The sequence below is a fragment of the Oryctolagus cuniculus genome, chromosome 5, assembly GCF_051225735.1.
Source record: "Oryctolagus cuniculus isolate XC-2025 breed Fujian yellow rabbit chromosome 5, ASM5122573v1, whole genome shotgun sequence".
Classification (NCBI taxonomy): Eukaryota; Metazoa; Chordata; class Mammalia; order Lagomorpha; family Leporidae; genus Oryctolagus; species Oryctolagus cuniculus.
In genome coordinates, this window is record NC_142871.1 from 160,229,943 (window position 1) to 160,301,092 (window position 71,150).

Genomic DNA, 71,150 nt, shown 5'->3' on the forward strand with positions numbered 1-71,150 from the left:
TATGGCGACTAGTATGGTTTGAATTTCCTCTCTGAGACTTCTGTTGAAATTTAATTGTCATCACGAAGGTATTAAGAGGTGCAGTTGGGGTGGGCACTTGGTTTAGTGGAGTAGTTTGGCTTGAGTCCCAGCACCGCTGATGCCAGCTTCCTGCTAACACAGACCCAGAGAAGGCATGGCAATGGCTCAGGTCACTGGGTTCCTGCTGCCCACATGGGAGACTAGGACTGGGGTCCTGGCTCCCACCTCTCTTGTAGGCATTTGGGAAGTGTAGGCATTTCTGTGCCGAGAAAAAGAGAGAGAGAGAGAGAGAGAGAGAGAGAGAGAGAGAGAGGATCTTTAAGGAGTTGGTAGGGAAGGAGGTGGATGAACGGCAACTCAGGCCTATACATGGTTCCTTTCCCTAACTGGAAACCATCTACAGCCCAATTAGACAAGAAACTAAAAGGCTGCCCTCTTGTGGTGGACTGGAGGGGGAGGGGGAGATGGGAAGGACTGAGCAGGAGGGGAGTGAAGGGAGGAGGAAGGTGGGATGGGAAGTCCCAAGTCGACGGCAGCAGGCAGTGGAGGTTAGTGGGCAGCATCTTCAAAGCCCTCTGTGAGCTCTGCCTCCCTGACACTCTCCCTTCATGGGCACCGCCACCTGATTAGGCCATGAGGAACTGGACCTTCTGAGGGGTCTCGAGAGGAACGGCCCCCTCCTAAGCGACAGGTGATGAACAGGTGACCATGTTTTCCTTTGTTAAAACTTCATGACCCTGTCACATTGGCCACAGCTGACCGGATGAGAGGGGGCCTAGAGGAAGGGCAGCTGTCCGCCCTGCAGTGGCGTGAGCGAGAGAGGAGAATGGGATGCTCGTTGTAAAGTGGCCGCATGGCCCGAAGCGAGACTCTCCGGGTGTAGCCTGCGTGGGCCACAGGGCGGGGTGGCTGACCACAGGGCAGCAGGGAACCAGGGAAGATGCGGAAAGGAGAAGCCACGGGAGGGTGGGCACCCTGAGCGACAGGGAGGTGTGCGGCACAGGCCAGAATTCCAGACGAGGGGACAGAAGTAGGCAAAGCAAAATAAGCAGAGATGAGAACCCTGTGCTAGGGCGGCAGGGCTCTGTCTGACCATAGTCCCCAGAGAAGCGACAACACATTCATTTCATCTGCTTTTTGTTACTTTTATTTTTATTTATCTTTAAAAGATTCATTTGTTTATTTGAAAGACAGAGTTTTATATATATAGAGAAAAAAAGAGACAGATCTTCCATCTGCTGGTTCATTCCCCAAATGGAGCCTAGAACTCCATCTCGGTCTCCTGTGTGGATGGCAGGGGCCCAAGCACTTGGGCTACCTTCTGCTTTCTCAGGTGTACCTGCAGGGAGCTGGATCAGAGGTAGAGTAGCCAGGACTCAAACCAGCGCTCATATGGGATACAGGCATCACAGGCAGTAGTTTAATCCACTGCACCACAATGCCAGTCCCTTTTTTTTTTTAAAATTACTTTTAATGTGGTCCCAGAAAACTTAAAATCATATGTGTGGTTCATATTATATTTCTCTCCAGCACTGTTGTTCCAGTTCTCTGTTGAGGACATTTCAACTGAGAGGTTTTTTTTTTTATGCTATTACTTCATTAAGAATCTTAATACCATAGGTGGGTGTTGCGTTGCAACAGGTTAAGCTGCTTCTTTGGGTCTCCCTGCATCCATGCTGGAGTGCCTTTCTTCAAGCCACGGCCACTCTGTTTCCCACTCGTCTCCCTGCTAATGTGCCTGGGAAGGCAGCAGAGGATGACCCAAGTACTTGAGTTCCCGCCACTCCTGTGGGAAACCTGGAAGGAGTTCAAGGTTTCTGACTTGGGCCTGGCCCAGCCACTGCTATTGCAGGCGTTTGGGGAGTGAACCAGTGGATGAAAGATCTTTTTCTGTATTTCCTTCTCTTTGTGTTAACCTGCCTTTCAAATGAATCAATCTGCTTTTTCTTTTCTTTCTTTCTTTCTTTCTTTTTTTTTTTTTTTAAAGCATTCTAAGTCTATGAAGCTTTGCATACCAACATCAAAAACAAACAGGTGCAGTAATACCTCTGGCTGTCCTGGAACCACTTGGAAGCTGTACAGAAATGCCAGGGGCCAGGTCCAGCCCAGGGAGGGAGACTCTGGGAAATGGGCCTGGACTTACATGTTTTTAAAAGTTCCTGGTGGTCGAGGCAGGCGCCCAGGGTTGAGCTATCATCAGCCTGATCCCTGTCCTGATTCTATGTGCTCTGCCATTTGTACTATGGCTCTTAATTTTTATTTTGAGTTGAACTAGCAGAACTGAGTTGGTTCACTATATACAACTTGAGATCGTTCAAATGGTTTGGAACTTGGACCGAAGGAAAGGCGGAGTTAATTTAGTCATCACTGAGACTTAGCTGAAAACCAACTTATCAAGAACATCAGACTCGGGAAATTTACTCACTGTCCGGCTGACGTCAGCACATCACGTAACCACACTGAAGTTTCCTCATCAATGAAGTGACGCACTGATCCAGAAATCTCTAAGGTGCCTTAAATTTCTGACTCAATTCCAGGAAAGATGTTGCAAATAAAAAATGCTAAACGTGTATCCTGCCCCCATGTTGAAAGGATGGGAATTCAGTTATGGGAACTTCAACAGGAGCAATAATATCATTAAAATGTTCAAATTGTCATTCAGATTTTATTTACAATATTTATTCCTGATTTGAAATGCCATTGCACTTGGAGGAGAAGGAAGCTTATCTTTCATTTGGACAGCTAGTGTTTTGCCTTGTGTCAAAGCCACAGCACACAACTGGGGCGGCTCTATGGAACCAGAGTGCAGCTTGTCTAAAACCAAGTTAGACAGTCAAGTCTCCACATCTGCCCTGCAAATCACGTGCCTCAGTTTTCTCATCTGTACAGTGGAGATGAGTTTATAATCATTCTGAGTATTGCTACTTATAAAGATTTTTTTGATTAAAATTGGAAACTGCACAGAAGTTTAAGTGTTGAAAATTTCCACTCCTTTCTACGTAGTTTACTGTTTTTCTAAATTTGAAATATGAAATTAAAAAAAAATTTAAAGCAATTTAATAAGTCAGGCAGTGCTTAGTTGGTCACAGAAACAAAAGTGGAGGTGCATACATACCGGGAATCCTGTTGAGCGTCACCCAGAAATGTTCGTCAGGACTGTAGGTGTCCTTGGACCAGGAGAGTAAGTCCCTGGCGAGTTGGTCTTGGAGGACAAAGTTGGCAAATTTCCTCGTGAGAGCCACATAGGCAGTGCCAAAGTAAATGGTCATGTTGTGAGGTGGGGGAGCTTTTAGTTTGGCTGTCTTATGCACGTAGGAATTTTTGCTGTCTAACAACTCCCGGTGGACGTATTTAGTCCGTCCAATGGCATGGGCGGGGGGCAGCACCCCGGGGGTGATGTTCTTCCCTTTGAACCCCTTCAGGTACTGGACGATCTCCCTGTTGCTTTTCAGGGGGAAGTCCTGCCCACAGGTGTTGATGAGGTACTTCCAGGGCACCTTGGAGGCCACGAGATCTTTCATGCAGTTCAGGTCAGCCTGCAGCCTGGAGATGCCGCCGTAGACTACTGGCTCCATCCTGGAAGCCAGGAAGGCGTTGGGGAAGCAGCTCAGTAGCTGCTGCACAGCGTCCTTAAATGCACCTGTTGCCTTCTCGTCCACGTGCACACAGTAGACATTTTGGGGCATGTAAATCGCCCTGAAGAGCCTCTCAAAAGTCCTGAAGTCCTTATGGATGGTCAAGGTGAAGGCTAGAGGGAAGTCAGCCTCTTCTTCGGACAGCGGCTCTGTTATATAATGGCTCTGGACCATGTACTCACGACAGGTGGATTCCTCCAGGGTCGTTTTCAGCGTATTTTCTGTTGTGTATAAAACCTTCCCGGAAACAATCTGCTGACAGGCGACGGCCAAGAGCGAAGCGTTGGACAGAGCTGCCCTCAGAAAACGTTTATTCTCCCACAACTCGCTGTGGTAAACAAACACGAAAACGAGGGCAGAAACGAGAGACATGCTGAAGAGACAGTGCTTCCAAGAGCCCATCATTCAAAACCAGGAAATGAGTCAGGCGTGTCCTGTGCTAGGATCCGAGCGGCGACTGATCTAACTCACAGTTGCTGGTGGCTCCAAAATTATCCTCTTGCTCCATGCGCCTGTGTCCCGCTGTTCTGTGTCCTTCCAGGTGCCGGGTTCCTGTCCTTTATCTCTCCTCCCTCCCCCTTCAGTGACCGCTGAGCTGCGTTTTCACTTTTCTTTGACACATTTCCGAAGTAGCTCTTTTGTATCGGCTTTTTCCCTGGTCAGTCTGCAACCTGTTACTACACACAAACAAACCGTCCCTGGGAGGTCCCGATTCCAAGGGCTCCACCTGTCCCCACAGGGAAATCACCAGCGGGTGGGGTTACCCACCGGCAAGTCATGGCTCTAGACTTCAACCCCAGCCTCGTCTCCTGGCCAAAGGCTGCTCACTGTGTCAGCTCCCCCCGGCTTCCTGTTAATCATTGCGTTCAACTGACCGGGTTTGTTTGCTTAAACAGCACTGCCAAGTTAAAAGCTTTCAGTTTGGAGCATGTGAACGCTGCCGGGAGACATTCTGTTAATAAAAATGTCGCGCTTAAAAATAAATCGCCTAACCCTCCCCCCAACCCCCTCCACCTGGGCTGGGTTTGCTCTACAGCTCGGCACCCGACTGCCTGTGCAGGCAAATTCTTCCCAAAGCTTGAATTTTCTCTGCTGCTCGGAAAAGTCCTTGAAAGGCATGTTAATTAGCCAGAGTGCCTCAGCATGCAGTACTCCGATGATAAAAGGCTCACTTATGTTAATTTTTAGACACTTATTTATTTTATTTATTTGAAAGGCAGAGTGACAGAGAGATCAACATTCACTGGTTCACTCCCCAGATGCTCCCAACAGCTGGGTTTGGGCTAGGATGAAGTCTGGAGCTAGGAACACAATGCAAGTCTCCTTTGTGGGTGGCAGGGACCCACGGGCTTGAGGCATCACCTCCTGCTCCCAAGGCTATACGTCAGCAGGAAGATGGCAGGGGACGAAGGGCCAGGACTTGAACTTAGGCATTCTATTTTGGGATTCATGCATTCCGGGCAGTGTCCTAACCTTTTTACCAGACACCTGCTCTGGTTAACTTCTTTAAAAATATATATTATATATATATACACACACACACACACACACACCCAAGGGAATGAACAGACTGCTGTCACCCAGAAATTGTATAAGGGCTAAATTTAGAGAATGAATGTCGAGTTTATTTCATCCAGCCCAAGTAGGATACAGGCAGACCATCCTGACACTTTGAGGCGGGAGAGAGAAGCTACGTCAGTTTTGGGAGTTTCTGAATTGGAGAGAAGCTGTTCGATTCAGATTTATAAATGCTTTAAAAAGAATTTCCTTATATATAGAAAAGTGAAAACAATTTACTACCATTAGTCAAGTGTGAGAATAAAATAACGTAAAGAGTCACCCTCCTGTCTAGTAACAAACAGGGTGGAGAAGTGGTATTGTGACTCCAGAGTCAACGAAAGCTCCCCGCTCACATACCCACCCCCGCCCCGCCAACACTCACACTTTCAGAAAATGACACAAGTAGGATCTCTCCCTTGAAGTCTTCTCACTCCTCCCTTATTCATGTCTTGCTCTGTGAAGGCATGCCAACTGAATTTCCCATCTACAATGGCACCGTTGAGTTCTGTGTTATTTAGCAGTTAGCTGCTCATGGACGAGACAGAGCGACCCTGTTGGCTCTGGGCTCACACTTTCCTCATCTGTCCTAGCTCCTAGCCTTGTCTCTACACAGCAGACAATCAGATATTTATTGATTGAATCTCAAGTTTTCATTTTCCTGATCGCATTAGTGAATGATTCCAGGCAGTAAAGATCTGTCAAAGGCATTTGTGTGTATGTATGAATAGGGCACATAACACACCTATTTGTCCAAGAATCCTCTTGATAAAATAATGGAATATTACAGATAGTTTGTAGGAATAGTGTTTTCACATCGTGGACTTTCATCTACCTTTTGCCCACAGACATCTACATTTTAATTTTATTAAGAACACAAGGGAGATGCAAGTTTACATCCTGCTTTTTGCAGCTAATAGCACATTATCCACGGTCTTCACCATCATGCTGTAGAGCCGAAGCCTGGAGCTCTTACTGTTTTTCTCTCCCCAGCCTCGCTGAATGCTAAAGCATTAATGAGGTGGCTGCAGGAGCACAGGGAACGAGGACAAGAGAGGATTCCAGGAACGTTCTCCAGAACTCAGTCAGTTTTAGGAGTCAGAGTCTACAGTGTGAGTCAGGTTCACACAGTCTTTTCTATTTAAAGGTCTTCAAAAGGTTCATGGAAAATGCCAACTATGAGAAAACCACACATGAGTTTCAAAGTATTGCAGCAAAGTAAATTTGACTTTTATTATGAAGATGTGCCTTAAAGTTTTATTTAGTTATTTGAAAGGCAGAGTGATAGAGAGATAGAGACAGAGAGATCTTCCACCTGCTGGTTCACTTCCCAAATGGCCGCAATGACTGGACCTGGGCCAGGCCAAAGCCAGGAGCCTGCAGCTCCACCTGGGCTTCCCAGGTAGGTGGCAGGGGCCCTTGCCCTCGGGCCGTCTTCCACTGCTTTCTCAGGCACTTTAGTAAGAAGCTGGGTCAGAAGTGGAGCAGTCAGGACTTGAACTGGTGCTCTGATATGTGATGCCTGCATCCAGTGGTAGCTTAACCTGCTACACAAAATTGTTGGCCCCTCACCATTTTTGAAAGAATGAATATAAATCTATTTTCTTGTTCTCTTGGTTGCTGTTGGGAAAGACTGTTCTCCTGGCCCTTTAGCCTTCCCAATGCTCTCTTTAATCTATTACGAATCATTCTTCTCAACTCTGGGCCCAGGCTTTATGCTCTTGCAATTGGGTGAAGTAGCAGGGCATGATGCTAATGAGTGATGCAAAAGAACAGAGACTGGGGACGGGTGCTGTGACATAGTGAGCTTAAGCCTCCACCTGTGGCACCAGCATCCCACATGGGCGCTGGTTCTAGTCCCGGCTGCTCCACTTTCGATCCAGCTCTCTGCTATGGCCTGGGAAAGCAGTGGAAGATGACCCAAGTCCTTGGGCCCCTGCACCTGTGTGGGAGACCCGGAAGAAGCTCCTGGCTCCTGGCTTCAGACCTGCCCAACTCCGGTCATTGAGGCCATTTGGGGAGTGAACCCGCAAATGGAAGACCTTTCTCTCTGTTCTCCCTCTCTCTGATTGTAACTCTACCTCTCAAATAAATAAAAAATCTAAAAAAAAAAAAAAAAAAAAAAAAAAGAACCGAGATTGTTCAACTCATGTTGAACATTAGATCAAAATTAATTATGTAAATTCTAAATTGGAAGCACTGTTCAGGTAAGAGAAAGCGTTCTAAAGACATTGTGAACCAGGATAGACTTGTGATTTGGTCACTTAAGAAATGCTTTTCTCCATAATACACACTCTTCTAAATTTCCAGTCCAGGAAAGAAACTTGATTTCTATTGCACTAAGAAAAGTGCACTTAGATTGACAAGTGTCTGTAGAAAGAGCAGGAAAAGCAAAGGGCCTGATTTCATTGTCCTTACCTTACTTATTCATGGACCGTGTGATGCCCAAGTGCCTTCCACACATTCATTTCAACGTGACATCACCTCTATGCCCAAGCCAGAAAACAGAAGCCACTGGAAATTTTCTTACTGTTTACCAAAGCCTGGTGAGGTCTCAGAGAAAGAACAGCTTGGATTACATGGATTTCTAATCTGAAACGTGTTGACGTTTTGTGCTTTCTCACTTCTCCAGTTGTTTTCCTCTACTTTCTTGGTGCATTTATTCATTTACTCTCATTCAGTGTTTTACCATCACCCATGTTTCTTTGCAACTACAGGAAATGGCCTGAAGCAACGGGGTTTAAAATAGCCAGAAGTGTGGGTTGAAAAGAGCCCTGGATTACGTTTCGCAAAGTCTCGGGGTGAACCGAGGCCATTTCTTGACAGGCATGGAGCCCTTTAACAAGTCACTTGATCCCACATCTCACAGCTTCCCATAGAATATGAGAAAACCAACCCTCACAGATCCTGCAGGCAGCAGGGGATTTTGTGAAAAATAAAAGGAAACTTATGATGAAAGCGACATTGAAAGAGTCTTTCAAAACAGAGTCACGAGGCCGTGAAGAAAGAGGGCTAGTGCGTGATTCTAGCTGCTGCCTGGGATGTGAACTTTTGTCATCTCCACTGGTTGACCACAGGCATCTGGACCGACCGAGACAGTCACACTGCTTAGAAATTTGAGAGCCATTTGGCCTCTCGTCTCAGGGACATTTCAATCCTGTTCCTGCACTTTGTTCTTTATCTTCTGTCCGTCACATAGCTCCTGTTCCCTTTCAGCATCTAAGTTCCTGTGTTTCCTGCCTTGCTTGGAACATTGATTCAGAGTTATCCGAAGCCGTGTCTCCCAAATTGCAATTCTGAAGACCTCCAAATAAAGTCATTGTTTTCACGCTTGTCATTTCTGAGTTTGCCCATCAAGGACAAACTTGATGCAGTGAGGAGAGGACCTCCAACTCCTAGCCGCAGGCTCCTCTGTGTCTTGGTTGCTCAGCTGTAAAGTCAGGACTTTCTGAAGGTGATTACCCAAGGCTTCTAGCTCAGGTCTGGTCAGTGATGTCAGAGCTAATTTCAGACCTGGAAGGGGAAGCCAGGGTGAAGGAAAGGGTGCGGGGTAGGGGTGGAGGAATGGGGCAGGTTGCGATGGTTTTAACTTAAAATAGCTGAGAAGAGAGTAACAGGGAAGTGCGAGAGAAAGCTGGTCTCTTCAAGCTCAGCCCTCTAAACACTTCCTTGGCGGGATTCAAGGCTTTGGCTGGAAGCTGAACAGTGAAGGCCACCTCAGTGGTGGTTAGAGTCTGCTCCCAAGGTACTTTTCAGTTGTATTTGCATATGGAAAGGCACCTGGCTACCCCAGGCTTTAAATGTCAAGTGCTGTGGGAGAAGTCTGAGGCCAAGAACCTCCCACATTTAACAGCCTGATTTATCTCTGACTTGGGTGTATTTTATTGGCTAGGTATTATGGGGAGAAGGTAGAACAATGACAGCTTGGTTGTTGTCAGCTTTCTGGACTTCTGCTCTTCTTCCGTGCTATTCCTCAGCAAGTCCCTGATGGGATGTTGAGGTTGTAGGCACGAAAGATCACTGCTGCAGGCAGAGTTCTACCAAAAGGAGGTCTTGAGCTGCTGATCACCAAGGATAACCTTCTGAAAGAAGGTAGCCTGCCGTTGTGAGCAGCAGAAGCAATACTCGGCCACCCACTCTTGGGTGTGTCTTCCCACAGTGCCAGGCTCTGCGGATCATTCCCAGCTGATCAGCGACTGGAGTCACAGGCCTTGATGTGGGATAAGTAGGCTGGTAGTTAATTTAGGTCTGTTGAGATGGAAGTCCCAAGCCCCCATATGTAATTCTATGCTCCTACTTGTCAATCTGTACACCCCCTTTCCCAGGACATAACTGTTTCATCAGGGACCTAAGGGGGGGACACAATGAAAATATGGATATTGGGTTCTACAATATTTGTGGAAGGTCCCGTATAATTCTACAGAATTTGTGGAGGTCCCATATAATTCCCAGGTGGCTTCATGCATGTAGAGGCACCACCAAAGCCAACAACTGGTGAGGGCTCTCTCCCCATCTCTCTCCCTCTGCCACATCTCCTCCCCTTGGGCAATTCTCTGGCCCATTGCCCTCTCATGACAACTATTTCTTGATGTGGGGCAAGCCACACTCATGTATGCATGAATGTTTACTTTCTCACTTTTTGATTAAGATTTGTTAGCATTTTTGTACCTTGGACGTGTCTGCACTTAGAATGCTTGTCTTTTTATAAGACAAGTGCCTGGATTGAAATTAATAACTCTAACCTACATCATCCTGAGGGATCAAAGGTGTCTGGAGGTGACTGCCTCCTGGTAGTTGTGCGGGCAAATTTATGCAAGGCGAATGGCAAATTCTGAATCTAATTTTAATCCAAATAGACTAAATTTATTGGCTGGCGCCGCAGCTCACTAGGCTAATCCTCCACCTAGCGGCGCGGCACACCAGGTTCTAGTCCCAGTCGGGGCGCCAGATTCTGTCCTGGTTGCCCCTCTTCCAGGCCAGCTCTCTGCTGTGGCCCGGGAAGGCAGTGGAGGATGGCCCAAGTGCTTGGGCCCTGCACCCCATGGGAGACCAGGAGAAGCACCTGGCTCCTGCCTTCGGATAGGCGCGGTGTGCCGGCCACAGCGCGCCAGCCGTGGCAGCCATTGGAGGGTGAACCAACAGCAAAAGGAAGACCTTTCTCTCTGTCAAAAAAAAAAAAAAAAAAAAAGTAAAAAAAAAAAAAGCAAATAGACTAAGTTTATCCTACATATCTGAGCAATCAGGCAACATGCTTAATTCATAGCTCTCTGCTACGGCCTGGGAAAGCAGTGGAAGATGGCCTGAGTCCTTGGGCCCCTGCACCTGTGTGGGAGAACAGGAAGAAGCTCCTGGCTTCTGGCTTTGGATTGGCGAAGCTCCGGTCATTGCGGCCATCTTGGGAGTGAACCAGTGGATAGAAGACCTCTCTCTCTCCCTCTCTGTAACTCTACCTTTCAAATATATATATATATATATATATATATATATATATATTTAAAAAGAACATAGGTAAAGCAGTTTAACAGTCAACTATAATATTTAGTAATACCAAAGGCAGCTAGTAGATTAAGGAGTCACGGCCATAGTGAGAAGTTAATGAACAAGGTCAAAGTGATGAGTGGAGAGATACTGGAGGGCTGGGCCTGGACAGCTGGCCTCAATCTGCAGAGGGAGGCTTCTGTCCCTACAGGAAGCTCTTCCTCCTTCTTTTTGTTAAGATTTATTTTGTTTTAAAAAGTTATTTGAAAGGCAAAGTTACAGAGCAAGGGAATGACAGAGAGAGATCGTCCATATTTTGGTTTACTTCTCAAATGGCCGCAACCTGGGCTGGGCCAGGCAGAAGCAGGCCTTGGGATTGGGGTCTCCTCTCCAAGACTGCAGTCTGTAAGGAACTGCTGGACCCCTGCTGGCTCTTTGGCTGATCTGTCACAGGTGGGAAAGATCCTCTATGTCGACCCAAGACCCAAGGTGAAAGATAAGGAAACCAGAAAAGCAGCTGTACGTTTGGTAACATCTGAGCTTACTTATTGATCTGTCATTAACGTCTGAAGATGGATTTTCATAGAATTGCAATACTACCCTATTACTTTCCTTAAAATAAAATTCTTGATTTGAAAGGCAGAGTGACACACACACACACACACACACACAGGAGAGAGAGAGAGACAGACAGACAGAGGGAGATCTTCTATCCACTGGGTCATCCCCCAAGTGTCCCCAACAGCCATGTCTGGGCCAGGCCTAAGCCGGGAGCCAGGAACGCCACCCAGGTCTCCCATGCCGGTGGCAGGAACCCAGGTATCGTGCCATCTTCTGCTGCCTCCCCCGAAGCCGGACCAGAAACAAGAAGCAGCAAGACTGGAGCAGGCACTCTGCTATGGGATGCGGGCATCCGGAGTGAAGATTAACCTGCTGTGCCACAACACCCGCCCCCTCTATTACTTTTCTCTGTGGCCCAGGGCCTCGTTTGCAGTTTCACCTATTATCACATGAAATGCATACCTCACAGGAATGTTTCGGGAGTGACTAATTGAAGTATGTTTTAAATGCCAGACTGTACCGGGTACCTTATTAAATCCTGGAAACATTACCCTTTGCCTGAAGGGAATTGAATCACCTACCATAAACCATTAAGTTAGAACTGAGCACTGGTCCTCCCATAAAATGCTGAAAGTTCTAACTTCCACACATTCGACACTTGTGATTTAACAAGACAGACCAAAAAAAAAAAAAAAAAAAATCATAGCTCCTTGTGGGCACACTGCATCACAAACTAACGTACAAACATGCTACTCTTTGCGAAAACTTTCAGAAACTGAAATCTCACGTGTGCTAACCAAGCAGTTCATTCACTCACTCAGCATTGCCTCTGTACTCTTCTAGGTTCCAGAAATAGAAAACACAAATGTAGCCCAAATGGGTGCCAGTCTACAGGATCTTAACTGGTCTCCGGGGATAAGCAGAGTGATGGGAGGGCGGGGGCGGGGAGAAGTGTTCTCTCTGATTTCCTTCCTCCAGTATTTTTCCAGTAAGTTCTTACCCAGGAGGATAAATTGCCTGAAAGTGGCTTACAGGAACACTGGGCCTCTTAAGGCAAAGGCAGTTTAACCATAAAGTTTATAAGGGAGATTAACAGAAGCTGGAATGTGATAGTGCAAAGACCTCTTTGCCTTCAGTCCCAACCCTGAGGCTGCTCTTAGAACCCCAGAGACACAATACAAGGGGCCTGGAGTCTGGATTTCTCAAGCTACTGAAGTTCAAGTGCTACCCCACACCAGCTTATCCTCTCTCTACAGAATCCTGGAGGGCTTCGAGTTGAACGCCCCCCACTCCAGAAGGTTGGGTGGGTGTTGTGACAGGGAGGATCGGGCCACCACCTTCGACACTGGCACTGCAGGCTCCAGTCTTGGCTGCTCTGCCTCCAAGTGCTAGACCCCTGCCACCCACATGGGAGACCCGGATATTCAGGGAGTGGATCTTGAGGCTCAAAGCCTATAATGTAAAGGTAAGAGCCAGCCTCTCATCTGTCTCCCTTAGCCCAAGGTGTCCTTGCCTGTCCTTTATCAGAAGGAATTCATTAACTTAAGAGTGGTACAGCTGGCCCAACGAGGTTCTAATCACCAGACTCAAGGAGTCATTGCTTCTCCCATAGATAAAACCCTGTAGGCCACTATTGTACAGAGGGCTTTGTACAGATGAACTCCAGGTCCAGGCAGGGAAGTTCCAGGTCTGGGGCAGAAGGTTCTACCATGTACATGTAACCCCCAGACCAACTGGAGCCCACCCGACCATCATAAATTCTTGAAAGAGCACAGCATTGCTGACCAGTCAAAGGAAGGTTCTGAACACCACTGACCAACAAGGAACTTGAACATGAGCTGATCATATACCTCTCAGCTCCAGTTTCAATCTATAAGAACCTTCACCCTTGCCGGTGCTGCGGCTCACTAGGCTAATCCTCCGCCTAGCGGCGCCGGCACCCTGGGTTCTAGTCCCGGTCGGGGCGCTGGATTCTGTCCTGGTTGCCCCTCTTCCAGGCCAGCTCTCTGCTGTGGCCAGGGAGTGCAGTGGAGGATGGCCCAGGTGCTTGGGCCCTGCACCCCATGGGAGACCAGGAGAAGCACCTGGCTCCTGGCTCCTGCCATCGGATCAGCGCGGTGCGCCGGCCGCAGTGCGCCAGCCGCGGCGGCCATTGGAGGGTGAACCAACGGCAAAGGAAGACCTTTCTCTCTGTCTCTCTCTCTCACTGTCCACTCTGCCTGTCAAAAAAAAAAAAAAAAAAAAAAAACCTTCACCCCTAATTCCCTGGGGAGCCCGAGAACTAAGCACGAGCTGCCCTGCTCTTTGCTCTGCACGTTGGGATAAACACCTACTTTCATCCTCCACCCCACGTCAGTGATTGGCTTTCTGTGCATTGAGAGAGAGGACCCAGGTCGGGGGGGGGGGGGGTCCTATAACAACAGCTCCAACTAGTATGAAGGTTGCTCTGCAACAATTGCTTTGTCTCTGTCTCTCTGCCTTTCGAGTATATAAAAAATAAATAAATACTTATATTTTAAAAGACTTTAAAAAATCATTATATTAAAAAAAAGGGAAAAAAGGAGTTGCTGGGGAGAACCCTTCCTGGATGCAGCGGGGTCTCCACTCAGCCCCTCTAGTGCAGGCTCGGCACACATAATCCCCAGCATTTCCCTGGGACCACTCTCCAGTTCCTCCTCCCCAGCACCACGGAGCGGGGCTTTCTGTAGAAAAGCAAGCTTTGGTCTCCCTGCACAGAGTTCTGCTTAAGCTCCTGCCTTTCCATTTAGTTCCTGGTAAGAAATCTCCCAGCTTCGGAGCCAGGGAGATCTTTGGTAGCCTTGGGTCTTGTTTCACACCAGTGTCCCCAGGGGAAAGTGAATTGCAAGGTGACAACAGGAATTAGTGGAAGATGCCCAGGCTGGGAGTCAGCAGGCCAGTTTCTGCCTCTCTAAGCTGAACACCTAGAAAGAACCACTTCTTGGGTAAACCCTGGGCTCTTCTGAGGCAAGGCAAGTATACTCTTTTTTTTTTTTTTTTGCTAACAGTGCACCATTGTATTTTCTGAAGTTTTATTTATTCATCTTTATTTGAAAGGCAGAGGTAGAGACAGAGGAGAGTTCATTCATTGGTTCACTTCCCAAATACCTGTAATAGCTAGGTCTGAGTCAGGCTGAATCCAAGAGCCTGGAACTCTCTGGGTCTCCTACATGGGTGACAAGGACTTAAGTACTCAACCACCATCTGCTGCCCCCCAAGATTACATCAACAGGAAGCTGGATTGGAGGTGGAGTAGGTGGGACGTGAACCAGGCACTCTGATAGGGGATGTGGGTGTCCCAGGCAGCAGTTAAACCTGCTGTTCCACAATGCCGCCCCTCCCTTCCAGAAATGAAATGATTCCTGTTTTGGGGACTAAGCTATGTGCATGTGTACATTCATCCATGCCTCTCTCTTCCCCCCAAAACAGTCTGAAGCTTGAAGCAGCTTATGAAATTCAACAGAGTTAAAAAGATTTTGCAGGTGTACAGAACCAAGAAGAGGAATAGCAAATCAACAAATCTAAAAAAGACCCACTCTTGAAAATACTCTAGAAACCCAACCGTTTTACTGGAAGATTTATTTAGTTATTTGAAAGCAGAGTTAAGAGAAAGAGCAATTTTCCATCTGCTTGTTTACTCCCCAAGTGGCCACAATGACCGGAGCTGGGCCAGACAGAAGCCAGGAGCCAGGAGCTTCATCTGGATCTCCCAGGGGGGTGGCAAAGTCCCAAAGACTTGGGCCATCTTCCACTGCTTTCCCAGGCATATTAGCAGGGAGCTGGATTGCAAGAGGAGCAGCCAAGACTGGAACTGGCGCCCACATGGGCGCAAGCGGCAGCTTTACCTGCCTTGCCTCAACATCAGCCCCAAGCGCAACTGTTTTAATGGAGTTTCTTTTTGGGTGTAGGGATTATCAGAAATAAACACTTTCTCCAATTTTCTTATTTTCAAAAGTGGTCATGAATTATTTTTCTCATTGGAAAAGAACAATTGCAATGGCCTTGGCCGGTGACCTCCTTCCTTATCTCCCACTGTGTAGCAGGTGCTAGGCGGAGGTCTACAACACAACTTCCTCATAGCACCTACTCATAGCTTTGTCATAGTCTGGCATGCTTGCTTGCTTCCTTTTATCTTTTCTTTTAAAGATTTATTCATTTATTTGAAGGGCAGAGTGACAGAGAGAGAGAGAGAGACAGACAGACAGACAGACAGAGAGAAAGGTCTTCCATTTGCTGGTTCATTCTCTAAGAGCCCACAACAACCAGAGCTGGGTCGGGCTGAAGCCAGAAGCCAGGAACTCAGCCTGGGTCTCACATGAGTGGGAGGGACCCATGCATTTGGGCATCACCTGCTGCTTCCCAAGGTGCCCGTTAACAGGAAGCTGGAGGTGGGAGTGCAGCCAGGACTTGAACTCTGAGGCTGCATCTTAAGTGCAGTTCCTAACACCTGCCCCCAGAGGCCGCTCTTCCCTCTAAACACCCATTCTGCTTTCTTATCTCTGCCCCCCAGCCTGCTCTGCTCCTCATTCACTGCCCACCACATGGAGAACTGGCAACCCACCAAGAACATGAAAAACGGCGAATGCACACTTAGAAAATAGGATGGCTCGTAAGCAGAAGCAATAATGCTGTTCTTTCTTTCACTGAGGTAGCTTTTGAAAAGAATACCGACTGTTAACAGAGGTGTTGTGAAATAAGCTCTCTTGTACTCACACTAGAGGAAAATGAGAACATAGAGCCAACTTTGTTATATTTACCAGGAACTCAAAATATTCATCTCTCTCAATCCAGCAGGTTTTAATTCCAAAGGCAATACACTAAAGTGTGGTAAAGCTTTATGGCTTAAGAGAAAAGACATTACTTATTTTTCTATTATTCACCACTGATGACAATAACATTTTACATGGTAAAAGCAACTAGGAGGAACACTCAGCCGTGGAGGAATTGGTAAGCAAATTATGGTACATTTTCTATGAGAAAGAATGCAAAAATTGTTTTATATTTCCAATAACAGGGAAATGACTGCCTATTGCAGACTGAAAGTAGCAGGATCTGAAATGACATAATCAGTGTAACTGAGCTGCACACAAATGCACAGAGAAAAATAATGCAGAGCTGTTAACAGCAATTATGTCTCAACAAAACAGTTTTACTGTCTTGTTCATGCTTTTTCATACTTCCTGGATTTTCTGCAATGAGACTGAATGTTGCAATGAGAAGAAAAGTTTCTAAATTTTCTACCCGCCAATAACTGGTTCCAAATTTTGCACAAAAAGGAGGTTCTTCAAGATTCATGCCAGCCTGGCCTACAGAAGGTGTCCGTTCACCACTCACCACAAAGCCGTTGTGCGGCACAAGGATCAGAGGGGTAAAATCCGCTTCTAAGACACTGGATTCTGAAACCACATTCGACTACTGTTTACAAAACCGCTTTGGGTGTCTGATGAAAACGTGTGACATCAATGTCAGGAGACATTGAACGTGCACAGTCTGCAAGCGCACAGGGTGTTCAGTGACGCGCCAGAAGCAGAATTCATTTTGCACAACTTCCCTAAAACAGATATGCCAAATGGTCTACAGGATGTCCATACAGCCTGGAAACTGGTGAATGCACATAACACCGCCAAGGACATTGCCAGTATCACACACACACACACACACACGCACACACACATGCACACGCTGTAGACTTTATGTTGAATGGAAATCGAGTTCCACATACTGGAATTGAGTTGAGCGTGACCCAGAAATGCTCATCAGGAGAGTAGTTGTCCTTGGACCACTCGAATAAATCGATGGTCCTCGGGTTTTGAAGAACAAAGTTAGCAAATTCCCTTGTAAGAGCCACATAGGCGGAGCCAAAGTAAATGGTCAGGTTATGAGGAGCAGGTGCCTTCCTCCTCCAAGTCCACACCATGAAGGAAAACCAATGGTGGCCGGTGCCGCTGTTCACTAGGCTAATCCTCCACCTTGCGGCGCCGGCACACCGGGTTCTAGTCCCGGTCGGGGTGCCGGATTCTGTCCCGGTTGCCCCTCTTCCAGGCCAGCTCTCTGCTGTAGCCCGGGAGTGCAGTGGAGGATGGCCCAAGTGCTTGGGCCCTGCACCCCATGGGAGACCAGGAGAAGCACCTGGCTCCTGCCTTCGGATCAGCACGGTGCGCCGGCTGCAGTGCGCCAGCCATGGTGGCTCTTGGAGGGTGAACCAACAGCAAAAGGAAGACCTTTCTCTTTGTCTGTCTCTCTCACTATCCACTCTGCCTGTCAAAACACACACACACACACACAAACACCATGGTAATTCTGCTCCAGGTGCGTGTATTTGGTCCTTCTGATAACAGGAGGAGGGGGCAGCCCCCCGGGGGTGATGTTCTTCCCTTTGAACCCTTTCAGGTACTGGACGATTTCCCTGTTGGTTTTCAGGGGGAAGTCCTGCCCACAGGTGTTGATGGTGTACTTCCAGGGCACGTGGGAGGCCATGAGGTCCTGCAGGCAGTTCAGGTCGGCCTGCAGCCTGGAGATGCCTGCGTAGACCACAGACTCCCTCTTTGAAGCCATAAAGGCATTTGCAAAGCAGTCCAGTAGCTTTCCCACGAGGTGTTTGAGAGCGGCTGGCACCTTCTTATCCACATGAACACAGTAGATGTTCAGGGGCGTGTAAATGGCCCTGAAGAGCCTTTCGAATGTGTCAAAGCCCTTGTGCATGACCATGACGTAGGCCAAAGGGAACTCGGCTTCCTCTCTGGACAGAGGTTGCATTATGTAGTGGTTGTGCATCAAGCACTGTTGGCAAGTTACATGTCTCAGTGGCGTCATCGGCATATTCGCACGCGAGAGAATTTTCTTTCCTGTCATGATCCTGTCACAGGCTTCTGCAAGGACTGAAGCATTTGAGATTTCCTCCAGGCTCAGGTATTCTCAAGAGACTAAACTGTTGGTATACAGCCGGAGAAGAGTCATAGACACGGCCATAAGCCCTGTGACGAACACAAGCAACTTCCGCTTCATTTTTCGTGCCATCTCTTCTTCATGTGTCACTTGCTGGACTTCATACCATTACTGAAGTCGGCCTGCAGGTCCTTGCCCAGGCCCTCAAGCAATCTGCTCTAACTTCTCATGTCTGGTAAGATGAGGAGAATGACTGTGCATTGAAAGGAAGCTATTCTCTGATACAAAAGGAATGCAGTGGATCTGAGAAGATGAGACGCTGAGACAAGCCGACAGACTCAACACCTCCGTCTAGTTTAATGTCAAGTTAAGACCCCGCCACGCTAGCCAGGGCTGCCAGGCCAGCTCCGGGTGGTGTTCCTCCATAGGGCAGGGGTGGGGTGCGTGTCTGTCTTGCAGCGCTTTCTCCCCTGAGAGTGCCACACTCAGGATCACTGATGTCGCAATGTTTCTGCAATGCTGGGCAGCCACTGCGGTCCTCAGGTCAGTGCGGACATTGTCAGCGCTCAGAATCGCTTAGCGACCTCATCTCTTGACCTACAAATAAAGATCAACAATTCACAGAAGTTCAAGGCTGGAAGGAATTGTGCAGTTTATTCCCCTACCACATTCAACTCACAAATGGAGAAGACTGAAAAGGAATTGTAACTAATTTCTATCATGCATTCATTTCCATCATCTTGTTGACGAGCTGGAAGGTTAGCACGGACATCATAAGGGTTCTTCAAAGAGTTTGTGGAAAATGGAATAAAAAGATAAGTTTTTTAAAAATTTTATTTTTATGTATTTGAAAGGCTGAGTTGACAGAGCATGAGGGAGAGAGACAAGGAGAGAAAAAGATCTTCCATCTGTTGGTTCACTCCCCAGACGGCTACAACAGCCAGGGCTGAGCCAGGCTAAAGCTAGGTGCCAGGAGCTTCGTCCGGCTCTCCCACGTGGGTGTCAGAGACCCGAGTACTTGAGTCATCATCTTGCTTTCCCAGGATGCTTGATAGGAAGCTGAATGGAAGCAAAGGGACTTGGACTTGAGCTGGCATTCTGAAATGAATGTAGGTGCCCCAAGCAGCAGCCTAACCTGTTGTGTCACAACATCTACCCTGTGAAACCTAACTCTTTTGACTCCACAAAACTTCTACTGGAATAAACTCTCCTGCTAACTTTTCTTGGTAAGTTACTACTCACTTTTGGGCTCCCATGGGACACTGCCTGCCTGGTGACTCTCGCCTGCTCTCCCAAATCTGAGTTGGGAGTCCCTGCACCTGCCCTGATACAGCCTCGTACTCCCTATAATTGCTGGTTTGTTTGCTCTACCATTGGCTATGGAGGATTATTTGTGTCTGCTAATCACCGTATTTTTAGCACCTGGTTTATAATAGGTGCTCATCATTGAATTAACTCATCGCTCTTCTTCTCTATACCAGCAGCCAGTAAAACTACAGCTGGGGACGCAATCTAGCTACCTGCCTAGATACAGCCTGTGAGCTAAGAATGGTTTTACATTTTGTGGCTGATGCTGTGGTACAGCAAGCAAGCCAGCACTTTTTTTTTTTAAGATTTATTATTTGAAAGTCAGAGTTAGAGAGAGAAAGAGAGAGAGAGAGAGAGAGAGAGAGAGAGAGAGAGAGATCCTCCCTCTGCTAGTTCACTCTCCAGATGGCTACAATGGCTAAGGAACCAGGAACATCATTCAGATCTCCCATGTGAGTAGCAGGGCCCCAGACACTTGGACCATTTTCCACTGCTTTCCCAGGCACATTAGCAGGGAGCTGGATCGAAAGTGGAGCAGCCAGGACATGAACCAGTGTTGCGGGTGGTGATTTTACCTACCATGCCACAATGCTGACCCCAAGACATCCCTTATGACAACAGCATGCCATATTAGAGTGCTGGTTCGACTCCTAGCTGCTCCATTTCCCATCCAGCTCCCTGTTAGTGTACCCAGGCAGGCAGCAAATGATGGCTGAAACACTTGGGTCTCTGCCACCCTAGTGGGAGACTTGGATGGAGCTCCTGGCTTCAGCCTGGCCCAGCCCTGGCCATTGTGGCCATCTAGAGAGTGAACTAGCAGAGGGATGATCTGTGTCTCTCTGCCTGTCTCTGCCTCTCTCTCTGATACTTTGCCTTTCAAATTAATAAATAAATCTTCTTTTTTTTAAAGAATAGTTTACATTTTGAAACAGCTGGGAAAAATCCAAAGAAGAAAAATATTTTATGATGTGTGAAAATTACACATAAAATTCAAATCTCAGTGTCCATAAATACAGTTGGACTGGAGTGCAGCCAGGCTGCCTCATTCACATCCTGTCTGCTTTCACATTGCATTGGCAGAGTTGAGCTGTGGCAGCAGAAACTACCTGGCCACCAAAGCCTAAACTGTTCACTGTTGAGCACTTACATTGCTGAATCTTTTTTTTTTAAATTTATTTGACAGGTAGAGTTATAGACAATGAGAGAGAGAGAGACAGAGAGAAAGGTCTTCCTTCTGTTGGTTCACCCCCCAAATGGCTGCCACGGCTGGAGCTGCGCCGATCCGAAGTCAGGAGCCAGGTGCTTCTCCTGGTCTCCCATGCGGGTGCAGGGGCCCAAGCACCTGGGCCATCCTCCACTGCCCTCCCAGGCCACAGCAGAGAGCTGGACTGGAAGAGGAGCAACCGGGACTAGAACCAGCGCCCATATGGGATGCTGGTGCCGCAGGCGGAGGATTAACCAAGTGAGCCACAGCGCCGGCCTTCTTCTCTTTCTCTTTAAAAGATGTGCCATCTGAGCCTGTCCACTTAATTTTTATTTATCTAAAAGGCAGACAGAGAAAGCAGAATAGAGAGATCTTCCTTCCGCAGGTTGCTGGTACACACCCCAAATGCCCACAAGAGCTCGAGTTGACTCAAGTTGAAGCCAGGAGGGAGGAAGTCAACACACACGATAATCGGGAACCCAACTGCTTGAGCCGTCTCCACTGCCTCTCAGCGTGTCCATTTACAGGCAGCCGGAATCAGAAGCAGAGCCAGGAGTCAAACCCAGGCACTCTGGTGTGAGATGTGGTGTCCCGAGTGGTGTCTTAACTACTGGGCCGAACACAACCCCCCATCCTTACTGGTGCCCCTTTATTTGCACCTCATATTCTAATTGCATCAATATGACTGTTGTGGGGTTGGTACCATTTTACTTCTTTTTGCCTCATTTTCAGTTTTCCTTGGGAATGCTGGAATGATGTATGTGGGCTCTCTATTTTTTTTAAATAAAGATTTATTTATTTATTTGAAAGTCAGAGTTACACAGAGAGAAAGAGGGAGAGGGAGAGGGAGAGGAAGAGGGAGAGGGAGAGGGAGAGGGAGAGAGAGGTCTTCCATCCGCTGGTTCACTCCCCAATTTGCCACAACGGACAGAGCTGCGCCGATCTGAAGCCAGGAGCCAAGAGCTTCCTCCAGGTCTTCCCACATGGGTGCAGGGACCCAAGGATTTGGACCATCTTCCACTGCTCTCCCAGGCCATAGCAGAGAGCTGGATCAGAAGAGGAGCAGCCAGGACTTGAACCGGTGCTCATATGGGATACCTTCACTGTAGGCGATGGCTTTACCTGCTATGCCACAGCATCGGCTCCGTATGTGGGCTCTGAAGCGAGACTTGTATAGATCTGGGTCCTGCTTTTGCTGGCTCCTGTCTGTGTGACCTGGCGCATGTTACTTTGCCTTTCTGTTTCAGTGTCTTTGTCTAGAAGGGATAGTACCAGAAGGGTTGCTTCTAGAATCTGTGAGTTGATTCACGGATGCATAGAAGCAAATCCTAACACATAGTAAACACTACCACATGCTGCCTTTTATTGCTAACAGACACCATCACTTTTAAGGCCCAACTGCACTGCTGGTGAATTGGAAAAATCACAGCACTCATGGCACTTCGCTGGACTCTGTTGCAGCCCAAGCTTTGGCAAAGTGTGGTGCTGCCCCATAGTGGCCGTATGTGGAATAGCTGCCATGTCTTGAGGCGATTGGAAATACGTGGAAGTGAGGAAGGGAACATTTTGTCCCCACCAGACTGTGAGCAGCTAGAGGGGAAGAATGTCTTTGTACTAAACATTTAGTGCAATATTTTGATGTGTTTGGGTATGTGTGATGCTACTTTGCTCTCAACGCCCCCTTTTATTTTTAAAGATGTATTTATCTATTTGAAAGGCAGAGTTAGAGAGAAAGAGAGAGAGAGAGAGAGATCTTCCACCCGCTGGTTCACTCCCCAAATGGCAGCCAGGGCTGGAGCTGGGCCAGGCTGAAGTCAGGAGACAGGAGTTTTATCCCTGTTTCCCTCGCAGGTGGCAGGAGTCCTATTACCTGGGCCATCTTTTGTTACCTTCCCAGGCGCATTAGCAGGGAGCTGGACTGGAAGGAAGCGCAGCAGCTGGGGCTCACACTGGTGCTCACACGGGATGCCAGCGTCACAGGCGGTGGCTTAACCTGTTGCACCACAACACCGACCCCGAAAATACGTCTATGAGGACATAGAGGTTGCTCAATATGAGGGGCACGGAGAAACCTGCCTGTCTCGAGGTCTCAGCTCCATGAGCCAGCCACGGTGTCCACGGTGACACCTCAGAGACAGATTGTTGCCATAGTGGTCACTCTTGCTCACCATTAACAGCCAGGGACAACGGATGTGCTGAGAGAACGGCTACAAGATTAGATGGAAGAAAAACACTCCAGGTCTGGATGCCAAGGGGGTCTTTTGTATCATGCTTGCGGGAAGGGCTCAGGACCAGGAGAGATACAGAGGCCAAAGATGTACCTGGGGTGCTGGGCATTACTGAGCGGGCTTTCAGAATTATCCCTTGGGCAAACATATGGGGCAGTGGCTAAGATGCTGCTTGGGATCCCTCCATTCCATGTAGAGTCCCTGGGCTCAAGTCCCAGCTCTGTTTCCAATTCCAGCTTCCTACTAATTCCATGTGTTATATTATTCCCTAAAGATACCATATAGCCATCATTTTGAAGAATACATCCGTTTTCAAAGACTGAGCAAGACTAATACTTTCTAAAGAATGGATCTGTGTGCTCTCCATTTTTTTGGTTTTCATTTAAGACTATTTAGCTCTATTTAGTGAAGGTGTTCTCTCTGGCAGGGACTGAGCTAAACGTGTGCTATGTACTTGGAAGACAGCAGTGAGAGAGACATGTCTGTTGCCACACAGGCACACGAACACACAGAGGAGTCGAGAAGGCATTCGCCTGTCTCTGCACTGTAGTGCTATCTTGTATCACCGTTGCTCCATTCCATTCCAGAGTCTGCGTTGCCCTTATCACCAGAGAAAATACTTGGCTCAGTTTCATTTTTAAGAGTTAACTTGTGAGACTAGAAATGACCACATGTAAACCACCTGTGCTCAGGGAGTGTCCCCCACGTCCCAGACACTGGCGTCCTGAGAAAGTCCCACATTTCAAACCTGCAGTAGGAAGTCTGAAATGTCCTTGAGAGACAGAATGTTAAGAAAAAAGAGAAAGAGGACCTGATGTTTTTATTCAGTTCTTTTCTGTGTCCAGACAAACTTAATTCCGTGTAATGGAATTAAGAGGTTAATCAGGAAGAAATGTAAGCACTGTCCTTTTTCCATATCCTTTCCAGAGCCAGGGAAGACTCGGGGGATGGGTGGAGGGCAGGAGCCACTGTTTCTTTCTTTTTTTTTTTTTTTTAATGTTCATTTATTTGAGACATAGGGACAGAAAAACAGAGAGCTTGCATCCCCTGATTCACTCCCCAAATGACATCAGTGTCTGGAGGGGGCCTGGGCTGTGGCCGAAGCTAAGAGTTGGGAAGTCAGTCTCGGTCTCCACTGTGGGTGGCAGGAACCAATTCTCTGAGCCATTTTCTGCTGCCTTCCAGGATCTGCATTAGCTGGAATGCTGGAGTCAGGAGCCAGAGCTGGGAGTTCAACCTAAGTATTGCTATGGGATATAGGTATCTTTTTTTTTTTTTTTTTTTTTTGACAGGCAGAGTGGACAGTGAGAGAGAGAGACAGAGAGAAAGGTCTTCCTTTTTGCCATTGGTTCACCCTCCAATGGCCGCCCCAGCCGGTGCATCGTGTTGATCCGAAGTCAGGAGCCAGGTGCTTTTCCTGGTCTCCCATGGGGTGCAGGGCCCAAGCACTTGGGCCATCCTCCACTGCACTCCCGGGCCACAGCAGAGAGCTGGCCTGGAAGAGGGGCAACTGGGACAGAATCTGGTGCCCCGACCGGGACTAGAACCCGGTGTGCCGGCGCCGCAAGGTGGAGGATTAGCCTATTGAGCCACGGCGCCGGCCTGGATATAGGTATCTTAACTGCTAAGCTAAACATTCAATTTACCATCTTGCATTTCAATGTTAACTAGTTATTGATCAACTCTTATTATGAATCTACTCTGCAAAACTTGAGAAAGTTGAATTCCTGTCCCCTTGAAGGTTGACAATTCAATGCAGCCCATTCAAGGGTCTCAGAAACCATGCAGGAAACAAACCTGTTTGGCTCTTTTAACTCATGTCATTCAAACTCATTTAAAACATTTTGTTTATTGTGGCAAATATAGACAACATAGAGACTGCCATTTAAACCCCTTTTAAGTGTGCAGTTCACTACCATCATTGTGGTGCCACAGTTTATGCCTCAACCCACAGTGCAAGTGGTTCAAGTCCCGGCTGCCACACTTCTGATCCAGCTCCCTGCTAATGTGCCTGGGAAAGCAGCAGAAGATGGCCCAAGTGCTTGGCCCCTGCACTCACATGGGAGATCCAGAAGGAGTTCCCGGCTCCTGGCTTCAGCCTGGCACAGCCCTAGCTATTGTGGCCATGTGGGGAGTGAATCAGCAGATGAAAGATCTCTTTTTCTCTCTGTCTCTCCATCTCCCTGTCACTCTTCCTTTCAAATAAACAAATCTTTTTTTTTTTTTAAAGTGTGTAATTCAGTGCACTCATAATGTTGTAGAGCCATTACCACTATCTCATCGAGAATTTTGTCTTCATTCCAAACAGAAATTCTGTCATCATTCATCCCTGCATCCCTTTGGTAATCTGTATTCTACTCTCTATCTATATGAATTTATGTATTTACCCATCTGGGTCTCCCACATGGGTAGCAGGGGCCCAAGCACTTGAACCATCTTCTGCTGCTTTCCCAGATGCATTAACAGGGAGCTGGACTGCAAGTGGAGCAGCTGGGACTCGAATCGGCTCTCATACAGAATGCAGGCAGTGGCTTAACCAAATGCATCAAAACACCTCTCCCTCCCTGCCTCCCCCCACCCAATTTAAACCCGTAGTCCCCTTTATGCTGCTACTACAGATACCACAGATCAGGTGGCTTATAAAGGACAGACACTTACTACTGGCTTTCAGCTCTGGACCCTTCAAATTGCAGTATCAAGGTGCTGCCATCTGGCCAGGCCCGGGTGGTTGCGTTATCACACAGCAACAGGAAAAAGCAGGAAGAAAGAAAGAAAGAAGGGGGCAACGCTTGCCCCTTCATAACAAGATTAATCCCATCCACAAGGGTGGAGCCTCCAAAGCCCTATCACCTCTTAAAGGCCCCATGTCTTGGTATTCTCACAACGGCAACTGCATTTCAACCTGACTCTTGAAGATGACAAGCACTCACACCACAATGGATTCTTTGGGTGTATACTTAGACGTGGGACTCACCTGATAGTTCTGCCTCCAGTTTTTGAGGCATGGTCAAACTTCTCTGCTCCAGCTGTACCATCTTACATTCCCACTAATTTCTCCATCTCCTCACCAACACTAGCTCTATTCCAGTTTTTTTTTTTTCTTTAAATTTATTTATTTGAAAGGTAAGATGACGGGGGTGGGGGGGAGAGAGAGAAAGAGAGAGAGAGTTCCACCCCTGGTATTTCACACCCCCAATATCTCTAAGAGCCAGGTCTGGGCCAGGCTGAAGCCAAGAGCCAGGACCTCCGTCCAGGTCTCCCACGTGGATCAGGGGCCAAGCACTTAAGACACCTTCCCCTGCTTTCCTAGGCATATCAGCAAGGAGCTGGATCAGAAGCAACTGTCTGCTAAGGCCTGGGAAAGCAGAAGATGGTCCAATTCCTTGGGACCCTGCACCCGTGTGGGAGACCTGGAACAAGCTCCTGGCTCCTAGCTTTGTGTGTGTTTTTAAAAATTTATTTGAAAGTCAGAGCTACACAGAGAGAGAAGGAGAGGCAGAGAGAGAGGTCTTCCATCCACTGGTTCACGCCACAATTGGCTGCAACGGCCGGAGCTATGCCGATCCAAAGCCAGGAGCCAGGAGTTTCCTTTGGGTCTCCCACGAGGGTGCAGGGGCCCAAGGACTTGGGCCATCTTCTACTGCTTTCCCAGGCCATAGCAGAGAGCTGGATGGGAAGTGGAGCAACTCGGACTCGAACTGGCACCCACATGGGATGCCAGCACTGCAGGCGGTGGCTTTATCCGCTATGCCACAGTGCCGACCCCCTGGCTTCTGGCTTTGGATCGACATAGCTCAGGCCATTGTGGCCAAATGGGGAGTGAACCAGCGGGTGGAAGACCTCTCTCTCTGCTTCTCTCTCTCCTTCTATCTCTGTGTAACTCTTTCAAATTAATAAATAAATCTTAAAAAAATCAAGGGCAAAAAAGCAGCATAATTCAAGCTTAGCCAAATTGGTAATCCATAATTAGCACAGGATTTTCTTTTTGGTGATGTGTTTACATTTTGGTACAAAACACGGCTTTTAGTCTGCCTGAGACTTTTTTCTATTGTGATGTATCCTTCAATCTTATTTTTCCAACTTGTTTGACAATATTCTATGACTTCTGACTACAACGTCTTCCAAATGATATAAATAATAATGCCATACATGTGCAGTAGGTTAACGCCCTGGCCTGAAGTGCCAGCATCCCATATGGGTGCTGGTTCGAGACCTGGCTGCTCCACTTCCCATCCAGCTCTCTGCTATGGCCTGGGAAAGCAGTACAAGATGGCCCAAGTCCTTGGGCCCCTGCACCCTCATGGGAGACCCAGAGGAAGCTCCTGGCTCCTGGCTTTGGATTGGCGCAGCTCCGGCTGTTGCAGCCAATTGTGGAGTGAATTAGCAAGAAACTGGACTGGAAACACAGTAGCCAGGGCTTGAACTGGGCATTCCAATATGAATGCAGATATTTCAAGCATTGTCTTAACCTGCTGTACCACATGCCTACTCCAGCATATTTGTGTTTTTATAGCATTTTATATATTTTCAAACCTCTTAGCATTTCAAAGGCAATTGTTCATTATGAAAAATTCTAGGGGCTGGCGCTGTGTCACAGCAGGTTAACGTCCTGGCCTGAAAGTGCCGGCAACCCATGTGGGCGCCGGTTCTAGTCCTGGCTGCGCCTCTTCCGATCCAGCTCTCTGCTATGGCCTGGGAAAGCAGTAGAAGATGGCCCAAGTGCTTGGGCCCCTGAACCTGCATGGGGGTCATGAAAGAAGCTCCTGGCTCCTGGCTTCAGATCAGCGCAGCTCTGGCTGTTGCGGCCAATTGGGAAGTGAACCATCGGATGGAAGACCTCTCTCTCTCTCTCTCACTCTCTCTGCCTCTCCTCTCTCTGTGTAACTCTGACTTTCAAATAAATAAATAAATCTTTTAAAAATAAATAAATAAACTCTTTTTTAAGAAGAAAGAGGATCTTCAAGACATGACTGGGGCTCAGCCCTCATGAGGGGATTCATCCATTTAGGGGACTGATGGGTTATCCCAACAGTGGGTCAGTTATGAAGCCCGTTTGGCTGGGTCTCTTGCCTTCCCAGTCTCTCACTGCATCATGCCCTGGCTACTGTGAATGCAGACAGCGTTCCAACCTCCCCAGCAGTGGTTATGGGTCCTCGGGCCCTGCAGCCAGGCTGCCAGCACAGGCCCCGAGCACAGAGAGCACAGGTGGCTTGAGTCTAACACGGAGAGAAGCATTGGCATTGACAGCTTTAACCTCCTTCCAAGCGGAAAAGTGACTCACAAGGAGAATAGGGTAAATGCTCTCACTGGGGCATCTGTGGTCTTCTGATCAGGAAACTTGGGATGAGGCAAAAGTGTCTGTTTATTGGACTATTACTCTGGAAAAGAGAGCAGAGTTCTGGTTCCCACACCTCGCTGTGTGAACTCGAGCAAGATTCTGAGCTGACAGAAGCCAAGATGCGGGATGGACGGATGGGCACCTGGGCTTCTCGCTGGACAAACTCCCTTCTTCCTCCCTCTGATGGCACTCTGCCCACCCCACCTCCAAATAGGCATTAGTCGCACCATTGCAGAAATGTCCAGAGCTCCACATCTTTCCAGTAAAACCCTACTGACCTCACACCCTAAGTCCGCAGGGCTTACTTCTGATGTGGGCTTAAACATTTGGTTGGTTTTGTTTTACCAACACGAGTCTATGCTAATGAGTACCAACAGTCACCCTTCTAAGACCAGTAGACAGGTTTCAGAGATCAAAATAAGAGCGAATTTGGCTACGGTGCGGCAGTGAGCGCTGTGCACTTGGGGGCAGGTTGGTGGCCAGCTGCTGTGTGGGTTCACTCCGTTTCAAAAGGAGACAACGAAAATCATACAAAGGAAGAAAAATCACTTGAGATAATAAGAGTAGACCCCCCACCTCTAGCTCACTCTCTCTTTCACACACACACACACACACACACACATATCACACATTGTCCAGGAAAAATTACATGAAGATTTTCATAATCTAAGGATTTCAGATGTTTCCTGCTTTTACCACCAGGAAGAAGAAACAGCCGCTGTGAGTAGACATCAGGCGATACAGGTGCCCGTGTTTGGTACAGGGCAGGCAGGACAGTGAGCTCTGGCAACGACAACACAGAACCCTAGCCACACGTTGCTCTCACAAAGGCGATTTCAAAACAGCCAAGAGAAGGGCAGAAGCGAGGCCCCAGTGCACCTCTTCTGAAGACTGGTGACTGCTTTTCAAGCCTGGTCAAAGACCTTTTTTTTTTTAACTTTTATTTAATAAATATAAATTTCCTAAGTACAACTTTTGGATTATAGCAGCTTTTTCCCCCCATAACCTCCCTCCCACTCACAACCATCCTTTCTCCCACTCCCTCTAAAAGACCTTGATAATTACTAAGGGGCTTCCCAGAGGAGCAGTTATAAATGGGTTTACTCTTTAATATTTATTCAATTAAATTTCCTATCTCACCACTAAGGTTTTCATGCAGGAAGCCAAATACCTGATATAGTTTAAAAATCCCAAAGCCAAACCAAGCCACAGCAGAATGTTGGCAATTCATACAAATGATTCAAAACAGGTTTCTCGAGTTAGGTACCCACTGGGACTCCCATCCGCATTGTCTCTCCTGCCTCTTGCCATCAGTTCAGAGCCAGACTCAGTCCCTGTGCTTCTCTGCTGCCAATATCCACAGGGCTCCTTTTGGGCTTGACATTTCTGATCACAGGACTTCTGCCACAACCAAAGGCTGGGGAAACTCGCTTTTCAAATCTCTGATTTTTGACTCAGGCAGAGAGGAAGAGTCAAGATCCCAGGGTAGCTGCCCACACGCAAGAGCAGATGATCTCTTAATATCTGTAAGAGGAGGAAATGTAAATGACGCATTTTTTTGAAGGCAGGTAGAAGCTGGGGCAAGAGCAAACTTGTGCAGGTTTGCCCAGCAACTTTATTTGCACAGCAGGAAGACAGTTGATGCTTCAAGGGTGTAGGGCCCTGGGAGACAGATGTGGGTGTGGTAGGAACGCACCCTTCCTCCCTCACCTCCAGAGACCTCATCTGCCAGCAGAGGTCCCCTCTCCACCCTCACAGGGGTAGGAAACCAAGGTTGTCAGTCTCCTGGCTTGGAATGAACACTAAAAAGGCATGCAGACTGCTCTGAGATCTATGCTGTTAGCTAATTGGAGTCGCTCATCAGTATTAGCTATTACACACCAGACCAAGACTGAAATACTCATGGCAGCTCCATCCCTTAAGCCACTCATTGAGATGTCTCTGTCCCATATTGGAATGCTTGGGTTCAAGTCCTGAGTTTCCATTCCAGCTTATTAACACATACCCTGGAAGGTAGCAAATGATGGCTCAAGCGTTTGGGTCCCTGCCATCTATGTGGAAGACCTAGATGGACTTGCCGTTTGCTGGTTCAGCCTGGCCCAGCCCTGGCTATTGTAAGCAATTAGAGAGTGAAATGAAACAGCGTTGTAAGATCTGTTTCCCTCTCTGGCTGTTTCTGTCTCTGCCTTTCATAAACAAAGAAATACATTAATTTATTTTTTATTTGTTAAATACATTAATTTTTTTAAATTTGTTTTATTCATTTGAAAGGCAGAGTTACAGAAAGAGTGAGGGAAATACAGCCAGAGAGAGAGAGAGAGAGAGAGAGAGAGAAATCTTTCATCTGCTGGTTCACTCCCCAAATGACTGTAACAGCCAGCGCTGGGCCAAGCCAAGGTCAGAATCCAGTAGCTTCTTCTGGGTCTGCCACATTGATATCCTCTCCTGCTTTCCCAGGCCATAAGCAGGGAGCTGGATCAGAAGTGGAGCAGCCAGGACTTGAGCCAGTGCCCATATGGGATGTGGTGTGCTATGCCACAATGCCAGCCCACACACATATTTTTTTTTTTTGACAGGCAGAGTGGACAGTGAGAGAGAGAGAGAGAGAGAGAGAGAGAAAGGTCTTCCTTTGCCATTGGTTCACCCTCCAATGGCCGCCGTGGCCGGCGCACCGCGCTGATCCTGTGGCAGGAGCCAGGTACTTCTCCTGGTCTCCCATGGGGTACAGGGCCCAAGGACTTGGGCCATCCTCCACTGCACTCCCGGGCCATAGCAGAGAGGTGGCCTGGAAGAGGGGCAACCGGGACAGAATCTGGCACCCCGACCAGGACTAGAACCCGGTGTGCCGGCGCCGCAAGGCGGAGGATTAGCCTGTTGAGCCATGGCGCCAGCCCCCACACACATATATTTTAAAAAAAGAAAATAATGCACAACTCAAGGTCTACTCAAGACCACTTGTCTCTGCTTTGATGAACCATATCCAATACCCCATGGCCAGTCCCAGTGTTGTAAATACTGCTGGACAAACTGTCCGTTTAGTCATTAAGGTCCTGTTTTATATTTTCTCCCTTTCCTCACTTTAATCCTGTTTCTGTGATGCACAGGTTTTGCCATTCATGCCAAAGATGTCTAAACATGATTAAAAGGAGGTGGGTGCACCAGCCCAGGGGAAGCAGATGTGGCATTGATGAATACAACACCGCTGAGCGTCCTCGCTGCAGGCTTTCAGGACGAACGAGGACACTGGGACACATCCGGCTAAAGGACTTGTCTTTTGGTGGAGTTAAGGATGTGCCCTCTCAAAGCACCCCAGACTGGTGTGTGGGTTAGAAAGCACGAGAGGAGCTGTAACTATGGAAATGCCAGTTGGCCTGACTTGCCCTACATGCAAGAAGTCGTGGAGGGTCTTTCGGGAGGGGTGTCCTCACTGTACTGGGGTGAGAACATGGCCTTCATCACCAGAGACTGGTAACTGGGGCTGTCGTGAGCCTGTATAAATAAACCTGTTGGGTGGGGCTGGTGTTGTGGAGTAGTAGATTAAGCCGCTGCCTGCGATGCTGGCATTCCATGTGGGCCCCGGTATGAGTTCCAGCTGCTGCATTTCAGAACCAGCTACCTGCTAAAGTGCCTGTTGAGAAAGCAGCAGAAGATGGCCTAAGTGCTTGGGCCCCTGTACCCATGTGGGAGACCTGGATGAAGCTCTTGGCTCCTGGCTTCGGCCTGGCCTGGCCACAGCTGTTGCAGCCATTTGAGGAGTGACCAGAGGATGGAATATCTCTCTCATTTTCTGTCTCTCCCTCTCTCCTTGAAGTCTGCCTTTCAAATAAACAAACAAATAAATAAATCTTAAAAAAAAATCAACTGTTGCAGTAACCCTCACCTTCCCCTAGCTTTAACTGCCTTATAGCTTTCAGTAATGTCTCTAGCATTGACTATCTTAGTCCAGATATGTTTGTCCAGCCACAAAGTTGTTTTCTGTCTAAAAAGTATAAAAGCATCTTGCTTGGGTCATTTTTTTTTTGACTAGCAGAGTTAGAGAGAGAGAGAGAGAGAGACAGAGAGAAAGGTCTTCCTTTGCCATTGGTTCACCCCTCAATGGCCGCTGCAGCCGGCGCACCGTGCTGATCTGAAGCCAGGAGCCAGGTGCTTCCTCCTGGTCTCCCATGGCGTGCAGGGCCCAAGGACCTGGGCCATCCTCCACTGCCTTCCTGGGCTGCAGCAGAGAGCTGGACTGGAAGAGGAGCAACTGGGACAGAATCCGGCGCCCCAACTGGGATTAGAACCTGGGGTGCCGGCGCCGCGGCTCACTTGGCTAATCCAGCCTTTGGGTCATTTCTTTGGACTTTAACTGTCATCTGGATGTGGCCATGAACTGATAAACTTAAGAATAAAACCTGCTAGCACAGCGGCTCAATAGGCTAATCCTCTGCCTGCGGCGCTGGCACCCCGGGTTCTAGTCCCTGTTGGGGCGCCGGATTCTGTCCCAGTTGCTCCTCTTCCAGTCCAGCTCTCTGCTGCGGCCTGGGAAGGCAGTGGAGGATGGCCCAAGTACTTGGGCCCTGCACCCGCATGGGAGACCAGGATAAGCACCTGGTTCCTGGCTTCGGATCAGCGCAGTGCATTGGGGGTGAACCAACGGAAAAAGGAAGGCCTTTCTCTCTGTCTCTCTCTTTCACTGTCCACTCTGCCTGTCAAAAAATAAAATAAAATTAAATAAAACCTGTGTGCTCTTCCCTTTGTCCTCTGCCTTATGTTAACTTGGTTTCTGGATCTAGCAAGAGGCCTGCACAAGAACTAAGTGGTGTTAGAAGGGAACTGCTCCCTCCCTCCTTTCAGCACGAGTCACAGAGTGACAGGTCCGTTTGGACACAAGTCTGTCCTGATTTCAGAGCTCATGTGCTGTCCACAGAGCACGGGGTGAGAGTTCCTCCCGGCCTCCGGACCCTTCAGAGGAACCCCAGCCCAGGGATGACAGCACCCAGGGAACTCCATGCCAGAGCTCGAATTCTGTGTGAGCACAGCAGTGGCTCAAGTCAGACTCCCTGAGTTTGATCCCAATGGCGAAGCCTCTGTAAAACCCACTGTTTCCTGGAAGCCTTGATTTCCTCATTCCTTACAGGGAACAGTTTGAATATTTGGTAAAATATTGCACAACGGACCTGGGTCTTTCTGTTCCCTACTGCCCACCTCTAAGCAGCTTCTGTTAGTGGACAACAGGAAACCAAGGCACTTGCCCCTGGCCTTGTGCTTTCAAGTGGTCTCTTCTTAAAAATGTGTGCTTATTGTTACTTACTTGAAAGAGTCACACACACACACACACACACACACATACACAATATTTTCCATCTGCTGGTTTATGCCCCAAATGCTCACAACAACCAGGGCTGGGCCAAGCTGAAGTTAGGAGCCAGGATCTCCATCTAGGTCTCCCATGTGGTGGCAGGGACCAACTACTCCAGTCATCACCTGCTACCTTCCAGGTGCACCCACAGGAAGCTGGATCAGAAGTGGAGTAGCCAGGACTTGAACCAGATGTCCTGATATGGGTTGCAGGTGTCTTAAGCAGTGGCTTTAAATTATTTTATGGGTTCTTTAAAGCTCTAAGGAATCCTATTTGTTTGATGTCTTAGTTATAGCAAAATGCCTGAGACTAGGTAATTTATAAAGAACAGAGGCTATTTCACTCAGCCTACTGGACGCTGGGAAGTCTAAGGCCATGACCCTAGCATCTACTCAGCATCCGATAGGGGCCTTGTTGGTGCATTGCAAGAGAGCAGAGTGCATCCCATGGTGAGGCAGAGCCAGATGCCAGCTTGAGTCTCTCTTCCTCTTCCCTTAAAGCCATGAATGCCACCATGGGCATCTTGCCCTCATGGCCTGGTCTAATCCTTACTGCCTTCCAAAGGCACCACTTCCAAATCTGCTAAATATATTTAACATAAATGGGGCTTGAGTTTCTAACACATGAACTTTTGGGGCCTCGTTCAAACCAGAGCATCTAATTTCATAAATCATTTATTCACTCATCTGTTCGTTTCATTAGACCACATTGTGAGCCAAGAGCCTCTTTTTTTTTTTTTTTTTTTTTTTTTTTTTTTGACAGGCAGAGTGGACAGTGAGAGAGAGACAGAGGGAAAGGTCTTCCTTTGCCATTGGTTCACCCCTCAATGGCCGCTGCAGCCGGCGCACCGCACTGATCCGAAGCCAGGAGCCAGGTGCTTCCTCCTGGTCTCCCATGCGGGTGCAGGGCCCAAGCACTTGGGCCATCCTTCACTGCACTCCCGGGCCATAGCAGAGAGCTGGACTGGAAGAGGAGCAACCGGGACAGAATCCGGCGCCCCGACCGGGACTAGAACCTGGTGTGCTGGCACCGCAGGCGGAGGATTGAGGCTGCATATATATATATATATTTTTTTTTTGGACAGGCAGAGTGGACAGTGAGAGAGAGAGAGACAGACAGAAAGGTCTTCCTTTGCCGTTGGTTCACCCTCCAATGGCTGCCGCGGCCGGCACGCTGATCCGAAGGTAGGAGCCAGGTACTTATCCTGGTCTCCCATGGGATGTAGGGCCCAAGCACTTGGGCCATCCTCCACTGCACTCCCGGGCCACAGCAGAGAGCTGGCCTGGAAGAGGGGCAACCAGGACAGAATTCAGCGCCCCGACCGGGACTAGAACCTGGGGTGCCGGTGCCACAGGCAGAGGATTAGCCTATTGAGCCGCGGTACCGGCCAGGAGCCTCTTTTTCAAAATGCCTCTAGTCCAACAGAGGTGAGCAAGGAAATGTATAAGGCCTTGTGTGACTAGTAACCAAAGGCAGGGGCCTGGACAGAGGGCCTTAACAGAGCCCAGAGTGGCAGAAACCCAAAGAGTTGGGTGAGTCCCCACAGCAAACATTGTGCCAGTGGATCTAGAAAGATTTGGCTGGAAACACCACCTTTACACCCATGTCCCACTCTAATGGAAAACTAAGGAATCTGTTGATGAGGATTAGTCAAGCCCCCGGAAGCTTGGGCTGTGTTCCACCCCAGCGGGGCCTGCCTGGCAGGGACCCCAAGACCTTGACATGTGCCTCCAGGGAGACAGTAGTCAGTGCTTAGAATCTATGTCATGAAGCAAGAGAGCAAACACAGACAGCCTCTTGGGGAAGCACCGTCGGGAATGAAAGTGTATGAAGATACTTCGAAAAGTTCACATAAAGGACACCGAATTGTGGTGCGAGGGTAAAGCCCCTTCCTGGGTCCCTGGCATCTCATATGAGCGCTGGTTCAAGTCCTGGGGCTTTCAATCCAGCTCCCTGACAATATGCCTGGGAAAGCAGCGGAGGATGGCGCAAGTGCTGGGTCCCTGCACCCGTGTGAGAGATTCAGACGGCCAAGGTCATTCTGATGGCTGTACTGTGCAGCAGAGACACTCACAGAGCTTTGAACATCAGACTCAGGGGTCTGTGTTGTGCAACAGGTTAAGCTGCCACTTGCAGCATCAGCATCCCATAATAGAATGCTAGTTTGAGTCCCCGCTACTCTGCTTCCAATACAGCTCCCTGCTAATGTACAGATGATGGTGCAAGTACTTGGACCCCTGCCACCCACGTGGGAGGCTGTGATGGAGTTACTGGATTCTGGTTTGGCCTAGTCCGGACCTTGCTGAGGCAACCATTTGGGAAGTGAGACAGGGGATGGAAAATCTCTCTCTCTGTCTCTCCCTCTCTCTCTGTCACTCTGCTTTTTAACTAACTAACTAACTAACTACATCTTTATAAAAATCAGACTTGAAGCTGGCACCGCGGCTCACTAGGCTAATCCTCCGCCTTGCGGCGCCAGCACACCAGGTTCTAGTCCCGGTCGGGGCGCCGGATTCTGTCCCAGTTGCCCCTCTTCCAGGCCAGCTCTCTGCTGTGGCCAGGAAGTGCAGTGGAGGATGGCCCAAGTGCTTGGGCCCTGCACCCCATGGGAGACCAGGATAAGTACCTGGCTCCTGCCATTGGATCAGCATGGTGTGCCGGCCGCAGCATGCCGGCTGCGGCGGCCATTGAAGGGTGAACCAACAGCAAAGGAAGACCTTTCTCTCTGTCTCTCTCTCTCACTGTCCACTCTGCCTGTCAAAAAAAAAAAAAAAAAATTCAGACTTGATACAAAAGAGCCAAGACTTAGGGGAGGCTGAAAATGCACCTCCCATAAATCCAGTTTACAGCCAAAGTACATTTATAATGAAAACCATGGCAAGGGCTCTAATGGACCCAGGAAATGAAAGGAAAAAAATATTCACAGAAGCACAAAGCCGTTGAAAAATAGAGGTGGTGTTAGCTTCTGTGGGGCTGACCCCAAGAATTTGGAAATGAAGGCTTTCCCGGAGACAGTAAGGCAGTGACGTCAACATAGAACAGACAGCAGGGCACCGGGGGCGTCCTGTGTCCGGCGAAGAATTGCTGGCCTAAGACTTGGCTCATTGTGTGGACGCAGAGGGCCAGGCTCGGGCATCAAACATGCAAATCCAATAATGCGTCTTGCTCTGCTTCTGCCCTCAGCAAACTGCCTTCTGATCATTTTCTTTTCCATGGGGCATGTTTCCAGGGAGTAGAGCACCGACCAGGAGGCATCTGCAGTTCTCATTGTGTATGTAAATGGGGTGTTGACCTCATACTTCCGTCCCCATCCCCAGTGGTTTGATAAATGCCCATTTCCTGAAAGACAGGCTTGGGCTTGCTTCTCTAACAGATTGGATTCTGTGAAGGCATCCCAGGTCATGGGAGAGGACCCTCCTGTTGAACCCCGGAGGAAATAACTTCTCGGCACAGTCAAGGGCTGTGCCTCCCGTTCTCGTTAGAGGTTTCGGTAGGGATGTCAGAGGTCTGGGAAAAACCAGGAACTCCTGCCTGGCAGGGCTCTCTGTGTACATACTAAGTTCTGTCATGTTTTATCCAAAGACAATCTCGTGGGGCTTGGAGAGGGAGCGTGATGATGGTTGCACAACACTGTACTTAATGTCACTGAACTAGTCACTTAAAAATGGCTAAAACAGTGCACTTCAGGTTGTGTGTATTTTTCTGCAATAGGAAAAGGTCCCGGGGGAATGAGCAGAGCTTCTGGCCTGGAAACGATGTCTTAGCCACAGCAGGGGCCAGGTGGCTGAATCCTACACCTTACCATTGTCATCTTGGGTGGAAAATGGAGGAGGGATACAGAGGTCAAAGAGGCAGCTACAGGGTTCAGAGGGGACAAGATGAGCCCCGTTGCTGAAGAGGTGTGAATCCTGCCCTGGAAACCACAGACATGATCACTAACAAGCAGATGCCAGACGAACAGATCACTACTTAGCACTTAATCACTTGGGAGCTTGGGGGAGGGAGGTGGCGTTTGGTCTAGTGGTTAAGACGCCCATGTCCCATAATTGAGGGCCACAGCAGCAGCAGCAGTGATGTCCCTGGCCAATGTACTTATCTAAACATTTATAGAGTGTGGCCTTCTGTGGCCTTCCTGACCTCCTTGGGGCCCTGTCTAGTGTTAAGCCTGGATCTTCAGATTTCCTGCCAATTCTGAGAGCCTCACAATAATTTTTTTCTTGGTTTACATCAGTGAGCATTATTTTCTGTTGTTCAGTACCAAAACACTCAGCTGACAAAGTCAGAGAAAAGGTGTCCATGTGCACACCTTGTTGTACAGTCACGTATCTCTTAATGGACAGGCAGACCACACTAGGGAATAATATGCAATCTTCTGGGACCCCCGTGGTAGATGTGGCTCTTTGTTAATGAAAGTGTCATTGCGTGGTACATGACTGTATGATTTCTTACATTTCGTTATTTTACACTGTGGAGTTCAAGTGCTCAGATGGCTCTTTGGGTTAGAATAAAAGTGTCAGTTTCTTATAGAAGCTCTAGTGGAGAATCCATTTCCTCATATTTTTCAGCTTCTAGAGATTCCCTGAGCTGTTTGGCTCATAGCCCCTTCCTCCACCTTCACAGAGCACGACTCCACTCTCTGCTTCCATCGCCACACATCTCTTCTGTGTTCCCTCTGAAGTCCAGGGTTTGTCAGTGTGATAGTGTTAAGAGGTGATCAGGCTGTGAGTGCTCCCTTCTCATGAGTGGGATTAGGTGTCCTTATAAAAGGGCTTGGAGCCAGCGCTGTGGTGCAGTGGGTTAATGCCCTGGCCTGAAGTGCTGGCATCCCATATGGGTGCTGGTTTGAAACCTGGTTCCTCCACTTTTTTTTTTTTTTTTTGACAGGCAGAGTGGACAGTGAGAAAGAGAGACAGAGAGAAAGGTCTTTCTTTGCTGTTGGTTCACCCTCCAATGGCCGCCGCGGCCGGCGCACCACACTGATCTGATGGCAGGAGCCAGGTGCTTATCCTGGTCTCCCGTGGGGTGCAGGGCCCAAGCACTTGTGCCATCCTCCACTGCACTCCCAGGCCACAGCAGAGAGCTGGCCTGGAAGAGGGGCAACCGGGACAGATTCCGGTGCCCCAACCGGGACTAGAACACGGTGTGCCGGCACCGCTAGGCAGAGGATTAGCCTATTGAGCCGCAGCGCCGGCTCCTCCACTTCTGATTCAGCTCTGCTATGGCCTGGGAAAGCAGTAGAAGATGGCCCAAGTGCTTGGGCCCCTGCACCCGAGTGGGAGACCCACAAGAAGCTCCTGGCTCCTGGCTTCTGACTGGCGCAGCTCCAGTCATTGTGGCCAATTGGGGAGTGAACCATCGGATGGAAGACCTCTCTCTCTCTCTCTGCCTCTCCTCTCTCTGTGTAACTCTGACTTTCAAATAAATAAATAATCTTTAAAAAGGGGAGGGGGCTTGATGGAGGGAATTCTCCCTTTTCTGCTATATGAGGATACCTCTTGCCATCTGTTCCCATAAACGAATGGCTGGGATTTGGTTAAGGTTGCTACAACAGCGACCCACACCAGACAGCCAAACCTGCTGGTTTCTTGATCTTGGACCTCCTAGCCTCCAAGAACGACGAGAAAATAAATTTCTGTTCTTTATAAATTACCCAGTTTCAAGAAACAGTGGTATTGAGATAGCCGGTCAATAACTCATGGGTTCTAGAGCTGAAAGGGCTTGTGGAGCCAGAATCAAAAGTGCCATGTTCAATATAAAGTGAAGAAGAGCTGGCTAGGAGACAGCATAACAAAAGACTAAGGAACACAAACCCACACGCTCAACTCTGCCCATCCTCTGCGTCTCCCTTTCTGAGCACCTGTCTATGTGTGGCTTCTGACTTCACTGCTTCTGACTCTGTAACTTTACCTGCTAGTGTTCTGACCACAACCACTATCCAAATGCCACCCGTCACTTGCTGGAAACGTCTGCGTCGCTTTGTTCAGATTCTTTGGTGCCCTCTCTGACCCAGCTCATGAGGTCTGTGCTGTGTTGGGCCTGTAGCTCTGCTCCAAGCAGCTGAGGAGAGAGTGATGGGGCCACGTCTTCCCCAGGGCTGTTTCTTGTGGGCTCAGGGGAAGCGAAGTAAGAGGAGGCGGTTTGGTCCCACAGGCAAAGTATCTGGAATGGTCAGCACACCTTATTAGCAGGCTCTTCCGGGTTTTGTTCTGTCTTCTCCTAAAGGATTGAAATTTTAAATAATAATAAAAAAAACTTGAAAGGTAGAGAGACAGAGACAGAGAGACATCACCCATTCATTGGTTCATTCTCCAAAAGCCTGCAACACCCAGGGCTGGGTCAGGCTGAGGTCAGGGGCCTGAAAGTCCACCCTTATCTACACGTGATGGCAGGCACGGCAGGGACGTAAGTACTTGAAACATCGTTTACAACATCCCAGGATGCACACCAGCAGGAAGCTGGAACGGGAGCTGAGCCAGTTCTGGAACCCAGGCACTTAACTGCTATACCCTGATATTTGGCAGTCCAATTCTTGTTTTCAAAGATTTATTTTATTTATTTAAAAGACAGTGTGAGAGAGATGGAGATGGAGATGGAGATGGAGATGGAGATGGAGAGAGAGAGCCAAGAGTCAGAAACTCCATCCTGGACTCCCACATGGATGCAAGGGTCTAAGTCCTCGGGCCATGTTCTATTGCCTCCCCAGGTGCAACAGCAGGAAGCAGGATTGGAAGCAGAACTAGCGGGACCGGGACAGGCACTCCGATATGGGAGCTGGTCAACCCAAGCAGGGGTGTAACCCACTGTGCCACAACTCTGGCTGTGGCATGCTGTTCTTAGGGACACTGTGTCTGGTCCTGGTGAGCTTACTGAATTTGGAATTCTTTGAGATTTTTCCTATTGTTGCCACTGTGGGAGACCACTTCCCTCTCTACTTTCTCCTTAACCTTCCCCCATCAAATTGAGCACCTCTGTCAGAAACACCAAGGGTGACTTCCCTCAGCTCTCACACTTCCGCAGACAACACAGATAACCCCTGTGATCCCAAGAGTGAGGGTGGTTGTCCTCGGGAGCTAGCAAGCAATCAGCCCGGCATCTGAATGACGGGCTAGAAATGGGGTTCCCGCAATCCCATGCTCGTTTTTGTTTTTTTTTTTTTTTTTCTTTTTTTTTTTTTCAGGCAGAGTGGACAGTGAGAGAGAGAGAGACAGACAGAAAGGTCTTCCTTTGCCATTGGTTCACCCTCCCATGGCTGCCACGGCCGGCGCACCGTGCTGATCTGATGGCAGGAGCCAGGTACTTCTCCTGGTCTCCCATGGGGTGCAGGGCCCAAGCACCTGGGCCATCCTCCACTGCACTCCCTGGCCACAGCAGAGAGCTGGCCTGGAAGAGGGGCAACTGGGACAGAATCTGGCGCCCCGACCAGGACTAGAACCTGGTGTGCCGGCGCCGCAAGGTGGAGGATTAGCCTAGTGAGCCGCGGCGCTGGCCCCCGTGCTCGGTTTTGATTCATTTGCTAGCACAGCTTGCAGAACTCATGGAAGTGGTTACTTACGGTTAGTGGCTCCTTACAAGGGCTGTCTCAGAGGCCATGGATGGAGAGCTCACAGGGCTAGGACTGGGGCACAGAGCTTCCGTACCCTCTGTGAGTGCCTTGTGTTTAGGAAGCGCTCTGACACCGGACCTTTTAGAGTTTTATGGAGACTTTATTGCCTATGCATAGCGACCTAGGTGGGGACACCCAGCCTGTCTGTCCAGATTTTTTCTGGGCCCTTTGTGTAGCGTATCTTCCTCCAGGGTATGGAGCAGCACCATTCCGGAGTGTGGGGGTGGTGGTGGTGGTGGTTTATGGTGTTATCATCAGACAAGGGAAGGCCAGAGAATTTCTTTATTGCCAGCTCCAAGGAGGAACGGTGGGATGGGTTTTTGTGAACTTTCCGGGGAGGAGAAATTCTGGCTTCTTTGATCTGCCTCAGGGAGACAGTTATGAGCCAGGAACTGGGAAAGAAAGTGAAAATATGTGTGCATCTTAAAGTCACAGGTTACCCCCTGTGTTTTGGATACAGACCCTTATATCACACAGATATTGTCACGTGGGGCAGGAGCTAAGACACTGCTTGGAAGTCCACATCCCATATCAGAGTGCCTGAGTTTGAGTTCTGGCTCTGCTTCTGATTCCAGCTTCCTGCTATGTGCACCCTGGGAGGCAGCAGGTGATGGCTCAAGTACCAGAATCCCTGTACCAGGTGGGACACCTGGATTGAGTTTCAGGCTCCTGGCTTTGGTCTGGCCCAGCTCTGTATTTTGTGGCCATTTGAGGAGTAAACCAATGCATGGGAGAGCTCTCTCCCTCTGTCTGCCTCTCTGCCCTTCAAATAAATACATAGATAAATGTAAATACATACAATTTTTTTTTAAAAGATGAAAGCTAAAATAGCACTGAAAACCAGGAATAAATCTTCAGTGGATGCTGGGATGAGCAAACCAGATCCCCTTCAAGGCCCGGGCAGCCCTGCCCCAGCTACCAAGTGTGGCGGTTGCTCATTTGACTGTTTTCTGGAAATTCTCTCGCACCACTTACAGCTCCTCCTCTGACCTGGGGTATCCTACTCCATCAGGACAGCTCTGAAGAGCCACGCAGAGTCTCCCCTGGGACCAGCAGTGCCGCGCACCTGCCCTTCCCTGCGTCCCCCTCGCCTCCCTGGGCTGTGCCTGACAGCTCACCATAAACTTACTGCAAGCAAATCACAGAGACTCGGGGTCTCTCCTAGGGAACACGACCTCTGACAAGCTTCTGCAGTGGCCCTGCAGCTGTCAGGCACGGGGACTCCAGGCACTGTGTTACGTACACAGGTGAGCTGAAGGCATGGTCTCACGTTACTCCTATGATTCAGATCATCTCAGTCAAGAGATGCCATGAAAACCATCCTCCAGGCACTCAACCTACTTCCACAGAATTCTGTTATTATTGTAGATGCTACTGTTTCTGTACTGGGAAAATATGAACTCCCTTTGGGCTCTAAAGGGAAGGGTTTGTCCTCCAATAGCTAATGTTATCAAATGTGCCAGTTCTCATTTTCAGTTTCATTATTAGGAAGCCTTTCTCTCTGACCTTGCCTTTTAGTCTATTCCCTTTTAATCATTGAGAAGCAAAATGGTACAGGAAAGAGAACCAGAGCTGGGGTCAGAGGTTCTTCCACCGATTTTAGTTGTGTGATTGACTTGGGCATTTATGAGGTCTCCACATTTTTTTGGCACGGGAGAGAGAGAGAGACATCTCATCTACTGATTCACTCCTCAAATGCCCACAACAGTGCACAACAGCCAGGTCGAGCCAGGCCAAAGCCAGGAGCCTGGAACTTAATCTACGTCTCCCATGTGGGTGGCAGGGATTAAAGTTCTTGAACAATCACCTGTTGGCTCCCAAGGTGCACACTATCAGGAAGCTGGAACTGGGAGTGTAGCTGACACCAGAACACAAGAACTCCAATATGAGATGCAGGTGTCCAAGTGGCACCTTAAGCACTAAGCCGCATGCACGCCCCTCAGGCTCTTTTTTATTTTTATTTATTTATTTATTTTTGACAGGCAGAGTGGACAGTGAGAGAGAGAGACAGACAGAAAGGTCTTCCTTTTGCCTTTGGTTCACCCTCCAATGGCCGCCGCGGCCGGTGCACAGCACTGATCCGAAGCCAGGAGCCAGGTGCTTCTCCTGGTCTCCCATGGGGTGCAGGGCCCAAGCACTTGGGCCATCCTCCACTGCACTACTGGGCCACAGCAGAGAGCTGGCCTGGAAGAGGGGCAACCGCGACAGAATCCGGCACCCCGACCGGGACTAGAACCTGGTGTGCCGGTGCCGCTAGGCGGAGGATTAGCCTGTTGAGCCGCGGCGCTGGCCCAGGCTCTTTTTAAAAAGTTTTATTTATTTATATGAGATAGTCAAGAGAGAGAGAAAGCTAGGTAAAGAGATTTTGCATTTACTGGTTCACCCCCAAGTGCCTGAATACCTGGAGCTGGGCCAGGTCAAAGCCCAGAGTCAAGAACTCCATCTGAGGAAGTTCTCCGTTGCTCAGTCTTTTTGATCTATTCAGGTCTTCAAATGATTGGATAAGCAGGTTGTCCTCCACAATGTGGGAGGGTATTCTGCTTTATCAATTCAAATGTGAATCTCACTCAAAACCCCCTCACAGACATACCCATAAGGCATGACCAAATACCTAGGCACCCTGTGGCCCAGTTAACACACAAACATAACTATCACAAGTCTACCTCTTGTTAACCTGGCATTCATCGTCATCTCTTAGAATATACCCAGTCTCTAAATAAAGACAACAACAGCAGCATCAAGGTGATACTTGTACCTAACATGATACAACCATCATCCACACAAATAGAATGCCCTAAGTCCTTTCACAAAACTGGAAGTAAATCTCTTATCTTGTCATATCCTGCAGCTTACATACTATGATGTGAAATTGAGAATACTTACATACTATGGATATAAAGTGAACATACCCTGTGTTACTTGACAGTGGAGAATTTAGGGGTAGGAAATGGATATTTTCTGTATTTACATATACACTTTGTATATGTAACATAGACATTCAAACATATTCATAACAAAATCAGGATGGAATACTCAGGGCAATCGCAATCTTCGTTTCAGTAACAGGCTATGTGGTCATAGCTGGTATTTTTAGCAACTTTCATCAGAGTTTTAGGGCTCAGTGTCCCCAGCTTCATCAGAGCCTTCCCTCACATTCCCATTGAAACCTTCTGGATCCTGTTCCTTCTTAACCAGTGACTTCACACAGACAACCTACAAGGCTGGGAGCCCAACTCACACTGTAGCTTAGCCAGCTGTGGGACAGGATGAGACTCTGGGTTTCTTTTTCAGTAATTTTAGCCCTGTGGCGACAGGAGATAGGTTCTCCTTCAGGACACACACGGGGCTTCCAGATCATTTACGTGGTGCTTGATCTGGGAATTGGAATATTGAGTTGTGTCTTTTCTTGCTCCAGTGTCATTGCTCCAGTCTTGTTATGTTGCTTAGTTGCCCAAGAATGTTCAGAGGAAGCATATGCACAGCTACCCATCTCCTGTTCTGAGTGAGTGACTGATTGGGATTACCCAGTGGTGGTGCTCTGCACATGTCTGTTGCCAGATCATGTCCTGGGTTACCAGTACTCTCTTTACTACTGGGAAGAGTCACTGGTGTCTTTCAATCTAATCAAATTAGACATCCAATGAGAAGCCTCAGGAACCTTACCCTTTGTGGGGAGAAAGGTACCCTAATCCACTCTTGGTGGGAATGTAAACTGGTAAAACCACTATGGAAATCAGTCTGGAGATACCTCAGAGATCTGAATATAGACCTACCACATGACCCAGCCATCCCACTCCTGAGAATTTACCCAAGGGAAATGAAATCAGCAAATAAAAGAGTTATATGCACCCCCATGTTTATTGCAGCTCAGTTCACAATAGCTAAGACATAGACTCGACCTAAATGCCTGTCAGCTGAAGATTGGATAAAGAAATTATGGGATATGTACTCTATGGAATACTACACAGCAGTAAAAAAAGAAAATGATTTCCAGTCATTTGCAACAAAATGGATGAATCTGGAAAACATCATACTTAGTGAAATAAGTCAGTACCTTATATGTTATACCATATACCATATACCATATGTTGGTATACACCATATACCATACCATTTGTTCTCCCTGATCTGTGATAACTAATAGAGCTCCAAAAAGGAAATCTATAGAAGTGAAATTGACACTTTGAGAAGCAATGACTTGAACGGAGCCTGTCTTGACTGTCAAGGAACAGGTTTTTTTTTTGTGTGTGTGTGTGTGTGTGTGTGTTTTCTTAATGGTGACTGGGACTGGGAACAGGAGAGGGAGGAGAAGGTGGGGTGGGAGTGCGGGTGGGAGGGCAAGTATGGTGGGAAGAATCACTATATTCCTAAAGTTGTGCTTATGAAACTTGTACTTATTAAATAAAAGGATTCTTTGGCAAAAAAAAAAAAAGTTCTAGAAATGTGGTAAAAAAAAACGATAGAAAAGAAACCTCATCCTTAAGATTCTGTTCCTTGAGGCAGGTCTTGTGGTGCAGCTTCTGATCCATCTCCCTGTAATGTGCTGGGAAGACAGCAGAGCGTGGCCCGAGTGTTTGGGCCTGTGCCACTGATAGAGGAGATCCAGAGGAAGTTCCAGGCTCCTGACTTTGCCTGGCCCAGCCCCAGGCTGAAGCAGCCATGTGGGGAATCAACCAGTAGATAAAAGGTTTGTCTATTTTTCCCTCTCTGATACCAACCTAGTGACACCAGCACTAGTCCAGTGTGCTAAAGCCTGAAGGTGTGTCTCCTTTAAGTGAAGAGGTGAAAGTCCTCAACTTACTAAGGAAAGAAAATAAATGTGTGTGCCTTTGTGTATAAAAAAGTTACTTAGGGGCAGGTATGGTGGCGCAGCAGTTCTGAAATTCGTATCCTACGATAAGCTTGTGCAGGACTATTCAGCATAGAAATCAGCTGACTGCAGCTAGCTCCAATTCTTCCTCAGGCCATTTTCCATAGGCAGTACAGCTGGAGGAGGCTTTTAGTCAGCATTATCATTAAGACTTAGGTACACGAGGTAGCTGTATCAACAACATGATGAGTTTTACACCATATTGTGTTATAGTACAAGTTCACTGCACAACGGATCAGTAAGAATTACAGGTGCTTGGTTGCCTTTTCCATAGACAGCAGTTCTCCTGAATCTGTGATGGATTTGTTCTAAAACCCCAGTGGATGGCTGAAACCACAAACAGTACTGAGCCTGAAATATACTATGTTATTTCCTACACATAAATAGCTATGATAAAGCTTAATTTATAAATTAGGCACAGTAAGAGAGTAACAACAACCGGCGCCATGGCTCACTTGGCTAATCCTCTGCCTGTGGTGCCGGCACCCTGGGTTCTAGTCCCGGTCGGGGCGCTGGATTCTGTCCCGGTTGCTCCTCTTCCAGTCCAGCTCTCTGCTGTGACCCGGGAGGGCAGTGGAGGATGGCCCAAGTGCTTGGGCCCCTGCACCCGCATGGGAGACCAGGAGGAAGCTCCTGGCTTTGGATTGGTGCAGTGCGCTGGCTGTAGCAACCATTTTGGGGGTGAACCAATGGAAAAGGAAGACTTTTCTCTCTGTCTCTCTTTCTCTCACTGTCTAACTCTGCCTGTCCAAAAAAAAAAAAAAAAAAAAAAAGAGTAACAATAGCTAATAATGCAATAGAGCAATTAAACAATGTACTGTAATAACAGATATGTGAATGTGGTCTTTCTCTCAAGGATTTATTTTCTTTCCTTAGTAAGTTGAAGACTTCCACCTTTTCACTTAAAGGAGACACACTTTCAGGCTTTATCACACTGGACCAGTGCTGGTGTCACTTGGTTGGTATCAGAATGACCTCTTATTGGGTTTCTCTCTGAAGCCTCAAACATAGAAACCTCTACTTAAATAGTCTCCTATTCTTTTACTGCATGTTTCCCTGTTTTATGCATTGACTATTGTTCTGATCATATTTTTAAAAGATTTATTCATTTATTTGAACGGAAGAGAGGGAGAGAGGGAGGGAGGAACAGAGGGTGTGAGAGGGAGAGGGAGAGAGAGAGAGAGAGAGAGAGATCCATCTGCAATCTGCAGGTCTCCAAGTGGCTGCAACAGCCAGGGCCAGACCAGACAAAGGCAAGAGACAGGAACTCCATTTGGGTCTCCTCCATGGGTGGCAGGGGCCCAAGTATCTGAGCCATCATCTGCTGCCCCCAAGTGTGTTAACAGGGAGCTGGATTGAAAGTAGAATATGCAGGACTAACGACAGGTCATCTGGCTATTTAAAAGAAATGTTAATGGATATAAAGGGAGACCTAGACTCCAATACAATAGTAATGGGGGACTTCAATACCCCACTTTCAGCAATGGACAGATCAACCAGACAGAAAATCAACAAGAAAACAACAGAGTTAGTCGACACTGTAGACCAAATGGATCTAACAAATATCTACAGAACTTTTCATGCTACAGTTGCAGAGTACACATTCTTCTCAGCAGTGCCTGGAACTTTCTCTAGGGTAGACCATACGCTAGGCCATAAAGCAAGTCTCAGCAAATTCAAAAAACTCAAAATCATACCATGTATCTTCTCTGACCACAATGGAATGAAGCTGGAAATCAACAGCTCAAGAATCTCTAGAACATGTGCAGACACATGCAGACTGAACAACATGCTTGAAATGCAAACTGGAAACGTTAACTCAGTTATCTCTTGGATAGGAATATGGAGGACCATGGGAACCCAAAACTTCTGCCTGAGAGAATTCCCCCGTTTCCATGCAGCACAAGGAGGAAATCACAAGAAGCAGAGGAAGTATTGTATCAAGAATAGGCCAAAGGGGCTGAATGCAGAACACATGAAACCAACCAGGTACTTGTAAAGGGCCTTGGGGACTTTAGCAGATGCCCAGAGCCATGCTTGAATGCCAAATAGGAGAAGGGATTTTCAAAAATCATTAATAGGATACTAATTTAAATTTATAACAGTGTAAATCCATTCAATGGGCTCAGGAGTTTTAGATAAAAATTTTACATTTAAAACGTGTGAATGTTTTTGTCCCTCTGTGTCTTTTCAAAAAAGAAATTTATTTTGGGGCTGGTGCTGTGGTACAGCAGGTTAAAGCCCTGGCCTGCAGTGTCGGCATCCCACATGGGCTCTGGTTCGAGACCTGGCTGCTCCACTTCCGATCCAGCTCTCTGCTGTGGCCTGGGAAAGCAGTAGAAGATGGCCCAAGTCCTTGAGCCCCTGTACCCATGTGGGAGACCCAAAAGAAGCTCCTAGCTCCTAGATTTGGATCAGCTCAGCTCTGGCCATTGTGGTCCTTTGGGGAGTGAACCAGTGGATGGAAGACCTCCCTCTCTCTCTTTGTCTCTACCTCTCTGTAACTCTTTCAAATAAATTAAATAAATCTTTAAAAAATTTTTATTTCAGGTATACATATTTCATGTACTTCATATAGACAGACTTCAGGAACATAGGGATCCTTCCTACCCTTTCCTCTCTCCCCGCCATGTTCCCATCCTTCTTCCTCCTACCTTTCTTACTCCCACTCTTTAATTTTTACAATGATATATTCTGTTTACTTTATACACAGAAAATTAACCCTACACTAAGCACTAAGTAAAGAGTTCAACAAATAGTATGAAGGGGAAAAAAAAAAAAAACAAAAAACACTGTTCCTCAACAGTAGAGACAAGGGCTGTAAACAATTATCGAATCTCAAAATGTCAATTTCACTCCAATACATTACATTTTAGATACTCTATTAGTTACCACAGAGCAGGGAAAACATATGGTATCTGTCTTTTTAGGACTGCCTTATTTCACTAAATGTAATGGTTTCCAGTTGCATCCAACTTTGTTACAAAAGATAGGATTTCATTTTTTTTTATTGCTGAGCAGTGGTATTCCATAGTTTATATATACCATAAGTTCTTTGTCCAGTCATCAGTTGATGGACATCTGAGCTGCAATAAACATAGGGGTACAGATAAATCTTTCATATGCTGATTTCTTTTGTTTGGGTAAATTCCCAGAAGTGGGATTGCTGAGTCATATGGTAGATCTATTTTCAGATTTCTGAGATATCTCCATATTGTCTTCCACAATGGCTGCACCTGTTTACATTCCCATCAAGAGTGGATTACGGTATCTTTTGTTCCACATTCTCACCAGCATTTATTGTTTTTTGATTTCTGTGTGAAAGCCATTCTAATTGGGGTGAGGTGAAACCTCATTGTGGTTTTGATTTGCATTTCTGTGATGGCTGGTGATTCTGAGCATTTTTTCATGTGTTTGTTGGGCATTTGAATTACCACTCTTGAAAAATGCCTGTTCAAGTCCTTTGCCCATTTCTTTCTTTCTTTCTTTTTTTTTTTGACAGGCAGAGTGGACAGTGAGAGAGAAAGGTCTTCCTTTGCCGTTGGTTCACCCTCCAATGGCCGCCGCGGCCGGCGCACTGATCCGATGGCAGGAGCCAGGTGCTTCTCCTGGTCTCCCATGGGGTGCAGGGCCTAAGCACTTGGGCCATCCTACATTGCACTCCCAGGCCACAGCAGAGAGCTGGCCTGGAAGAGGGGCAACCACGACAGAATCCAGCGCCCCGACCGGGACTAGAAACTGGTGTGCCGGCGCCACTAGGTGGAGGATTAGCCTAGTGAGCCGTGGCGCTGGCCTGCCCATTTCTTAACTGGATTGTTTGTTTTGTTGTTGTTGAATTTCTTGAGCTCTTTATAGATTCTGGATATTAATCCTTTATCAATTGCATAGTTTGCAAATAATTTCTCCCATTCTATCAGTTGCTTCTTTATTTTGCTGTGTGTTTTACAATGCAGAAACTTCTCAACTTGACGTAATTCCATTTGTCTATTTTTGCTTTTATTGTCTGTGTTTCTGGAGTCCTTTCCAAGAAGTCTCTGCCTATGCCAATGTCTTGCAGAGTTTCTCCAATGTTCTCTAGTAATTTGATAGAATTAGGTCATAGATTTAGGTTTTTAATCCATTTTGAGAGGATTTTTGTATAAGGGGTAAGGTAGGGGTCTTGCTTCACACTTCGGCATGTGGAGATCCGGTTTTCCTAGCACTAACTGTTGAAGAGACAGTCCTTGCTCCAGGGATGGATTTTAGCTCCTTTGTCAAAGGTAAGTTGGTTGTAGGTGCATAAATTGATTTCTGAAGTTTCTGTTCTGTTCCATTGGTTTACATGTCTACATTTTTTTTTTTTTTTTGCCAGTGCCAGACTGTTTCGATTATGTCTTGAAACCTGGTATTATGATGCCTCTGGCTTTGTTTTTGTTGTACAAGATTATGCTTTAGCCATTTGGCTCTCTTGTATTTGTATATAAATTTTAACACCATTTTTTCTAAACCTGAGAAGATTGTTGTTGGTATTTTGATTGCAATTGCATTAAATCTGTAAAATTGCTTTTGGTGATATGGACATTTTGATGATATTAATTCTTCCAATCCACAAACATGGAAAATTTTTCCATTTTTTGTGTATTCTACTTCTTCAGTGTTTTGTAATTGTCATTGTAGAGATTTTGACTTCCTTGCTTAAATTTATCCCAAGGTATTTAATTAATTTTTGTAGCTATTGTGAATGGGTATGATCCTAGAAGTCCTTTCTCAGCCATGGCATTGTCTCTGTATACAAAGGCTACTGATTTTTTTGTGTTCATTTTATATCCTGATATTTTACCAAACCCTCTTAAGAGTTCCAATAGTCTCTTAGTGGAGTCTTTTGGTTCTTCTATATAGAATCATGTCATCTGCAGATAGGGATAGTTTGACTTCCTCCTTTCCATTTTGTATCCCTTTGATTTGATTTATTTATCTTGCCTGATGGCACTTGCTAAAACTTCCAGAACTATATTGAATACAATGGTGAAAGTGGGTATCCTTATCTAGTTCAAGATCTTAGTGGAAATGCTTCCAACTTCTCCCCGTTCAATATGATGCTGGCTGTGGGTTTGTCATAAATTGCCTTTATTGTGCTGAGGAATGTTCCTTCTATAAACAATTTGTTTCAGATTTTTGTCATGAAAAGGTGTTGTATTTTATCAAATGCTTTCTCTGCATCTATTGAGATAATCATATGATTTTTGTTCTAAAAACTGACCCACATCTACACAAGGGAATCTAAAAAAGGATGAGATGATTAATTAGAAGCACTAAGAGACTTGGTTACTGATTTGGGGAAAAAATATCATACTGTAAGACAATTGAGGTTTTTACTCAGTATCTACTTTCTCCCTTTTCCTGGTATTGGCAGAAAAGAAGAGTGGAACATCAAGACGGGTCCCTGCCTTCCCCTGAAATTCTCAAGGCAGTTCCATGAGATACTCTCTCCTGGGATTTGAGTCTTGAGCTGGGAACTGATTTAACGGAGACAGCCTCTCTTTTCCTTCTTTCTCAGCTTATTTCTTAGATTTCTTTTCAGTTCTATGAACTCCTTCTTACCCTCCCAGTATACTTACTTATTAATCAAGGAATAGAGAATAAGAGCACTAACTGAGAGTAGGGATCTAGCCTACTGGTTACGACGATTATTTCCCGTATCAGAGTACCGATGCTCAAGTCCCAGCTCTGGCTCTTTACTCCAGTTTCCTGCTGGTGCAGACCCTGGGAGGCAGCACATATGGTTCAAGTAATATAAAAGTTCCTGCCACCCATGCAGAAGACCTGGATTGTATATCTGGCTTTCAGCTTTAGTCTGGCCCAGCCTTGGCTGTTGTGGGCATTTGGAGAGTGAAATAGTGGATGGAAGTTCACTCTGTCTCTCTTTGTGTCTGTCTCTCAAGTAAATAAAAAATAAAGAAATAAAAAATTAAAAGGTAGATTCTGATTTAAAGAAAAAACGCTGACTGATACAGTTGGCTGCCTTACATTATGAAAAAGTAAATTCAAAGCAGCTGAGGCTCAGGCAATAGGCCAGGGGTTAATTTAGCAAGGAGACGGAAAGAGGGGCTCTAGGAAACCTGTCAATCCACCCCTGTGAGCATGGTCTTTGCTGTGGAGCAGAACATTCTCAGATGATAGAAGCAGCAGTCCTGGTCACTCTGAATGTACAGTACAGAATTTGGTGCCGTCTGTCTGGTGGTGCTTTTTGCTCTACGTTGTGAGTGACACAGCAGCAGTAGCCTATCGGGATGGAACTCAGGAATACATGTGCTTCTGAGAAATGCAAATCTCATGTCTGCAGCTGTTGAATATGGTGATAAACAGATCAGAGGTAGTGCTGTGGCTATTACCAAATACTTCCTTGAGGGCTGAAGGGAGCAGGAAGCGTATATACCCAGCCACAGCCTTTCCCACACGAGACCCTGGACCACCTCATCAAAGGAAAGCTCAAGGAAAACCTCTGTCCTTATATAGGCCCAGCACACTCGGAGACAGGTCTCGTGCTACCCAATGGCTCATTTCTTTTTAGCACTGAATCTCTGGTGGAGGAGCCACCCACAAAGAGGCTCTTACAGTTTATAACCTGAACCACACCACTCTAGGAGTGAGGAAAGCCAGTGCACAACACCTAGTGCTTTCCGAAGTCCTGACTTCTGGACTGCACAGCCAAAACAGAGAGTGTTCTCAAGCCACATCGCATTACCAAGCAGAAGAGGAGACGCTGGTGGAGAGGTGGGGAAGAGGCACAGCTTTCCCGGCCGCCACAGCAGGCTTCTCCTACTGAGCAGAGGCGTTGCAGGGGGGCTTTAGGTGTCGTGCTGGTTGTTATAACTCATCTCGAGGTAGCCAGCTGATTCCTCAACTGTTGGCACAGACACCAAACCCCTCAGTAAGGAGCTGAGAATAAGTCTGAGTCCATCCCATCCCACTTTTCTCAAAGTTTACTAAATCCACAGATGTATTCTTTGAGTATGTGGTAGCATAATCCTTTCAGTTTTTGATGAACTCTGTTGGGATCTTACCTGAGAGAAGGAGCATCAGAGACTAGAGATTTAAAAGCGATTCTGCGATGTCTATGCATCTTATGACTCCTCAGTCTCCTCCCTTTTCCTTTAACCCTCTCCACTGTTCAATAACTGTCTCCACTGTTCAGTAACCTACACAACACATTTCTGAGAACTCACCACGTTTCTTTTTTTAAAAACTTTCAATTAACTTTATTTTTCTCCCAAAGAAATCTGTTACAAATTTCATGCCATTTTTTTTTTTTAAGAAATCCATTCAGTAGAGCCAGTGCTGTGCCACCTGCAGTGCCAGCATCCCATATGGGAGCTGGGTTTGAGTCCTGGCTGCTCCACTTCCAATCCAGCTCCCTGCTAATTCACCTGGGAAAGCTGCTGAGGTTGGCCAAAGGGCTTGGGCCCCTTCACCCATGTGGGAGACCCGGAAGAAGCTCCTGGCTCCTGGCTCTGGGGATCAGCCCCACTTTGGCCATTGAGGCCATTTGGGGAGTGAACCAGTAGATGGAAGATCTCTCTCTTCAACCCCCCAATCCCACCCTCTGTAAGTCTGCCTTTCAAATAAAAAAATAAATAAATATTTAAAAAAATAAAAGAAATCCACCCAATAGTTGTTTGCTCCTACTTCACAATTTTCTGTGGCACTGAAAATTGCATTTTATGACTACAATAAAAACCCATTTTGTGGAAAAAAAAGTTGAATTCTAGCTAGCTAGACATCTTTTCCCAAAACGGTATCAGTATTGGAAAATATATACTGGAATAGTTTTATGATCTTGGCTTGGATAAGATTTTCCCAAGTAGAAAAGAAAATTCACAGCAGCCCTAAGAGAAAAGATTGATTGGCTCACACAAAATTCTGTACAATAAGAGACACAATATACAATTTTAAGAGATGAATGACAGCAAAGTATTTATGACATATAAAACAGGTGAAAGAGTTTTATCTTTTTGAGCACTTTGATGGAGTGGAAAGCACAGAGTGTTCCCCTTCCTGCCACCTCCCGGACCCCCACTATGAATACCTCCCACCAGGGTGACACACTTGTTTCAATCAATAAACCAACATTGAAGCATCATTGCCACCTAGAATCCCTAATTCCCATCAAGGCTCATTCTTGGTGTTCTGTATCCTATAGGCTTTGACAAATACATGACAGGTGTCTCACATTACAGTATTATGCCGAGTCATTTCACTGCCCTAAGCAACTTTTTTTTTTTTTTTTTTTTTTGACAGGCAGAGTGGACAGTGAGAGAGACAGACAGAGAGAAAGGTCTTCCTTTGCCGTTGGTTCGCCCTCCAATGGCCGCCGTGGCCAGCGCGCTGCGACCGTCACAACGCGCTGATCTGAAGGCAGGAGCCAGGTGCTTCTCCTGGTCTCCCATGGGGTGCAGGGCCCAAGCACTTGGGCCATCCTCCACTGCCCTAGCTGGCCTGGAAGAGGGGCAACGGGGACAGAACCCGGCGCCCTGACTGGGTCTAGAACCCGGTGTGCCGGCACCGCAAGGCAGAGGATTAGCCTGTTGAGCCGCGGCGCCAGCCCCTAAGCAACTTGTGTGCCCTGCCTACTCACCCCTTCTTCCCTTCAACCCCTGACAACTACAGACCTTTTTACTGGGCCCGTGCGTCCACCTTCCCAGAACATGCAGACTTTTCAGATTGGCTTCCTAAACTTAGTCAGATGCATTTCAGATTCCTCCATATCTTGCCAGGCCCGATGGCTCATTTTTTTTTCTTTTCTTTTTTTTTTTTTTTTTTAGCACTGAATGATTCTCCACTGTCTGATGTGCTACAGTTTGTTTATTTTTATTTATTTACTAAAGGATATGTTGGTGGCTGCCAAGGTTTGGCTGCTATAAATATATGTGTACAAGATTTCATGTGGATATAGTTTCAATTAGTTTGATTAAGCAAGTTATTCAATTAATTGAATTTATAGCTCAAAGTTTATTCAAGAAATATAATTGCTAGGTTGTATGGTAATAGTCTATTTAGTTTTGTAAGAAACTATCAAATTATTTTACAAAATAGATGTGGAGTGGAAGCTTTAAGAGGAGAGGGCCAAGGCTGGCGCTGTAGCATAGCGGGTAAGACCACCGCCTGCAGTGCCAGCATCCCATATGGGCGCTGGTTCAAGTACAGCTCTCTGCTATGGCCTGGGAAAGCAGTGGAAGGTGGCTCAAGTCCTTGGGCCCCTGCACCCGCATGGGAGACCCAGAGAGAGCTCTTGGCTCCTAGCTCCTGGCTTTGGATTGGTGCAGCTCCAGCCATTGTGGCCATCTGGGGAGTGAACCAGCGGTTAGAAGACGTACTTCTCTGTCTCCCTCTCTGCCTCTGCCTCTCTGTAACTCTTTCAAATAAATAAATAAATATTAAAAAAAAAATGAGGAGAGGGCCTCGGGTCACTGGGAACTCTGCTCTCAGAAGGAATGGCTGGTCTCCCTGGTCTCCTGGAGTTTCCTTGAGAGGAAATTGTTATAAATCACTGAATCACTCTCTGGCTTCATGCTTTGAGCTGTGATCTCTTCCTCCCACTGACACTCCTGTCAGTGGGTCATCATCCTCTGTCAGGCCCTCACTGGAGGCCACATCAATGGGACCACTCAATCTGGGAATTTTAGCCTCCAAAGCTGTGAGTCAGACAAGCTTTTCTTCTTTATGAAGTAGCCTGGCTTAGCTATTTTGTTTTAATAAAGAACAGCTGCTGGCCGGCGCTGCGGCTCACTAGGCTAATCCTCCACCTTGTGGCGCCGGCACACCAGGTTCTAGTCCCGGTCAGGGCGCCGGATTTTGTCCTGGTTGCCCCTCTTCCAGGCCAGCTCTCTGCTGTGGCCCGGGAAGGCAGTGGAGGATGGCCCAAGTCCTTGGGCCCTGCACCCCATGGGAGACCAGGATAAGCACCTGGCTCCTGGCTTCGGATCAGCGCGGTGCACCGGTCGCAGCACTCCAGTCGTGGCGGCCATTGGAGGGTGAACCAATGGCAAAAGGAAGACCTTTCTCTCTGTCTCTCTCTCTCACTATCCACTCTGCCTGTCAAAAAATAAATAAATAAATAAAGAACAGTGGGCTAATACATTTGCCTTTCTCGTTCACGGTATCTCAAAGCTATTTTTGTGTGAGTGTAAGTGGAGCTTTTTATTCTTTTTTCCTTTATAAGGACACCCCTTAGCATCAGCATATCACTGCATCACCGATGCATTTGAGGGATCTTTAAAAACTTCAGCCACAATGCGTATTATGAAAAATGTATGTATGGATTTAAAAAATTTTTTTCAATACATAAAAATTTTTCTTTTAATTCTACTTTCCCACAAACCTTTTAAAGTACCCTCTTATTATCCTGTTGGTGAACAGTTGGGTTAAATAGCCTTTACACATATAATTTTACACATATATAGGGTACTTTGAGGCCATAGGGTGTGTGCACTAGTAATTTTGATATAGATACTGCCTTGTTGCCTTTCTTGGACATTATTCCAATATATGTTCCCCAACAAGGTGTTTTTTCTTTTTTTTAAAGATTTATTCATTTGCTTAAAAGGCAGTTAGAGAGAGAGAGAGAGAGAGAGAGAGACATCTTCATTCCTTGGTCTACCCTCTAAATGGCCGCAATGGCCAGGGCCGGGCCAGGCCAAAATCAGGAGCCAGGAACTTCATCCCAGTCTTTTTTTTTTTGACAGGTAGAGTTATAGACAGTGAGAGAGAGAGAGACAGAGAGAAGCCTTCCTTCCATTGGTTCATCCCCCAAATGGCCACCACGGCCAGCGCTGAGTCGATCCGATGCCAGGAGCCAGGTGCTTCTCCTGGTCTCCCATGTGGGTGCAGGGCCCAAGCACCACTGTCCTCCCGGGCCACAGCAGAGAGCTGGACTGGAAGAGGGGCAACCGGGACTAGAACCCGGCACCCATATGGGATGCCAGCGCTGCAAGGCAGAGGATTAACCAAGTGAGCCACAGCCCGGCCCCCCATCATGTAGTTTTAATTTATATTTCTGTGACGATAACTGACATTGAGTGTTTTATAAGTTCAAGTGACATTTCCATTTCCTTTCATGTGAACTATTCATGTCCTTTACCCATATTTCTACTGAGTTTATCTTTCTCTTACTGATTTTAGAAATTATATTTTAGTGGGGCTGGCACTGTGGCGCAGCAGGTTAACGCCCTTGCCTGAAGCGCCGGCTTCCCATATGGGTGCCAGTTCAAGACCTGGCTGTTCCACTTCCGATCCAGCTCTCTGCTATGGCCTGGGAAAGCAGTAGAAGATGGCCCAAATTCTTGGGCCCCTGACCCCACGTGGGAGACCTGGAAGAAGCTCCTGGCTCCTGGCTTCGGGTCGGCACAGCTCTAGCCATTGCAGCCAATTGGAGAGTGAACCATCGGATGGAAGACCTCTCTCTCTCTCTCTCTCTCTGCCTCTCCTCTCTCTGTGTAGCTCTAACTTTCAAATAAATAAATAAATTTTAAAAAAAAAGAAGGAGCTACCTTTCTCTGAAAGGAGGAGAAAACTTCCTCTTTAAAAAATTATATTTTAGGAAAACTATTGACTTTTTTTCTAGAAGGAGAATTGAAATATTTTTCCCAGTATGTTGTCTTGATATTTGATTGGTTTACATTTTTTTTCGTAATCTTTTATTTGAAGAAAAGTTTAAACTAGACAGAATAGTTGAAAGAGTGATGTAATAAACACTCACATACCTTTACTCAGGTTCACCATTGGTTAACAATTTGCCAGTCTGGTTTCTTCTCTTCTTGTCTCTTCTCTGCAGATACATGCATATATCTACATTTATGTCCATATCTATGCTTTTCTTTCTCTGACTGATTTGAGAACAAGTTGTGGACATCATGATGTGTCAGCTCTGAATACTTGAGCATGTGATCTCCTGAGGGCAAAGACAGATTCTTTCAATCTCCTAGACATTTACTATAAGACATTTAACATTGCTACAATGACATTACTTATTAATATGTTCTATTTTATTGGCAAACATATAGCAGCTAATTTTTAAAATTATTTTTGTAAGAAAGTTGCAAAGCAGACATTGCAAATTAAGCATACTTAATCCAAAAATCTGAAATGCTCCAAATTCTGAAACTTTTTCAGTGCCAACATGATGCTGCAAGTAGAAAACTCTACACCAGGAAAATTTGTTTCAAGCACAAAATTATTAAAAATATTGTATAAAGTTACCTTCAGGCTATGTATAAGGTGATAAGAACACAAATGAGGGGCTGGTGCTGTAGTATCCCATATGGGCATCAGTTTGAGTCCTGGCTGCTCCACCTCTGATCCAGCTCACTGCTAATGTGCCTGGGAAAGAAGTAGAAGATGGCCTAAGTTCTTCAGCCCCTGCATCCACGTGGAAGACCCACATGAAGCTTCTGCCTCCTGGCTTCGGCCTGGCCCAGTGCTGACTGTTGCAGGTTGGAGCCATTTGGGGAGTGTACTAGTGGATAGAAAATCTCTCTCTCTCTCAAAAAAAAAAAAAAAAAAAAAGATCTCTTTCTCTCCCTGCCTCTATTTTGTAATTCTGACTTTCAAATAAAAAAAAAAATAAACAAATTAATTTCTTGTTCAGATTAGGGCCCCATCCCCAATATATCTCATTGTTTATATGCAAATTTTCAAAAACCAAATTCTTCAGGCTCCAAGCACTTCACATAAGACATATTCAAACTGTCTTAGTAAAAAGAATTCCAAATATTTTGGGGATCAGTGAATGTTGCCTCGTGAGTGGTAGCAACCAGATGGATGGATACTGACCAGCAGTGGTAGGGAGGTATCAAAAAGAAAAAGAAAAAGAAAAAAAAAAAAAGCAAGCAGAATAAAACAATACTATTGCACCATCTTCAGGTTAACTTGTGAATTACAATAATTTGTGTTACAGTTAATAAACGAGTTCTCTTTTACGGGGTGGTCATTTCAGATCACGGTCAAAGCCTACCTTGTTCTTGATTCAACAGAATAAAAACACTGTGAGGTCGTGAAGGCTGAAGCACGTTCCCCATGTTGGAGGACGTGCCTTTCCCTACCGAATGCCATCCTGGAGCTGGAGGACTGACTGTGGCCCAGGAGCAGGCCCCCACATTCCATCAGGCCAGCAGCTCGGCAGTGATGTATATGGTAGGGTCAGCAGGCCGCATGGTCACGTGGTCACGTACCATCTGCCCATGGTACTGTCACTGATTTCATGATAGTAAGTGATCCCTGGGAAGGGTTATAGAGTTTAGTGAGTCAATGTGATGTTCTGTGTGATGTCCCAAGTGTTCCAATCTCTTCAGACTTCAGACTACATTATAATACAGCCACAAGAGTTAGCATAGCTCCAGGGCAAAACACGGACTGTACTGTGAACTGTAATTTAAAAAAGTATTTTTGAAAACTATTTCTGATTCTCTTCTCTGATAGGGATAGAAAGGGACCCATTTGCACAATGGATGGCTGTGTATCATGAACCTGAGACTGTGAGACTCTCTCCAGGAAGTGTTCCCCACCTGGCCCTATGTCCACCTGCTACTTGGTTGAGTTGCTGTAGTTTTCTGTTCTCCGCCAGGACTCAGATTCTTCAGGAGCTGGACAGTTTCATTAAACGGGGATACGATGAGGGGCACCAGCCTACCACCTCTTGGAGTCATAAGAATAGCACTCATTTTGGGCATCTCTCCCATCTCCCATTCTGCATTCTGTAATCCCCTCCTTCATCCTCCCATACTCCATTCCTCTGCCAGAATGAAATATATCTGACGGTACTTTAAAGAGTCGTTCCCCATTTCTGATTCCAGTTTCCGTCAGGTGTGCATCCCAGAAGGCAGCAAGGGAAGGTTTAAGAAGTTCTGCCACTCATGTGGGAGGCCCAGTTGAGTCCTGGCTCAGACCTGGCCCAGTGTGGGCCATTGCAGGCCTCTGGGGAGTGAACCAACAGAGACGGAGCTTTCTGTCGTTTGTTTTTCCGTCTGCCTTTTTCAAATTAAAAAATAATAAAGCAGGCCAGTGCCGCGGCTCAATAGGCTAATCCTCTGCCTAGAACACCGGGTTCTAGTCCCGGTCGGGGCGCCGGATTCTGTCCCAGCTGCCCCTCTTCCAGGCCAGCTCTCTGCTGTGGCCCAGGAGTGCAGTGGAGGATGGCCCAGGTCCTTGGGGCCTGCACCCGCATGGGAGACCAGGAGAGGCGCCTGGCTCCTGGCAGCGTGCCGGCCGCGATGGCCATTGAGGGTGAACCAATGGTAAAGGAAGACCTTTCTCTCTGTCTCTCTCTCTCACTGTCCATTCTGCCTGTCAAAAATAAAAAAAAAAAAGAAAAGAAAAAATAATAAAACAAAAAGTTTGTGGAAAAATGGAATTAACAGTGTGGGGAGCAACTGGGAGCAACTCGGACTAGACTAAGTTACTGGAATTAAGACTTATTCTATGCATCTGCTCTCCCACAATATGGCGCTGGGAGAGGAGGCAACAGCTTCTACCCAGCTGCCTCTCACCAACTTGACAAGCTGCAGGACCTGCTCCTGATTGGAGCAGAGCAGCGTACTCGGCGTGTGGGCAGCCGAGTTAGGATTGGCGGAGGAGGACTATAAAGGAGGAGAGAGACGGCATGCACGAGGAACATCTAAGGGGAACACCTGTGCAGCCCCCGAGAGAGCCGGCCGGCGGTGTGCCGCTCCCCCGCGGAAGTGGGGAATGTGGCAGGGGGAACCGCCCTTCCACGGAGGTGGAAGGGATGGTAGCCAACCCGGGAAGGACCAGCAGCCAACCTGGGAAGGACCAGCAGCAAACCCGGGGAGGGCCGAGCAGACAGAAGAACAGCGCAGGGTCCTGTGTCGTTCCTCCACGAAGATGGGGAGCGACAAACAGGTGTTTATTTTGGTGCAAAAACATTTGAAGTCCACGTATTTTTTTCCTAATGGGCATTTTCCATAAACCTTTTGAAGGTCCCTCACAGTATTGTCAAACCTCAGTATTGTGGGGTTGCACATTCATCAGATCAACCATGGATGATATGGAAAATATTCAGGAAACCATGGAAAATATTCAGGAAAAAAATTGTATCTGTTCTGGACCTGTACAGACTACTTTCTCTGTCATTATTTCCTGAACAGTACAGGATAACAGCTATTTGTTTCCATTGCATGAAGTGTTACAAGTCACACAGAGATTTAAGTTGCCTAGACAGAATTTAAAGTCTACATGGGTTTTATGCAAATACTACATTGTTCTGTAGAAGAGACTTGAGCATCTCAGGATTTGGGTATCTGAGGGGTGTCTTGAAACTAATCCCTTGCAGGTACTGAAGGACTACTATATATAAACTTGTAATTTATTTGTTCTTTTAGCTGAATGATGGGGGCAATCTCGGAAAATTCCACCTGGTTTTCCCCACTGAAAGCGCTCATCCTACAGGCCAACAACCCATGAGGGTGTGGCAACTCTAGAATGTGGAGGTGTGGCGACACGATGTGAGGGTGTGGCAATCCCCTAATTATTCACTGGGGGCTAATGACGCGATTGCTGATTTGTCTGTGGACCTACTCAGTCCCCTGTGTACCACCAGACCACAGGCAAGATACTGTTTGTTACCTGGTGGCCACGTGCCCTGCACTAACAGGATGACAGAGTCAAGGTGATGCTTCAGGTCTCGGGGTATCAGGGTTGGTTCAAATCCTGTTCCAGTTGCCTCCAAATCTCTCCTCTAGGTCTACCTTTCCCCTAGGGATGGCTCCCTGAGTCCTTAGGCCCCACTGTGGGAGCCACAAATGAATCATGACCGTGACTATCTGCCAGGGTGTTTCAAGGTACTTGTCATGGAGACTGCACTCTCTTCCCCTGGGTGGGTTTGAGCTTTCATACATGGAAACTGGGCAGGTGATCCTGACCTTCACTGCGGTACATGCCCTCAGCCTCCTGATGACCTATCCTTGATGTGTTCCAATGCAATAAGCTGAACAGTTTCCTTACCTGCTCATCTAGTTTTGCCCCTAAACATATAGTCTTTAAAAAACATTAGAGCCAGCCATGCCTTATCCTCTTCCGAACCTTACTCCTTTGAGACTGGACATGGTCCTGGTTCCTTAACCTTACCTTCTGGAGTGCAAATGTGCCTTTCCTAGGATGAGAAGTCTCTGTCCAGGTGAATCTGAGGCGGTCCAGAAAGGGCTCCATGTTTCAGGCTTTGTCCCTTTTGATGTGTGCATTCCTTCAGTCTTCCTGGCATCTTGGGGCTTAATCAGGGGGTCTAGTCTGGGCTGCCACCATTTTCCCTCCTGTGGAGATCAAAGTTTTATGATCTTTTCAGATCAGTACAGGTACTCAAATGACTCCAGATCTAATTCTCACAGTATGTGAGGAGTAAAATATTTCTGAAGGAGGTGCCGAAGCTGTTCTTTACATCATGCAGTCTTCTGTCTTGGGACCTCGTGCTTTATGCTGGAGCTCCAAGAACCCCGGGCACATTTTATTTACCACCATATGGCACCGAGAAATCTGAGTGGCAATATCAGCACCCCAGCAAGGCAGGGTGAAAAGAATATAGCGCTCCTCTGCAGAGAAACGGCAATGGGAAATGCAATTGAGAGGGGCCCCTGATTTCAAAGGAATGTGGGGGAGGAGAGTCCATTGTAACTCCAAAATCAAAGTAGGTACAGATACAGGCAAAGGGGATGGAGTGTCAATCAATGTTTTGAGCTACAGGGACCTTTGATCATGGTTAATTATTCACACTGATCCCAGGAATAAGGATGGTAACCTACTTACGGATTATTTAACATATAAGAGAAACTTAAGGTCTAGTGACCAGAAAGCTGGAGTTGCCACAGTGGAGTATCACAGCTTCTCTCCCACTTTGAGGACAGAGAAGGAAAGGCCAACTCCAATTGTTTCTCCTACTATCTACTCACAACACACAGCATGGCTGTGACCCCAGAAGTGTGTGGATTGCTCCCCACCAGCAAACAAGCTGGTGAGAGAAAATCCATGTTCTCCACCCTTTTTCTATGGGATGTAACCTGTCATGCACAAAGATTCCATCAGCTCTCATGGAGTCATGTGTGAAACCCAGGTCTGCAGAGTTACTCTGGTTATTGACTTGGCTGTAGCAAGGAAGTCTTCTCTCAGCCAGGTGCCAGCTGTGTTCTGTTGACTATAAAGTACACAATGGTGCCAGCAGAGTGACAGCTGAGTTCACATGAAAAGTGAAGGGACTGTCCTTTGGGCCCTCTCATGGTAGTAGTGCATGATTGAGACTTCTGTCTACCCTAACGATCCTCTTTACCTTTGTCTTTAGATTTCTTCCTCCTCATTAGACTAGGAAGGTTTGGCATCGTCATTTTATTGAATACAGACTACCAAGGAATCCAAGTTTTACCTACCTAAGCAATCATTTTACTTATTTATTTGAAAGACAGGCAGAGACCTAACTAAGCAATCATTTTACTTATTTGAAAGCAAAGCAGAGAAAGAGAATTATCTCCTGTCTGCTGGTTTACTCCCTGAATGCTTGCAACAGTTAGGGCTGAGCCAGGCTGGAGCTAGGAGTGCAGATCACATCACACAAAGGATGGGAAGAACCCAATTACTTGAGCCGTCAATTGCTGCTTTCAAGGGTACACAATAGCAGGAAGCTAGAACTAGGAGTGAAGCCAGGACTTGAATCCGGGTATTCCAATGTGGGATGCGAGTGTCCCAAGTGTAACCTTTCAGTTCTTTATTTCCTAAAGATTTTATTTATTTGAAAGGCAGAGGTACAGAGAAGGAGAGAGGAAGAGGGAGAGAGAATGAATCTTCCATTTGCTGGTTCACTCCCCAAATGGCCACAATGGCCAGGACTGGGCCAGGCCAAACCAGGAGCCAGGAACTCCATCCAGGTCTCCCACGGAGAAGGCAGGGCCCCAAGCACTTGGGCCATCCTCCACTTCTTTCCCAGGTACAATAGCAGAGAGTTGGATAGGAAACAGAGCAGCCAGGATAAAAACGGGCGCCCATAAGGGATGCTGGCAACAGACAGTGGCTCAACCTGTTGCACCACAACCCCAGCCCCCAAGTGGCGTCTTAACCACTGTACCAAACACCTGCCCCCACTCTAAAATTATTAGAGCCCCTCCCAGATACTCAAATGCACTGAATCCTAAATCCCCACAAAGGCCATCCATACCAATAAACTGAGCTAACACAAGGTCTGTTCTGTAACCTTGGGAATCCATTTCTGCACACATTTTCCAGATTTCTGCCAATACCTGTCCGTGAAAACCTTGCACTTTTTTTTTTGAGTGAAACTATCCCATCCTAGAAGACACTGTTTTGTCTCCCTGAAACAAGCTGAATACTGACTCCAGCAAGAGGTCTAAAGACAATAAGGAGTGAAGACATTGAGAAGAATATGAGACTTATAAAAAGTTCATGGAAAATATGAGTTTATTTCTCTGAAAAAATATGGAAATCCATTCATAGTTTTTTCCTAAGATGCATTTTCCCATGAAGCTTTTTTACATTATGCAGTAATTTTTATTCCATTAATATACACATTTTTATAAGAAAACGATAGGAATGTGAATCAAAATTTTGTGAGAATATTTTCTCAAATATGCATTGGGTACATCAAATAGTTTGTGGAAAAATGGAATCAGGCGATAAAATACAAAAATTGCATTTAGAAAATGGGTTTATTTTGGCATAAAATAATTTTGAAACCCTTTTTTTTTTTTTTTTTTTTTTTAGAATATGTATTGAGCCATCATCGCTTCCTGCCAGGCTATGAGCCAGAAGCTGGTATGGAGAGCAGAGCTGTGCCCTTTAGTCAGACGCTCTAGGATTCCTGTGTCCCCAGCATATCTTAACCACAGTCCTTATTTTAAAACTTCTTAATTCCATTTCTCACAACTGAAATCCCCTCACATACGTCGGAAGGGGGAAAAAGGATTTAAAGGGATAAACAGCTTGTGAAAGGATCTCATTCAGTGTTCAACTAACACAAACCATCTAAAAACACGCTCCACCCAAAACATGCCTTAGTTATCAGTTTTCGGTGCCTAGAAATCAATTTACTTCTGCAAACAGCCCAAGGACTTCATCCACATTAAAAAAATAGAAAAATAAAAAAAAAAAACCCTAACATTTTGGGGAAAAAAAGTTTTCAGTGCAATATTAGAGGGCAAAAATGGTCAGATGTGATTATAGATATTCCAGCAAGTGAGGACACAGCCCACAGGTAACCAGGCGGCCCACGCCAGGTGGGGACGCGGCATCACCCCCAAGCTGTCTTTTTGTCAGTCGCAGCTCCCGCCTGCCTTCTTCCCACTTCTCGTCTCCAGGCGGAGCCGTCGGCCGGGACCCGCGGGGTGGGCGCCGCCTGCGCACTCGCCGGTCTCCGTCCTGACGCCGGGTCTGCCCTCCGCGAACCATCCGGAACCGCGCCCGGCCCGGCGCGGGCTCTGGCCGCCAGCCGAGGCAGAGTCTCTCTTCTCAGCCATCTCGGTTCTGCATGCGCGGATCCCGCTCCAGGCCGTCTCCTCTCACACCTCCGCCCTCTTGATAAGAAAAGGGCCCGGCTCGCGCCCTGGACTTGTGGACAGGAGATGCCAGGGCCGTCTCCTTCGTTTTCTTCTCCCAACGACACGCTTTTCTTCAGCCATCAAAAAGGACCACTGATCGAGGCCGCCTTGCGAATTCCGGGCTAAATAAAGGCGCGGAGCCCCGAGGCAGGCGCGCCAGCTGTCCGGGCCGGTGGCGGTGTCCGGCAGCCCGCACCCGCAGGTGCCCTCGGGGACAGCATGGAGCGGGGTTCTTCTCCTTGACTAGACTGATGCAACTTTGAAGGAAACAGCGACGTTTTCCTCCAGCCCCGACGAGAAGGCGGCCCGACGCGGCCGCTGCTGCGAGGGACTGGCAGCGCGCTTGCTTCCCCGATGCTGACTAAACTCCGGCCGCTCGCCACAGCCGTTGCCGCCGCGTTCGCCAAGTAACGGCGCAGCTCGCGCAAGTAACGACGCAGCTCGCGTAGTAACGGCGCAGCTCGCGCAAGTAACGACGCAGCTCGCGTAGTAACGGCGCAGCTCGCGCAAGTAACGAAGCAGTTCCTGCCAAATAACGGCGCAGCTCGCGTAGTAACGGCGCAGCTCGCGCAAGTTAACGAAGCAGTTCCCGCCAAATAACGGCGCAGCTCCCATAGTAACGGCGCAGCTCGCGTAGTAACGGCGCAGCTCGCGCAAGGAACGGCGCTGCTCCCGCCAAATAACGGCGCAGCTCGCGCCAAAGAACGACGCAGCTCGCGCAAGTAACGGCGCAGCTCCCGTAGTAACGACGCAGCTCCCGTAGTAACGGCGCAGCTCGCGTAGTAACGACGCAGCTCCCGTAGTAACAGCGCAGCTCGCGCAAGTAACGCAGCTGCTCCCGTAGTAACGGCGCAGCTCGCGCAAGTAACGCAGCTGCTCCCGTAGTAACGACGCAGCTCCCGTAGTAACGGCGCAGCTCCCGTAGTAACGGCGCAGCTCCCGTAGTAACGACGCAGCTCGCGCGAGCGAGGCCGCTGCCCCCGAGGTAACTACGCAGCTGGCGCTGGTAAGGACGCAACTCGCGCCAGAAACGACGCTACCCGCGCTGGTAACGTTGCGGCTCGGCTTCGTTTTGAAGCTGCAGAAACTCAAAGTTTACGAAAAGCATAATTGTTTGCTTATATAATTAAGACGTCTAAGTCGTCACGGGTGAGATTTCCCCCCTAATAACGTGATTTTCGTTTGCTCTGTGCGTTGACTTTATTCTTAGGCTTGTTTTCATCGTATGTGGGAAAGGTCCCTGCTAAATACACGTTTGCAACGATCACGTGTGACTAGAAACCCATTTTAAAAATTCGAGTTTCAGTAAAGAAGTGTTAGATAAAAATGTATAGCTGCGAATAAATAGAAGAGTGAAAATTCATAAGATAAATAGATATCAGAATTAGGAAAATATTAGTAAGAATAAAGGAAAACTAATAGAAGGAACCAAATGTAAGTCGATTCTTTAAAAAGATTAATAAAAGTGACGCTAATCTTTTGGCTGCAAGTGACAGTCGTGTTCTTCCTCCGAAAAATATTTTTTCATGATCCGTAAATTTTAAAATTAAGTCTTGTGATTACATAATTTAGAAATTTTGTGCTGATGGTGTATCTCCTCTACCTTAGTCCATTTAATGAATGGACAAAAGCACCATTGCCAAACACAAATACACCGTAGTTGAATTTTATGTGTTTCCAAATAGCTGTTTATAGATAACCCTGAATTATAACTTATCTAAGGTAGTAAAGAATTCAAAAGTGGAGTTTAACTTGTTACTCTACCTGGTCATGCTGACTTTCAGAGTACCTGACCTTGAAGACCATCTATAAAAGGTGAGAAGTGTTAAATATTCATATAGATATATGAAGACACTGAAATGCCCTTCAAGTGAAAGGCAAACGTTTAGATACAGGAAGTTCTGAGTGTCGTAGTTAAGACCAGAAATATGAAGTAGACATCGCTACCTAGCTTCAGCTCTTGCCTTAGCAGGTAAAGAACGTAAACTAGAACAGAAGTTACTTACTTGGTTCTGAGACAATGAAGCAGTTTCCCCAGTACTTAAATATAAATCCAGCCTCCCAACAGATTTGGGGATGGCATACAATTTTTGTGAAAAGTTGAACATTATTAAGTCTAATCATATCCTTAGAAAGAGAAAACAATGATCGCATTTACTGAACTGGAATTACTGCAAACCCAGTCATTTATTTGATCACACAAGGCAATCTTAAATCAGGACTGTCAAACAAAAATATTCTGTCAGCCATTCATCACCTGAATTCTGGTACATGAGAATTAAGTTATGATATATATATATCAAGTCACGAGACATTCCTGTTGTGTCATAAAGAAGGCAGTGGCCAAGTATTCTAAGTAGCTTTTTTGAGATAACCTATAAAGTCTGCCTTTCATTCTTCTTAATGCCAGTGAAGATCATTTTGGTTCCAGGGATTTATTTCTTGAGATTCTCCAAGTACTCCGTCAGAGTGTCCCCTCCCCAGGCAGTGCCTTTGTGCGTGCTGGCATCTGTGTAGGAGAATCCAACAGCCTGACCTGTCTCCTGCTCAACTAGATCTTGGGGATTTGGTCCAGTCCCGTGCTTGCCTCACTTTTTCACAGTGTGGCATGGGCACATTTCTGAACAAAAGTCTTCTTGCCTTTCTCCACACCACCCATTCTTAACTTGCACTTCTGTTGCTCGTTTTTCAAAGGTCCTCACCAGGAAGCCGGATGTCCTACTCTCTAGAAAATCACATTTGTAAGTCAACTTTTATATTTCTTTTAGTGTTGCTCTGATAAGAATCACAGCTCCTTTTAGGTGTTGTGGAGGTTGACTCAACTACAAAGGTTCTGGTTCTGAACTCAGACTTAACTGTACGGCTACAAAATTAAAGCCATATATTTTAAGAGGGATTTTATTTTTTAATAAGGTCAGAATGTCTTTTTTTAGTTTTCAGCAGATTCAATATAGTTCATAGATATAATTGTAGGAGTATAACGACATCCCCTTTATCTCTCTCCCATCTCCCTCCCACATTTCCTCCTTCCCTTCCCTTTCCTCAAGTTTTTGAGATAACATATTTTTAACTTACATTATATTCAAGGGCTTAATGGTCCATGAATAAAGAGTTCAACTAGTAAAAAAAGAAAAAAACCCTAGGCTAGCAGGAATATAGGTAAGGACTACAAGCAATAATCAAATGGAAAGATGACCATCTCACCCATATATAGTAAATTTGAAAGTAATCACAGATCATTAAACTATAGAACTACAACTTTTTAAAAAACATGTATTTCTTTATTTGAAAGGCAGAGTTACGGCAGACAGGCAGAGGCAGAGAGAGGAGAGAGAGAGAGAGAAGGAGGGAGAGAGAGAGAGTTCTTCTATCTGCTGGTTTGCTCCCCAAATGGCTGCAATGGCTGGAGCTGCACTGATCCAAAGCCAGGATTCAGGAGCTTCTTCCAGGTCTCCCATGTGGATGCAGGTGCCCAAGGACTTGGGCCATCTTCCATTGCTTTCCCAGGCCATAGCAGAGAGCTGGATCGGAAGTGGAGCACTTGAACCGGTGCCCACATGGGATGCCAGCACTGCAGGTGGTGGCTTTACCCACTACACCACAGTGCTGGACTCAGTAGTACAATATTCTTAACTATTGGTTTTGTTGTGCCCAGATCATTAGATCCCCGCAGAGACACTCCAGAGAGTCGCCAGATCGTTAGATCCCCGCAGAGACACCCCAGAGAGTCAATCACACCGAACTGCAAAAGCAAGGTTTATTTGGGAGTACAAGCTGCGACAGGGACCCCATCCAACCAACCCGCGCAGCGGAGGAAGGAGTGAGGCCCCAGTCTTTGTTTGGGAGAATTTTTAAAGGAGAAAAAGGACTACATCAGCAGGAAAAAAGAGTTACAAACAGCATGGAAGCTTTGGGTACAGGGAGTTACAGTGGGGGCTTACAGCACGGAAGCTCTGGGCGCAGGGAGTTACTTTGTTTAGCAATCTCTACTGTGCTGTCCTTGGCCTACCTAGCTGTCCCTGGTAAGCTTTGATATCTCCGGAATGCCTGAATAACTGCTTTTACAAGGACTCGGGTCTGCTATGGGAAACGGAGGCTGCTTTTTTTATTGTTTTAAAATGGAGTCACTTTGGTTCTTCATTTCCCTCTTGTTTTTGCACATGTTTGAAAAACCCAATCATGGGTTTTGGACTGACATATTATAGGTTTTATGAGCATTTAAGGGTTTATATTGGGACCCTTGGACCATTAATTGAACGGTGTCCAATCTCTGTTTCATAACTGTACAAGTTTGTTAACAATGTAAGAGCCAAACGTTAAAATTAAAATCAGGAGAACAAGGGCCCTATGAGTCCTGATAGTAGGGTGGCTTGCCACGGAGAACAATTGAACCAAGACTCAAACCACCCTGAGAGGCCTCCCGTTCTCTTTTTCATTTTGCCAGCCCCTCCCTGACCTTAGCCAGCCATGTTATCTTTTATTAGGCCCGAGTGATCGGTGTAAAAGCAGCATTCTTTCCCAGAGTGGCGCACAGCCCACCACATCAGTCCCAGATGTCCAAGAGGTGCAGAGGGATGACGATCCGTCTTCAGAGTCACCCCTGCTGACGTGGGGCAACGAGGCACTCTGCGCTGCCATGGGGCGATGTCTTAAGCTGCTGTCTCCTGGGTGGGGAGCTGAGCGCATTTCTGTAGTAGCATTTGGTTGATCCCCTGGTTGCCCAAGGCCTTGGTTTGCTCCATCACCAGCTGTAAACACTTAAACAGACACTATAGTATAGAGACAGGGTGAGACTAAAGCAGATTCCAGCCAAAACCGGGAGAAAAGCCACTCATTAGTGTGGGAGAGGATCATCAGTACACACATGTTGGGAGTATAAATGGCAATCTACTACAGAGAACAAAGAATTTACAGAAATCCTCAGCGTTTAATTTCTGCTCTACTTTTATACACAGAATAATGACTAGCTATCTGCAGCATGTCTTTAACTTTTTAACTGTGTGCATTTACTTTTCCTGAGCAAGGCGGAGCTGCTGCTGCTATGTGTAACTGAGACAGTAGTTGATATTTAATAGGAAACACTGCTCACAGAACTGTACTCCCTACTAGCCAAATTTACCTAATAATGAATTATCTTGATAATGGAGAGTAGATACCATATGCACTAATTACACAGATGCTAAAGTCACAGTTTTAAACAAGGTAATTTACATTTTGAAGTACACTACTTACGGTAATACTGTTTAAGAGATACTACTGCTGCCCCCACAGGACATGTACAGAATGTCTGTATACCACTGACTTTAATAAGCAACAAAATTAGCCGGCGCCGCGGCTCACTAGGCTAATCCCCCGCCTTGCGGCGCCGGCACACCGGGTTCTAGTCCTGGTCGGGGCGCCGGATTCTGTCCCGGTTGCCCCTCTTCCAGGCCAGCTCTCTGCTGTGGCCCGGGAGTGCAGTGGAGGATGGCCCAAGTGCTTGGGCCCTGCACCCCATGGGAGATCAGGATAAGTACCTGGCTC

General features: G+C 47.0%; 2 protein-coding genes across 2 annotated transcripts; both read right to left on the bottom strand.

The window, feature by feature from the left end:
• Nucleotides 1-750: 750 nt before the first annotated feature.
• On the bottom strand, nucleotides 751-4,628 carry LOC149126832 (N-acetyllactosaminide beta-1,6-N-acetylglucosaminyl-transferase-like). The gene is made up of 2 exons (XM_089333564.1): nucleotides 3,137-4,628; nucleotides 751-905 (listed from the first exon to the last, which is right to left on the bottom strand). The coding sequence occupies exons 1-2, from the start codon at nucleotides 4,059-4,061 to the stop codon at nucleotides 751-753; spliced, it is 1,080 nt and encodes a 359-aa protein (XP_089189690.1). The 5' UTR covers nucleotides 4,062-4,628.
• Nucleotides 4,629-16,682: 12,054 nt separating this feature from the next.
• LOC103349711 (N-acetyllactosaminide beta-1,6-N-acetylglucosaminyl-transferase) lies at nucleotides 16,683-18,089 on the bottom strand. Its single transcript, XM_089333566.1, has 3 exons — nucleotides 17,551-18,089; nucleotides 16,993-17,170; nucleotides 16,683-16,760 (listed from the first exon to the last, which is right to left on the bottom strand). Exons 1-3 carry the CDS (start codon nucleotides 18,087-18,089, stop codon nucleotides 16,683-16,685), a joined length of 795 nt encoding a protein of 264 aa, XP_089189692.1.
• Between the last annotated feature and the right edge of the window lie 53,061 nt (nucleotides 18,090-71,150).

Excerpts from the sequence above, each read along its gene's own strand:
- LOC103349711 (XM_089333566.1), bottom strand. The coding sequence starts at position 18,089 with ATGCCGATGACGCCACTGAGACATGTAACTTGCCAACAGTGCTTGATG. Across the intron at positions 17,171-17,550 it reads AATTACCATGGTGTTTGTGT|GAGGAAGGCACCTGCTCCTC; the intron begins GTGTGTGTGTGT and ends GTGGACTTGGAG. Across the intron at positions 16,761-16,992 it reads TCACGCTCAACTCAATTCCA|ACTGTGCACGTTCAATGTCT; the intron begins GTATGTGGAACT and ends GTGCGCTTGCAG.
- LOC149126832 (XM_089333564.1), bottom strand. The coding sequence starts at position 4,061 with ATGATGGGCTCTTGGAAGCACTGTCTCTTCAGCATGTCTCTCGTTTCT. Across the intron at positions 906-3,136 it reads GACGCTCAACAGGATTCCCG|GCTACACCCGGAGAGTCTCG; the intron begins GTATGTATGCAC and ends TGGCCCACGCAG.